Below are 72,089 nucleotides of genomic sequence, written 5' to 3'. Positions count from 1 at the left end.
ACAGAGATCAATCATATACAATCCAATCCAATCAGAGTATTATCAAGACTTATATGAGAGTTTCACTTATCCGACAACAATCACATATGAGCCAGTGATCGTACAACAAGCTCGTTGTTGTTGTCACAATCGTCCAATACCTTACCAGGATAAAGGACAAATCTACCAATCTGGATCTAACAATCAATCAAGTCCTATCTTTTTAGGACAATAAAATAGGGAAACATCCGACTTTAACGGTTTAATCCTCTACTACATTTGGCGATGTAGTTATTGAGTTCGAATTATTACTTACTCTTACCCAATTTGGTGCTCGATACTCCTCACATGACTCAATGCTCATTAGACAATCAATCCCAATCAAACCAATCAACAAGTCACATATGAAATTTTATCAGTTCATCAGTTCTATCCAATTAATCCTTTGAACCAATTAATCATCCAATCATTTCCAATCATTTAAGAGTAGTTGGTACAATAATTTATGACAATATTCAATTGGGTTCAATTATGAAGATATGAAAGACTATCAAGTTTCATTAAGACAATCATCATGCTCACATCCAATCACAATTATGCATTCACGAGTTCAAGGCTCTAGACTCAATCTGTAGGCATATACAATCAATATTAGTCAAAATACTATTAGGGTTTATTAAATAAATAGTTTAAATCATTTGTTCAAGCAACAAGTTCATTGAAAAACATCAATTTTGCAATAGTAGGTAAAATATATAAATTTAAGGAAAATCTCTTGAAACACAATCATGGAAACTCAAATCATTCACAAATCAACCTATCACAATCATGGGGAACATGGAAGAAAAACGTCCATGCTTTAGTTTAGCCTTACATACGTGGGATAAAGACAGGACAATCAATCTTGCAAGAGTTGCTTGAATCTTTAAAACCCTAGCCTTTTCTCCACTCCTTATCCCTAAGTCTCTAGTTAAAATGCGTAGAAGAACTTAGGAATGTTTTGAAACTCTTTTAAGGTTGAAAATGACTTATATTAGTCATGGGTTAAGTATAGGAGGGATGGGGAAAAGACTGGAATGCCCATCTTTAAGAATATCTTTGTGCAGAATATTTTGGCCTATGAGGGAATTAGTGCGCGACGTGGACCTGTTCCCTCATAATTTATTTTTTTACGAAAACTTCCGATAAATGTTTAGTACCGTTGAAAATCAAAAAATAAATTTTTGACCTACTTTTGGGCAGGTCTGCGACGTGGACCTGTTGTGTACTTTTCTGTTTTCTCGGTTTCACTCTAAAAAGTCAATTTTTGATCCTATTGACCTAAAATTTGATCGGGACCACTGCCCCACTCAATTTTTCGTGTTGATCGATATTCCGACCTCAAATTTGCCAAAAAAGTTAGGAATGATGCATTAAACGAGAAATCTCTCATCTAGGGGTATTTTGGTAATTTCTAATGTTTAAAAACTTTGGAGGTCCCTTAGTATCTTAAACCACACCCAATACACTTCAAATACTTCGAAAAAGACCTTAACACTCATATACAAAGTTAGAATCACTTGGTAAGATCCCATATGCATAAGAAGGATGGTTCGAATCTTAGCTTAAAAAATTTCAGGGTGTTACATATATGATTTTGGACAATCTTTACGTTATAAATTAATTTTTGGGTCGTGTCACATCCATTTAATTCGTGGTATACTTGATATTAGAAGCGAAGGGAGAGTAGGGTACTTTTTGTCCAAATCCTTTTTAGTCATGAAAGTTTATTTAATTTGTACAAATTATTAATTTAGAAATCAATAACTCAGAAGAACAAGTCACTATCCCAACCGATAAATTACAAAATTTCTATGAATCTTATATTGTTCATGCTTCAAAGATATTCAATCTTGATGTGTAACGAGTGTCTCACGTCAATAAATATGAGAATTATTATATGATTTTAGACTATTCTTACCTCATATACTTATATTCTGAGGTTGAATTAGGCGCAAAATTTTCATTTTTCTTTATCATGAATTCTTCTTTTCGATTCATATTTTCCCTGTTTTTCTCATTGAATATTTTTGACTTTCTTCCATGAGATTAGATGTATTATAAGTTGGTGTGACATTTACTAATCAAGATTGAATAACATAAATGCAATATTGCAATGCTTATCTAACTGATTGTTTTTAGGTAATTGATAACAGCCTAGAAATTCCTCATACTAGTGGCTACTTATAATTTCATGAATGGCCATTCAATTATGCCCAAATATCACAAAAAGTCATTGACCTATTTTTTGCAACAAGAAATCTTAGCAGCCGAATTAGTTGACTCATTTTGTTGGTAAGGGTTCAATTTTCCAAATCATATTAACAAGACAGTTCATTCTTAAAGATTGATGTTGTATTCTTCACCCCACCCACAACACCTTCACGTTCAGGACTAGACATCTGGTGTGGGAATAATTTAATAACATCAGAAATAAGAATTGAGATGAGTCTTGTTCTGACACCATGATAAAGAAAATGATTTTGAGCCTAACTCAACCGCAAAAACTAAATCAGAAGATGAAAATTCCCCAAATAATATTAAAAGTTAAAGATTGTCCATCCCTTAAAGGACCGATCTAGACTTTTCACATATACATAGACAGAGTAAAGTGATTTTTTGGTTATGAAAATTAGTTCATTTATTTTTTATGATATTTACATAAAGCTACGTGATTTTGTGGCTCATATGAATTGTGAATATTAAAAATGTGTTAAGGCACAATAATCACAAATTAAGCCACCCCTTAAAGTGCCAAAAGGATCGAGTTATTAGGATAATGAACACTAATCAAGAATATATAATATGTGATGGATTTGATTATAATTGATCCTAAAGTAGAATTATATCCATTCTTATTATTTTTTTCTTTTCAGTAATCATCATGTCATTGGTTTGTTCATCTGATTTCAAGTGTTTAATGATATTTGCCTTAATCTTTTTTAATTTTCTTTATAAGTGCGCCATTATTGGATTTTAATTTGCTTAGGTTTTGATGGATAGTAGGACTATATATGTTATACAAGGTTCGTGAATCCAATAGTTAAAACAAATGGTAGGCCTCACTTTTAATCATTGGTCGATTTGTTCAGTTTTTTTATTCCTTAATACCTTATGATTAGATAATAGTGCATACTTTTTTTTTCCATCAACGCAATCCTATTTGATACCATCAGATTATATATATGTGTCGATGGTATCAAGCACTAAATGTGAACTAGCGGTTAAAAATAGAGGGTATGAAAGTAAATGAGTAGCCGCTTAAAAATAGTTTCTCGTTTTGAAGTACAAGTGTTCTTTTTCCTTAATTAAATAAGTATTAGGGTTCATTTTAAGTTTTTAACCCTTCTTCAGTAATATTCATAGAAAATGGCTGAAAAAATTAAAACAAAAGAGACAATGCTAGATATTTATTTTTATGATTAATTAATTGTACGCATATTGAATTATTGTTACCGCTGCTAAAGAAAAAACCATTAAAGGACGTTCTTCTCGCTTAATTTTTTATTTTTTTCATATGCACATTAATAAAGAATGTTAAAGTCTTTATCGATATTAGTTAATTGTCATTAGATCAAATATTGTTATAAGATTTAGGGATATTTACAAACAGTTTTAATTGCCTCAAAAAAATATAGTTAACAATAATTAAGCTATCGTCATTAATTAATTGTCACTAAAGATTATTTTTCGTGTAGTGTCTTTTCCTATGAGTACCATTTTATTTTGCTTTAAGAAATAGCAATTAATTGCAGGAAATTACACTTAATAACCAATGGAAGAAAATCATAAAGAGTGCTTAATGCATTTTTACAGGTATAGCGAGATTTGTTTTTCTTTCCAAAATGTAAAATATATACAAGCGTATTAAATATCTAATCCTTATGATTGTAACTATATTATTTGTATGTATGTGCGACCAACTGTATATTTATGTATGTATTTTCAAAACAAAGGTTGGATGTATGTGTTTTTAAAGAGGTTAAATGTTGTGTTTTCAAAGTAGAAGTTGAATATATGTGTATGTATGTGAAACTAGATGTATGTATACTTATGTGAGGACGTCAACAGTATGCGTGGCCAACTAAATTCAATTTATGTGCTTTCAAATTGTATGTGCATGGCGATCTCATCTGAAGCATCATCGATTTTTCAATGAGTTATAGCGTCGAAGAAAACTCAACTGACAATGAACGTGTAAGGTTGGGGTAACTAGTGATTGTTAGGATTTTTAGATACATAAATTACACATATAAATGTATGTATGTGATCAAAATATATCAATTGACTATGTTTTATAATTAGTTTAAAATGTCATTATACATAATAACAAAATAGGAGAACACACTAGCACAGGTAATTTTCTCAAAATAAAATAACAATAATTTATGCATGATTCAATGCAAATCCTGCTGTAAAACTATCAACATCACTATGTGTTCATTGTTTCTATAAATAAATAAAATTAATATTTCTAACATTTTTGGAAGAATTGAAGTTTTAGCTTCATCCATATTTAAATCACTACTCTAGTGAAACAAACATAATAGTACGACACTATCTGTCAAAGGTCACATTTTTTCATCCATAAATGACAATATTACGTGTACCCAAATGAAAACCCTATCAATTCCTCTAATTAAACACTTCGAAAATTCCAAATGAAAGTCAATTATTCACATCAAAAATTGTATTCTAATTTGTCACCTGAAAGGGACTTCAAATCTCAGAAATTCCAAGATAAAATTCACGAAACACTCAAAATAATTTTTAAAAAATAAAGTAAAAAATTGCACCTCAAAAAGCTGCATTAGACAAAACTATAAAAAAAAAGAGAAGGGAAAATGGAAAAATTGCACCTCTAGATTGTTTTATTTTCAGAGACACTATTAAATTGTATTTGTTAGCACCGATTAAATCCGAATCGTGTACTGCATGATCTATTTGGGGTAGTGCTTCCAACATGATTTTCTCCATATCTTGAACTCGAAACCTATGATTAAGAATTAAACAGTCCAATCACTACAACACAATCCATATTATTAATACAAGTATGTTCATTCTTAACAAATTTAAAAGATCAAAATTATCTTTAAAAAACGTTTTTAAAGCATCATTTTAAACTTGCTCCTAAACCTAAGAGACGATTTTCGTCATTTTCTTGAATCCATACCATGAAATTTAAATAAATAAAATTAAGTCATAGTGGTCAATGAATATGTAAAGAGAGTAACCAAAAGTAAAAATAAATTAAAATTTAGATAGGGACATTATTAAAATTCCATCGGGAAGAGGGCAAATATTTAACAAAGAAATAAATCCTCCACCAACTTTCTTCTTCTCGTAGATTTACATGAACCACACAATTTGCTTCTAACACTATGGTCTTGTTGAGGTATCAAAAAATTTACTTTCGAGGACATAAAAGACATTTCGATAAATTAAATTTTTATTATGCGTGGAGTTTTAAGAAGTATCAGGTCATAAAAGTCTGCAATATACAATCTTATTTTATATTTTCATGAGAGATTATTTTCACAATTTGAACTTACAACTTTCTGATCAAATAACAATTACTTTAAAAATTACGCCAACATTCCTCTTCAGATATTTATATTACACATATCTTTAATTTAATATTATATGATGCAATAGTTTTCCTTATTTTCAAAATTCAGATTCATGCCTAATTAAAATTAAGACACATGAAATAAAACTAAATAACGGAGAAATATACTACGACAGAAACATTGTACATTGTTGTGGTTATACCTTTTTATTACTGTTATCTAATATCAAGTTTTCAATCAAGTAGAGTAAACACATTTTAAAAGTGTAAAAATCTAAAGATGGCCATTAGCCACAATGTCTGCAATGACCACAGAAGTGAGCAGTTTATCATGTGGGGGTGGATTGATGATTGATAGAGATGGAATAGATGGATGGCTAGTAATAGTGTCACATTTATATAATCTACAAGACTAATTAAAAAAAAAGATATTATTTATAAAAATTTTCATTAATTAAAAAAAAATATTATTTATAAAATTTTTCATTAATTCATTTTTAAAAATAATTTTTTTTGATAATTTAACCTTAATCCGTTGCTAAATAAAACTAAGAATAAATTACTTATTCAAAGCTTGAACACACATTTGAATTGAAGGTCTTTCAGAAACAGTGAGAACCTTCACGAGAGAGTTGTAAGGTCTGCGTACACTTTATTCTCTTTAGACCTCACTTAGTGGGATTTCACTGAGTATATTGTTGTTGTTGTATCCAAAGCTTGAACACTCTTCGCGAAATTTCTTGTTACGCCACGCAGGGGCCAAGCTACATGGTGGCTAGGGTGTTCATCCGAACTACTTTCGGTAAAAAATTATACTATTCATATATGGTTAAAATATTTTTTATGTATAAATAATCGATGTCGAACCCCCTTCGATTAGTTCGTGTGTCTAATTTTTCAGATTTTGAATTCCTTATTGAAAATTCTGATTCCGCCACTCACGTCACGCCACTGATGCTAACTAACATAAATTGAAACAAAAGCAGCAATATCCATTTTAATTTTCCACTTCCTATTACTCTATTATTTGGTGAGTAGCCCTTAAAATGAAGAAGTAAAATAGGGTAAGAATACAAAAATCAAGAAGTGAAAAATATTAGAGCTAAGAAAAGTGTGCAGTAATGCAATAGAGGAACCTCATTGACATTAATACAAAAGAAAGAAAAAGACGCTGCTTTTTCTATACAAAAATAATGAATGTAGAGTATAGGTAAGTAGTAGGTGTACATACATTTTTAAGATTTCATGTGCCAGTATGCCGCCAGTTATGGAAGAACACCGTACTACATACACTTATAATGCCCTGTTGGTCTTTTTAAGGTAAGCTTTTGGTAGGCAAATTATAGGTCGTAATTTTAAAAAATAATAATTTTAAATTATTTATCATTTTTTAAGTTCAAGATAAGTTAGTTACTTTTTCATCTAAAAATAAGTGATATTTTAGCTCAAAAATAAAAGACTGTCACTAAATAAGTGTACTTTAGAAATTCCAGACAAAAATTTGTATACTCTTATACTTTATCTTCTTAATAATGTTCAATTTTTAGAGAATATTTTTTAAATAAGATAAGGGACATTGAACTTAACAATCTAAGGACAAATATATGTTAATGGCAAATATATTAAATGAATACTGCAAGGAATAATAATAACATTTTTCTGAAAGTTAAAGAATTATATGACACTTTTTCGTTTAAAGCCATTCAAAAGGTGAACTATTTACCAATTTGGTCCCATATAAAACATGGTCACTTGATATAAATCATAATCACCAGTGGGAAGCTTAATGTGTTACATAAGTTTGGGCCTAAGTCAAGCAGTCCATATTGTACGAATTTATTGTTAAATCCACTAGAAGTTCTGATTATTCCTAGGTTTTGGCCCAATTTGGTTCTAACTTCTAAATGATAGACTCATAGAGTCATAGTAGTGAATTTAAGCTTGATAAAAGATGACCAACTATTTATCTTGTATATCCCATAGTGTTAAAAGCTAATTATATTATTTATTTATTAAATAATAAAATTCTTTTAAAATTTATGAATTTTGAATACATTACTGGACTTTCGGATATATTATCAGACATTCGAATACATAGGGGAGAAATGTATCCGGGAGGGAAGCGATGTATCAGAGAAGCGATTGGACATCCGTATACATAGAGGAGGGATTGTATCCAAGAGGGAGGGATGTATCTCAGAGGGGGATAAGGATGTATCAGCAAGAAGGAAGTGATGTATACGAGAGGGGATTTTTGAATTTTTTTAAAATGGTAAGAAATTTTAAAAATTATGGTAAAATAAGATGTGTATTTAGGTGATTTTTCCATTTCTCTTTACTTGTATAATTAGTCACTTCAGACACCGCCAAGTGGCTAAATTATTTTTATTTATTCTTTAATTTTAATTTAATACTACTCTCGTTTTCATCATTTTAATCTTTTGATATATTTATTAAGGGGAAAATAAAAAAGTTATATCTTAATTTTATAAAATAACAACTATTTCGGATCAGTTACTTTTAGTAAAGACAATAATTAAAATTTAAAATAGATGAAGTAATAGGATAGAAAAGAGCAATACAAAATAGTTCAAGTCATCACGAAGTTACTAAAATTTAGATATGATGGGAAAATGAACTTAAAAATATAGTTTGTTTTTTCTAAGGTTGTATCATCAAAAAATTGTCTCATGGAAATCCCAAAATTTAAAACCAAAATTAAAAATTAACTGCAATTATCTAATTACACAAATTTTTCTATCATATTTGTTAATTTTCCCTATAGTTTGAAATAATTATATATTGTGTAATTAAATAATAATTTTATATCAGATTTCAAGTCAAATACACTTACATACATGTATTTTTACTATCAGATATATTTTGAAGTATAAATACATAAGGAGAGAACTGAGCGAGAGAATCAATGTATCTCATATACATATTAATCACACTAGATACATATACTAGGATACCAAATACATTCTAGATACATTCAAAAATACAAATATAAAGGAAGAGATGCGAGTGAGAGAGTTACTGTATCCCAGATACATGTAAATTCACATAGATGTACTATATTTGAAATAAATTACACATAATTTTGATCTTATATATCCGAGACACATATATTTAAATGCGCCATGTACATATATTTGAAGATCAAAATTTAACACGAAAAATAATTTCAAAAACTCATGAAAAGGCATATAATTAAATCCTAAACTAGTGAGATTTATGGTTGACCTAAAAGAAGGCCTTGGAATTTTGGAACATTTTATAATTTTTTGGGCTCTTTATGAGCCCATTGTTAGAGAGTATCAGGTATAAAGCATAGATATTGTCTTTATACTCATTAGGATCATTACTTGAGGAAATAGACAAAAAAAATCCTCATTTTATTTTTATTAGTCAAAAGAGTGAAAAATATCAAAAACTCATCTAAAATATCCATTGTTCCCTTTACCTATCATAACTATGACTCCTTTTACTAAAACATACTTTGATGTTAAGTTAGCCAAATAATAGTTTCCAATTGACAACAAACACATATAGACTCGAGGTATGCTTTAATGTAAATGAAGTATTAGTTGCTAAATGAAACAATGGACAGTTAAGTATGAAACTCTCAAAAAGATAATAGTTTTAAGTGAACTTTTTGACCATCAACTCTAGACAAAACATAAATAATTTCAAGGGCTACAATAGCACAAGTACAAATGGTTCAATCTTCCATCAAATTTAGTAATGTGTCTCACAATTTTAAAAAAATCAACCACAGATTGCTATATACAGGGAATACACAACTTCAATGTCATAAGAAAGTGGAATATATTATACCTATGGCCTATATAACAAACCAAAATTTTCTAAATCACTCGTATCGGATTAACTAAATGTGATATCCCAAGCCAAACCAGCTGTAAAATAACTTGCTTATTCATCAATGCAAGAGCAACTATATCAAAAAATCGCAGCGATAGATGCAGCTGTGACGATCAACCAGCCATAGCCACCACCAGAAAACGAAATAGCTGTTTTACGAGCAAAAATAAAGAAAGCAACGGCATTAGTACAAAATTTGGGGTTGATTAGTTAATTTGCAGCTTTGCATATTGAGATAAAGACTCATATACAAGTACAGCCTGGAACATTCAGTATGCTTTGTACCCGAAATATGAGCATTTTAGATTATTTTATTTATAAAAGAAAGAGCAAGTAAATGGTCACATTCACAGAGTTATGCTTACCTATACTTTTGCTGTTATCAGACAAACTCGGAGGCGGAGAAGTTGACTTGTTCGTTAGACCAAAACCCAGCTGAGTACAATCCATTCCGAGAGCACCTATTACATTTATCAGATGGTGGTTACAAGTCAAACACTAATCAGGAAGACGACAAGATTAAAGGAGATTTTGGTACATTCTACATATTCTACATATCTTCAGTTTAAGACCACTGAATTCAAAAGTCTTTCTTTACTTTCTTAAATTCCTTGCCACGTCAAAACTAGACAAACAAATTGAAACAAAGAGTATTAGAAGTTGTTTCATAAGGCATGATTCTTACATTCTTTGAAGCAAGGGAAACCGGTTTGATTGAGTAGATTGTAGTAACCCTCTTGGCAATCACAAGAATATGTGAAGGGAGAGGTCTTATTGCACGAGCCTCCTCCACAATCAGCCCAATGACATGCTACAAGATCACAACAAAAAGAATCAAAATTAATAGCAAAATCTTCAATAACAATTCCTTATTACGAAAAGTGAACATAGCTTTAGGAATAGCAAGTCATTATTACGTTCAAAGAACGATGAATTAGCGCGTTTATCAGGCGCTGGGGCAGGAGGAGAAGCCTCCTCTCCACAGGATACATTAACAGTACCTGCATAGAGAAAACATCATTATCAAGAAAACGACTACAGGCTATAATAAATGAAACAAAAAAGACCATGATCATTTATTTGGGCAACCATTTCAATCAAGCTAAAACATTTAACTTGAACGAGTCCAAATGAAAATGATACTTCGATTATAAAACCTTTACTTCCTAGAGTTTGTTTTCTCTGTGGAACATGTTGATTATAGCTTTCTGAATCAATCAATTTCATTAGGCTAAGCAAATTTGTGTGAACAAAATCATCAAAAAAGTCAAATAGATTGAAAAAAACGAGATTTCCATTTAATAGATTATTGTTCTACGTATCGCTATTGATAAAAATGTATACAAACTTTCACTATCACAGAAATGCAACTCTGCCCTTGGAAATCAAATAGTTCAAGGATAACATGAGAGGAAAGATACAAAGAAAATGAAAAATAGAACTTCATCCAATATCTGTTTGATTTTTTGTTCATAATGGATAGATTAATAACTGCAAATTTTAATCAGAATTCATGCCAGGACCGATATAATTATGATCAATCCAGATAAAAATTCCATATCGAACATCTTCTTTTCGAACCCACTCTACAAACATGCCAAATAAGAGTCTTACTATGTGCAAATAGGTTTTTAAAATGACAATGAGAACATTCATATTCATAAATAAAATAGACCAAAATAAGCAGAGGAAAATTTGTCTATTCATTTGAAGGGGCTATAAAAGAACAAAGAACATTATACTACACTAATGTTTGGCCATCAATTTTAAAATTTTATCTGTTTAAACATGAAATTTGATCCGTTGAAAATCGGATCTTCAAATATTTTCAAGTTCTCATAAATTGGCTCAAGCCATTTCTTGGATTTTTACGACTTCCACTCGCAAAACTTCAAATTCTAAAAATCAAAACTTCAAAAATTTGTTTTTCTTTTCCAAATTTCAACTTCAAAATCTATGCCAGACGGGAGCAAAAAGATTACCAATAGATGGCGGTGTGTGTTTTAACATGTTATATTAGGTCGTACCTTACTTTTAGGTAACTAATTCACACTTACCACAAGTGATTACATCATATAAATATATATTTATAGAGAAAATCTACTATATTAACTCGAGATTATAGTAAGAACAGTACTTACAATTGGGAACTACACAAGGAAGAAACTTGAAAAAATTATCATTTTCCAAACGAGTTTGCCTCCAACCAGCATCACATTCACATGCGAAACCAAAAGTAGAATTTGAAGAAGCCTTACAACTTCCTTTTCCACAAGTCACTTCTTTACACACATTCTCTGTAATACAAACCAAAAAAAAAACCAGTAAAATCGACATCAAAATCAAACCTTTTTTGATACCCAATTTAAGAAATCAAACAAAAAGGCAAAATAAAAACACCCCATTTGATAAAAATCAAAACTTTAACCAAAAGACTAAGTTGGGGTCAAAATTAGGAATTACCAAAAATAGGGGAGAAGATAGGAGGCAGAGCATTGTCTGCAGTGGACCATATTGGTAAAAGAAGAATTAGAGAGAAAATTGAAATGATATGAATTGAAGCCATAGCTGAAATCAAGAATCAGCTGGAAAAGGCAGAATTTTGATGGGTTTTTGTGTGATATTTTTGGGGTATTAAATGGGTGAAGATGGAGGGTTTTTTTTCTTTTTCAAATAGAAGTTTCCATAGACGTGGGAAGTTGGAAAAATAATAAATGTGGTCATGTGTGGAATGCTACGAGAGAGATGACCGATGAACTTCTTTCAGTTTCTCGGGCTTTAATGTTATTTAATTTTGACTGTTTTTATAATTCTCGAATTTGAATTTTAGTTATGAAAAATTTCTTACTAAAAAATATTTTTTCTTGAATCAATTTTTAGGCAACACGAATTTAGATTTATTTAGTTTCAACACACGGAAAAAAAGAAAAGAAAGATAAGGACAGTTTGTCATTTAAATGTAACTATTTTTATTTTCAATTTTTTAAATAAACTAATTTTTAATATTTGTTTTTAATAATTAAATTTATGTTTCGTGAAAAATAAATTTTTTAAAAATAATTTGTGAGATAGTATGATAAAAAAAAATATAAATTGATCTCTCAGAAAACAGAATATTTTTCCGGAAAAACAAAAATTAAAGAACAGCATAACCTCTACTTACTCCAATCTCAACTTGCTTTGATTTAAAAGTAATTAAAAAAGGAACAGTACTTTATAATGGTCAAAATACGCTGATAGATTGAAAAATTATTTAATAAATAAATTAAATTCATTTCTTTTTAGATTGTTTAGAAAGATATACATATTTATATATTTGGAAACAATTTAATTATTGAAACCACTAACCAGAGTTCCTATTAAATTTTATAATTATAATTTGTTAAATATTTGATGGTGACAAAAAATGCAAACTCTTGACAAATTTAGAACTAAAACTGCTCACACATACTATATAATATATTTAAGTTAATATTTTAGACCTAGTATTTACTAAACATAAAGGACTATTTTGTCACTTTAACGTCTTCGTACGTTAGATTCGTTATTTACTTTTGTTTGATTGGGAGAATTTCGGAAAATTAGTTTGTACCTTTTATGTTTTTTAGGTACTTGTCATTTCTTGTAGGCATCCATATTCAATAGTACTCGCAATATTTTAATTTTAATTGATATGTGGTTTTTGTATAGTAAAAGTAATTAAGTTGGTGTAATATGTGGTATTATAAAAGAAAAAGTAAAGATTAATTATATTGTCAACTCCTTTTTAATAGAGTTCATCGCATTAAATTTGGCTAATGCAATTTAATTTTTTTTATAATTTGCAAGTTATTTCACGCGTGCGAAGAATAATTATTGTGGATTTAAATTTGAACAAAATTTATACCTATCACATGCCGCATACCGACCAATTCGTTGAACAAAAAAAATTGTCATTAATAAAACGCAGCAATTCATAAATTAGGTAAAGGTAGCTGACATATTTGTAATCATATGGTGGGCACTATTTGACTTTTTAAAATTCATAATTCACAAACATACCTCTTGGCCAACTCAAGCAAAAAACTTAATTATGTAGCTTTCCTCCCACTTTCACTTTCACGAATCACCATTCATTTCATGAGAACTTATTTCATTGATGTCATAATTCTTTTTTTCATAAATTAGAATTGTAAATTTTAAGGATCTGTTTGGAAAGTAATCTGGTAAGTAAAATTAGTGTAATTATTAGGATAGTAATTACTAGCCTAGTAATTACACAATTTAATAATTACGATGGCTTGTTTGTTGCCACAGTGTAATTATAATTGATATGTTTGATTGCACAAGTGTTATTATAAGATTATATTAAATTTTAAAAGTAAAAGTTAATCATCTAAATTTAAAATTTATATTAGACAAATAAGAATCTTTATAACTGATATTAACAACAACAAAAACCCAGTGAAATCCCACAACATGGGGTCTGAAAAGGGGAGAGTGTACGCAGACCTTACTCCTACCAAGGTAGGACGGTTGTTTCTGGGAGACTCTCGGCTCATTATAACTGATATTAAATTAAATATTAATTAAAAAACGTATGTTCTTAACTAATATTATAAAAAATAATTTATTTATATTTTTAAAATTATTATATTTTAAATAATTTAATCAAATAAACTAAAAGTATAAGATTTTTATGAACATTATGAAATGTATGTTTGACAAAAAATTTAGTATTATAAAGATAATGTCACATAATTATTAAAACATTTAACAAAAAAATAGTCTATCAAGTTTAACTAAAAAATAAATATTTGGCAATGTGAAATATAAAGTCAATAATACTAAAATAAATGAAATTGAAAATGTGATATAAATCCTAAATTCAAAACAATTTTTTTTACATAATGCTCTTATATCAAATTTTAACACAACGCACATAAATACGATTTTAAAAATTAGAACACTAGCAAAAATATTTTTAAAAAGAAATAGAATAATAAATAAATAAATAATATAAAAAATTGCATGGAATGAAAAAGTAAAGGTTGAGAATGAGAATGAAATAAAATATAAATTGAAAAAAATTATATATTTAGAAAATATTAGAATAATAAAAATATTTCTTTTAAAAAAATAGTATAAATAAAAAATAAATTAAAATAAAAAAAATATAAATATAAATATAAATACAACAACAACAACAACAACAACCCGGTGAAATCCCACATCGTGGGGTCTGGGGAGGGTAGAGTGTACGCAGACCTGACTCCTACCAATGTAAAACGGCATAAATATAAATATAAATAAAAGAAGAATTTTAAAAAGTTTCATGTAATTACATGATGTAATTACACCAATTCTTTATCCTCCTTTGGAATTTGAAGAGTGTAATTATTCCCCTTCAATTACACCAAATTTCTCTCTTTATCCGTCCATTTTTACTTATCCAGTATACAAATAACAATTATTTCATTTTACTTGTATAATTTCAAAAAGTAAGAAAAAATTTATTATTTTATAGTAATTTACGGTTTTTAATTTTTAATTTCATCTTAATATTATGTTTCAAAATTTAGATCACGTCTTTTTTCTAGTCGTTACTCGTTAGCGGATCTTTGACGTATTCTCGTGATCACATTAATTATTTATTGATATGGTCAAGGGATTATTTAAGCCACTTAATTAGACGAAATGATTATGGTTCAAATTAGATCACAAATTTTAATTCCTCCAAAATTCTAGAAGTATTTTCTTTGGGAATAACTAAATAAGTGCATTTTACATGTACCTTGTTGTATTTAGTTTTTAAATTAATAATAAGATGCACGTCTCTCTACGAAATCTAGATGACAGACTCCAAATATTCCGCAATAAGTCTTCATGGGTGATGTTGAAAATGTATAAATAGAAAATTCAGGTTTTTCTTGGTATCTATAAATATATCTTTTGATTTGATTTTAGTTGATATCTTACGTGGCATAATACGTGGTAATTCACGTGAAATACACTTGAACTAATTTGTATTATGTCACTTAGGTCGCGTGTGTATAGTTGTTCAACTTTATACAAGCTTAAATGTGTATTTGTACACATTCAAAATTTACACATATATATACCAGCTGAAACCAAGTTAAAAGACATGTATATATATATTGTGTCGATATTATATATACTTTCCTATAGATTGACTCCTCCCCCACCCCAACTACACACACAATAAAAAACAAAAAAAATACAGGAGCTTATATATAACAAATAAATAAATTCTTTGTTAGGCCTAACAGTTTTTTTGTTAATTTTCTGAGTGGTTTTGTGGGCCTTAGAAAGACAACTTGTATTCTAAAGTTGTTAGGTAATTTGGTCCAGTTATCACGGCCCATGGTGAAGGCCCAGACCCATTATAGTGAGTGTGACACGTCAATGGGTCAGGCCTGAAAGGGCCTAATATCCACAATTCCATACAAGACTCCATGACCTCCCCCACAGTAGTGTCCATTCCATCTTTTTTCTTTTTTCTTTTTTGGGTAAGTTACATATTTGATCAGTCAGCTAAAATAATTATATTTGTTACCTAATATAAGAACTATACACTAATTTATCTTAGAAATATTTGCTATATATATATATATATATATATATACTATGTTAATTTTTCATACTTTGGGTAGTCAACATATTTTATTACAAAAAGTAAATTTTACAAGCATGATAAAACTTGGGTGGTTCAATCATAGGTGACTTATGCATTTTAAATAATTAAGGATGGTTATGCTTAAGTTTTTTAAAATGGGTAGGAATGATTTTTTTGAGATTAGTGTTAATGAAAGTAATGCTAAAAGTCTTCGTGTTTTGTTATTTACACAAAGCCTTTATTATCTCCACCCTCCTCTCTCCCTCCCCCGCCTCCTCCTTCCACCTTCATTGGCCTCCTCCTCCTCCGCCGCTTTCTCCAACTAATTTACACTAACCCCTCAAGTTTTGATTTTCAAGAATGTGTTTCCCTCATTTTTCATTCACAATATCGTATTTAATTTTTTTTACTCTAAGGAAATTAGAGTTTTTTCTAGCTTGAGAATAGAGTCACCTTAAGACGTTTGAGTAGCATAACATAAGCCATCGAAAATGGTATAGGGAACCTAAAGATGGAAGAACAATATAGAGACAAAGTCATCAGAAGTTTTGAAATTGTTACTGAACTCATGACCTATTTTAATCATTGAATGATGATTAAATATTTGTATATACTCAATAAATTTCTTTATACAAATATAAAATCTAAATAAAATCGAGTGAATTCGTCTGAATTCTTACTTAACACAATAACTCTCCCTAGTGGACAAGCAACATTTAGTGCATGTATATTCGATATGGTCCGTTCGTTTTCATAAAATATAATGCAATTCATGGATGGATCTAGAGTATCGTTATGGATTCACATAAATAAATAGTTAGAAATCTATAAATTTAAATTCAAAATTTCCGACCTTAACCATGTATATCTATTAACACAACAATATGAATTAATAATAGAAAAAATACCAACATGTAAAGGGAACACAAGGTCGTGATTCTATTAGATAAGAAATAAATCTGGTATCTCTTGATTTAAACATCTTTATCATATACACAAATAGAGACAAAAATATATTTAATGGGGTGGGATTTTATGGCTTCTAATAGAGCCAATTCAAGATAACGACCAAAAAAGAAAGAAAGAAAGAGAGACAGAAACCACAGTTACAATCAAAGGAACAAAGCACATGAACAAATGCATGTGCTTTGATGTGCAATAATAATTTTGACTATATATGAATATAGACAAATAATTCGTAAGGCTTAATTATTTATTTATGTACACGTAAAACGCCCCAAAATTAAAATGGCAACTAGCAAATAATTTTTTTTTATAATACATGTGGTTAGTTCATAACCAGACAGTCTAAGAATATCAATACATATATTCTCTATTATTTAATGGGAAAATTATGTGAATAGGTAAACATACACTAGTTAATTAACTAATATAGATATAGTTTGAATTAATTATGGCTCGCGGCAAATATCTAGCTGTAATTACAGTTTGAATTTCATATAATTCGCGCGATTATACAAATGTTGTGCGCGATTATACAAACATTGTGCGTGAATACAATTTGAGTTTTGTATAATTCGGCGATTTATACAAATGTTGTGTGTGATTATACAAACGTTGTGCGCGAATCGAAATGTATAGCGAAATATACGAACATTAAAAATTATATAGCGAATTATACAAATGTTGTGCATGAATTGTTTAGTAAAATATACAAATGCTATACAAAAACCGCGAATTGTATGGCGAATTTTACAAACGTTGCGCGAATTATATAAACACTGCTATAACTATAACTATGAATTGTAATTAGCAAAATATAGTTATGGAGCATAATTAAGATATTTTTGAATGGCTATATGCGAAAATTCTTCTTATTTAATTACTCGTTTAGGTGTGTTCAATAAAAAGAAAAATGTTTTTTTAATATAAGTTGATTTCTTATTTATTTTTTAGTGTTCAGTAAGTAAATTAAAAAATATTATTTCATGAATATTTATATGTAATCTAGCAAAATATTATAACAACGATACGGAATGAAAAGCGGGGTTGGGGGTGGGAAGGTGAAGGAGTAACGATTGGGCATACACATTAAATAGATGAAGAGGCGATAATAAATTTGAAATATCATTAATCAAACGGTTTTCGAAAAATATTTCCCTCCGTACCCAAGACACCCTTAATCAATTAGTAGATAATCACAAAAATTATGTACCGGCACAAAATGTACAGAATGTTTCTGAAGGGGTATGGACTGGTGCCCACATGATTTGATTCACGTATGATATACATACACTTCATATAAATATTTTATTTTTGCCATATTGGCCATATTATTGAAGATCTTATAGTAAATCAGCTTTGTTGACTGATCAAAACTTGGGATTTAAAAAATAAAATACATATTTGGAGCAAATATTTTCCATGAAAAAAAGAAGAAGAAAGATGAAGGAGAGCATGAAAGTGGCTTTCATATTCTATAAAAGAATCCACAATTTGCAATTTTGTTTAGGTGCAATTGACTCTGGTCAACTCAAATTTTCACTTGTCAATTCACACCTATTGTCTTCTATGAAGTTGAAAATGTTTGTTACGATGTCACACAAAACTGATACTAGTGGTGTGAGATTATTATTTTTTCTAAATAAAAAAAAGTGGATCCATAATTTATGGACCCAAATGTAAGTTGTTTTTTTCAGGAAAAATAACACTTATATCCAAAAAGGAATGTATTTATCCTTAAGGGTCATTTGGTTTGAATATAAGTTATGATGAGATAAATTATAATGGGATAAGTTATATTGAAATTAGTTATGATGAGATAAGTTATGCTAGGATAATTTTCTCATTGAATATTTGGTTTGTTGTATTCAAAATAATTTACATTGCATAAAATTTAAGAATATGTTGTTTGTTTATAAAAATACCCTTTACTTTATTTAGTTTTTTATATTTTCTTTGCAAGTTTTAGTCATTCGATATCCATTCTTAAAATAAAACTTTCATCTTTTTTAGTTTAAATATTTTTATGTGTACATTTTCATGATGTCCGTATGTATTTAAAAATAAAATTTTCTTCTTATTTAATTTAAAAATAGAATTTTTATTTTAAGTTTATTAAAGTAAAAAATGATTTATGAGAAATCAAAATATAAATAAACATAAGAATTAGTCAAACAATTTTATAAATAAAAATTATGTTATATTGTGTAATTTTTTAATAGAAAAAATATGAAGAATTATCATAAAAATAAGGAGTGAAGATTGTGAATGTTGTTATATATGATATTAAAAATAATGTAAATATATATGAATTTGAAAAGTGAGGTATAAAAAATATTTAAATGGATATTTTTGTCATTTACCCATTTATCCCAGGATAAGTTATCCCGGTATTAACATACCACCCAAGAGGAGGGATAACTTATCCCATCACTAATTATTAATACCGGGATAAGTTATCCCAAACTTGCCAACCAAACAACAAATTAAGTGCCACTATAATTTAATCCTAACACTATTTGGTGTTATCCTTCACACCAAACAATCCCTAAATGTTCTATTATTTTCATACCCTTTTTTTATTTTAAAATAATATAGATTTATTTTAAAATTCACATGACGTCGGCGCTCACCCTATATGATACCGATAAGATTATCAAGATACCGATAGGATTATCACAAAAATATATTTTCTACAAATTTAGAGTTTAATAAGTAAGATTATGACTTTAATAATTTTTTCTTAATTATTTTATTTTATTTATTAAAAAAAGAGTCAAATCCGATATGATACCGATATAGTATCAATATATCGAGCAGTATCATAAAAAATTAAGCTCAATTTTATATGATATCGATATGGTATCAATATACCAATGGAGTATCATAGAGGATTAATTCATAGCAGTTATAGCCGACTCAAAATAAGAAAGAAGAAAATTGATAAGAGGATAAATAGTAAGAGTAAATAATTTTGCCTTTTTTTATCCTTCCCCCCGGACCTAAAAAGAATTTGAGTCTACTTTTTATGAGAAAAAAAAATTCACATAACTAGTGTTAGTCGTATGAGACATAGACCAAAACTTTTCGAGTTCGACTTCAATGGTCAATCAATTTTTTTTTTTGTTTACTTATATTATTATTTTTTTGGTAAAAAAAAGTATAAATTAAAAACCTCGATATTATGTCATTGTAAAATCTTCTTATTAAGAATAAAATGAAAAGTAACTTTCAAAAATATAAAAATGTATCCTCTCTTACAACAAGAAGAAAAAAATTCTAAACTTTCAACAAGAAGAAAAAAATTCCTTGATTAATTTAATTAAAAGGTTAAACACAAAAAGAAAAAGAAGAAATCAGGCAAAGAAATAGCTACAGTGTTTCATCAAATCAAACACAGTAGAGGTTGGAGGGGTAACATGTTAAGCAATCCATGTGATTGCCAACTAATCACTTATCATTAACTAAATTATACTCCATTAATGGAACATCAAATGTTCATATGCTATTTGTCTTCATGGATTTGGACCCTCATTAATCAATGTTCATGCACCAATTAATCAATTACTACTTTTAACAAAAAGCCAATTCAACCTTTAATCCATCAAAACAAACAAACAAACATAATGACCACTCCTAATATCTCTTTTATCCAAGTTATCCTTCTTGATCCCTATCTACTTTTAGTACCTTTTCAAGTTCAAAATAATTGATGTTTTAGACTTGGACATATAAATTAGAAATTTATTTATACTTAAAAGTGATTTTCTTAATTACTAAATATTTATATCAGAAATGAGTCAAATAATATAAAACGGGAAGGAGTATAAATAATAAACAGATAGAGAAAGACATTAATAATTCTTACACCTAATATATTCACGTCATCTGCTGCTGTCTTGAAGAAGTTAATTTTCAAACATTAATGGAAATGTCTGCTCACCGACTGCTATATCCACATCTCCTTATTACCATATTAAATTTTAAACTACTCAATTAAAACTTCCCTGGGACATTATTAATTTCTGTGTACTATTTTCAGAGAGTACATTATTATTGCAATTACGGAAGTTTTTAAATTTATGTGATAAATTATTTTGAAAAAAAAAACGAACCCTTTTATGTGTATGTACTCTTCATGTAATCAATGTTTTAGTACTTTTACTAATAATTAATATTAAAAATAAAATACAAAAAAGAATATTTTATTATAAATCTAGTTATGTTTAATAAGCACGATAATTAAAATGAATAGATCGGAGTACTTGGATGGTGTTTTGAAGTGTATACAAAAGTGATACGCACCTTGGATCATGAAGCATGGGGTGAAAATGACAGTGGAAGTATTCAATCCCAACATCTGGAAAAGGATGACACATGGGGCACCCCTCCCAAGAGGTCCATACCCTAATTATGTAGGTCCCTATGCACCCCCCTGCCTTTCAATAACCAAATTCATTGTTAAAATATTATGGAGTTGAACTTATATATGGTGATAGAAGAAAAAAATGTTGTTCTTATTTTATGTACAATTACTTGTTCTAGATCAATATAATTTGATAGCGTAAAATTTCTAACTCCGTCATTAGATGGGATGGAATGGAATGTGTTGGAATATGAAAAGGAGCGTAATATCACGGTATTATTTGTGGAATTTGTTTTCTTCGCCGTTGCTAGAAAAGTCATTTTCCATATAAATCATACCCTGTTTGTGCACAAATATAAACTCAAATAGAGCCAATTTCTCCAAGCAACACAACCTAGTGGCACCTAACACTTCCAATCTTGACTAGGAGTACTTTACAAGGATTTTGCATGTTCATTGACTTTTCCTCCACATGGGCTTTCGATAAAATAACTATAGTCATCAGAAAAGGGTGTATAAATAAATTGAAGTTAATAAATTATCCTGACCTAAACCCCTAATAATGGGTGCATTTTGATAAAAGGGTAAAAAGTTGGTGATGGAAAAAGAAAGATCCACCAATGGTTAAAGAATCCAATTCCAAAATCTCCCCACAAGTTTGCAACTTGGCTTTAATAGGGTAGTTTCCTTGCTATTTCTTTTCCTCACATGACCTATATTCCTCCAATTTTCTATTTTTCTTTAGAGAATCAAGACAATAACTTGGTCATGTTAGCTTATACTTTTTATAAGTGGTAAATACAGCAAAGCATAGAGAATAGAATGAAACAGTAGTTAACACCTAGGCATATACTCACTCTGTATCAAAATAAGTGTTGTTTTAGTTTATTTCATGCTCATTAAGAGAAATAATAAATACGATGTAAAGTTTATTAAGTTACCTCTATTTGTTACTCTTTCTTGTCTCAATTCCTAAAACGGATACTTATTTTGGGACAATTTTTATCAACTAAAACGATACTTATTTTGGGACGGAGGGAGTAGTACATTGAATTCTTGCTTCAATAAAAAAGGCCAAACTGGTATTCAAAGCTGCTGATCATTCATTGAAGATAGACATATCAATAGAGAAGTTAAAAATATACTACAACATCTTCCAAACACATCATTTGTTGCTTTCTATCTATACATCTACTTTGTTACAGTTCTTCATTTGCTCTTTTCATGATGCATTTGCTAGCTTAGAAGATTGTGAAAAGGATGGGGAAAACAGGTAGGTGGATAAAGAACTTCTTGATAGGGAAAAAAGATAAAGAGAGAGACAAATTAGAAGGAGATATGAATCAAAACTCTATTACTAACAATGAACATCCAACAACACCAATTTCAGTCCCTTCAACAACTCCTAAAGATAAGAAGAGGTGGAGTTTCAGGAGGTCATCAGCCACCCCACCAGGCCAGAGAGATTTGAGTGGCACCGACATCGTCGCCACCACAGCAAAACAAGAACTTCTTGATTCAGACAATGACCACAAGAAGCATGCCTTGGCTGTGGCAGCTGCCACTGCCGCAGCTGCTGATGCAGCTGCGGCCGCTGCCAAGGCTGCAGCAGCAGCGATCCAACTCACTACTGTTGCTAGAGCCTATGCACTCGAAGAGGATGCAGCTGTCAAGATTCAAGCAGCTTTCCGCGGTTATTTGGTAATGCCAATTTCAGGTTGATTTGTCATGTAGTCACTCAACTAATAGTTATCATCTCAAAAGGTCACCTTTCTTTGCTGATTCCGATTTTCTTCAACAATTTGAGATAATAACTATTAATTGAGTGACCAATATGAGAAATAAACTCTGCTAGTTTTCCAATTAATTGTGACAATTCTTTATAATCTAACTTCCAAGATCACATTTTTATCCAACTGTTGTATTGGTAACCTCTGCAGTCAAGAAAAGCCTTGAATGCACTAAAAGGACTAGTGAAGTTGCAGGCCTTAGTAAGAGGACATTTAGTGAGAAAACAGGCTGCTGCCACTCTTAGATGTATGCAAGCATTAGTGACTGTTCAAGCTCGAGCTCGAGCCCAAAGAATACGAATGGCTGAAGATGAAAATCCCAACAATCCAAGACAATCTGTTCACAGAAAATCTACACAGGACAACAAATTTAGGCACTCATATCAAGTATGTCTTACATTTTCCTTCCATCAAAATTTCAATAATCTTTCATTAAAAAAATAATTTGATGCACAATTTCATGTTATATGACTAAAACAGAAGAATCTTAGTAACTCAATTGGTTAACTATCTGAACTTTCACCTTCTTGCCCGGCCTTTTTTCTAATGCTTCATTTGGTCAATGTGAACCATTAGGATTATGAAGAGGACATCAAGATTGTGGAAATGGATTTAGGTGAATCAAAAAGTAGCATAAAGAGTAGAAATAGCTATTCAAACCAAGGCCAAACAGAGAGAAGAGAACACAGATTTTCAACACACAACACATATACAAATCAGGAACATCAACACAGCATCTCTCCAGTTCCATCAGCTATAACAGAACAAAGTCCAAGAGCTTACAGTGGTCACTTTGAAGACTACTCATCATATCCCACAGCACAAAGCAGCCCACAATACTACAACAACGCAATGTCAAAACCTGATCCATCAAGAATCCCATTCTCATCGTATGCTCGTTCAGAGTATGCAGAACCTGAATCACTTTACAATGAGTATCCATTTTATCCAAGTTACATGGCAAATACTAAGTCATCGATGGCTAAAGCACGATCTCACAGTGCACCAAAACAACGTCCTGATCAAACATTCGAAAGACAACCAAGTAGACGAAGACCATCAATAGAAGGGAGAAACGTCCCAAGGGCTGTGAGAATGCAAAGATCATCTTCACATGTTGGATCCACAGCTCAAAATTATCAGTATCCTTGGTCAGTCAAGCTTGATAAATCAAACATTTCAATAAAAGACAGTGAATGTGGATCAAATTGCAGTGTCTTTACTACTCACACTAATTACTGCAGATCACTTGTTGGCTTTGATGTAAGTACAATACTGCAATTGCAATAAAAGAATTTTCGTTGTCAGTGTATATAAGTTAAATACAAAAGTATATAATCGCGAAAATAATATTAACATACGAACTTATTTGTCTTTTTTTCTTTGATTTTGATTTCAGGTTCAAGAACATAGGTACTAACAAAGTATGGATCATCAGAGCAATTTTCAGCAAGTAAAGAAAAATTGGAGAAAGTAAATTAACAAAGGGAGCTCTAAGTGCAAAACATGTCAAGTAATTTTGACAAATTTCTATTTCTAGTACTGAAGTTCTTTGTATGTAGAGTTCATTTCGTTTGTTGAATTATCTACTTTTTAATTTTATTTTTAGTTGTTTTGCTTCTCTGTGTTTTTTATGGTGTTTTTAACAATAATGAAAGAAGTTGTTCATACTCACTTACTTTCATTTTTTTTGGACTTTCGCGATCCTACTCGCTAAACCAATTTGAATTTGAACTACTATTTGACTCATCTCACCAGAACCTAAATTTGTATTCACCTCTGCTACATCATCAGAACCATTAGTAATAGCATGATAGTTATGGTTGTACAAAATCTGATTACTTTTCTTTCTTGTTTCGTCCAAGTACTTGAAATCATATTCTAAGATAAATTGGAATTTACTATTTTTCAAGAGATAAACTTGTCGAGATTCGATGATAGATCATACAGGAGTATAGAATATGAAGAAAATTATAAAGCGGGTAAAGACATTTAAAAGGGCCAGTTTTTTTGTACTCATCATTGTTCGCTATTAGTTTTGAGGCCTCGACTAATGTGGGTTTGCACTGTATACTTAGCCTTCTTAAAGGAAAAAAGTGTTTCCTCCATGGTTTAATGGGTCCATAAATTGTCTAAAATGGTTATATACTAAAAACAGTTATCCAAAAAAAAAAAAATTTGGTGAAAATAAGAATCTGTTGCTTTTGGGATATACATAAAATGAAGCGAGACTAAAATAACCCCAATTATCCTATACGCAAATCTTCAAGATCAAAAGTCAAAAGTATTGTTGATGGAGCAAAATTTATTTGTCCTATACAATCGAAATAAAAAATTCAAGATCACTCATTTTCAAGGTCATTATTGAAAATCACCCCAACCTTTTATAGAGTAGACTTCAGAGCACTTTGGGCTTTATTGAAAAATCAAACAACACAAATTCCACTCGTTTAGGGTCTAATTAAGTGTCTTCACTTTAGTTTTCAAAATTACCTTTCGTACCAGATTTACTTCACCAGATACATATATCTGGCATACTCAGATACATATATCTTGGATACATGCGGGTCAAATTAAGTGTAATTTATTTCAGATACATTATATCCAAGCGTTACGCATGTATTTGGGATACACTGACTCTCTCGCTCACCTCTCTCCGTATATATATTTCAGATTGTATCTGGTATCAAAGATACATGTATCTAGTGTTAAAAGATACATGTATCTAGTGTTAAAAGATACATGTATTGACTTGAAATCTGGAGGAATGGTGTATCTGACTTGAAATTTGGTATGAAATTATTAATTAGTGAGATGATATGTAATTATTTCAAATTATAAAATGAATTAGACTAAGAGCAACTTAATTTGAATAGCTATAAGTATGTTATTTATCGAGAATGACTATAGTTTATCTTTATAACTAGCTGTATATTTGTATATATATATATATATTTATTTATTTATGGGTAAATTGTTATTTTAGTCCTTGTGTCACTATATTATTCCTATTTTAGTCCCTATAATATCTAACTAAGCATAGTTGACCTTCAATTAAAACATATGTGTGTTCTTAATCCTTTTACTAACTACTCTCCGAAGGGTAATTTGGTATTTTCAAGCCAAAATTTTCCAGAACAAAATAGAAGAGAAAACTTTGTTTCTACCATTCTAATTAGATCATCCACCATACAAAGAATCCTTTTTTTCTTCCTTTGCTGCATAATTCTTCGATTAAAGATCAATTTTTTTTTTAAGTTCACTAGTTAGTTATCCTTGTGATTGCCTTTCATGTACTTCACAATTGGATACGGAGTTAAATCTTCTTTTTCTCATTTAGAGCCACCATAGCCTCCTTAATCATCAGCAATATCTCCATTCAAATGTTAGATACACTAAAATTGTAAGTTACAGTGAAATCGGAAAGCCACAACTTGTGGTCTACGGTTCTCCACTTATCCACCATCTTTTATATTTTCACAATGCTGACAATTACTATTAGATTAGCGCAAATTAAATTATAACTTGTTGTAATTATTTTGGTATATGATATAATTATATTCGAGGAATAAAACAAGTATCACATTAATGAAGAAGTATCAAAAGAGAAATCCGAGAAAGCTTAAAATTGGGGGGGAAATTGATAATGACTTCGAATATTCGAGCAAAAATACATTCACCCCAGCCATGATTTTATTTTCTGAAAACATGTACGATTTGATGATATATAAGTTTCGATAATAAAAAAAATTTGAAGTCAATTGTGTTGGTTTTCAACTTATTGTGTGTAATTATTGACAACTAAACCACCAAAATAATACAAGAAGAATTCATGGAGTATAATCGCAATGAAAATTTAAATCCCCAAATTGGCCTTTGAAATGTTTAACAATCTGTTATCTTGTTTGGGTTCTGTTAGTAGGAGGACTAAAAACACACATTACTTAATTAAAGGTTAAATGCACTGAGTTGGATATCATAAGGACTAAAATAGGAATAATACAATAACACTGGGACTAAAATAATTTTTTCCCATTTATTTATTTATACAGTAATACAGTCATAAATATAATGCACTAAATAAGGTAAATTTTGTTACTATAATAGAAACACTTTTATTTACATCTCTCTCGGAAATAGGAGTCCTACTTTGGTAGGAGTAAGGTCTGCGTACACTTTACATTCCCCAGACCCCACGTTGTGGGATTTCACTGGGTTGTTGTTGTACTTTTATTTACATCCCTAAAACTGTCACGATCCAAGCGTAGGACCTAGATGTGACACGGCGAATGAGATACCCGAAGGTACCTCACCCAAGCCTCTTAGCATTCATTAAGCATTTCATTGGTAATGGTAAACAATAATAAGCGGAAATAAAAACATTTCATCCATTTATGTCCAAACATACCTCTACTAATAAACTTGGCGGGGGCTAAGACATGTCCCTAGCTCACCCTCAATATAAATGCCATGAAAAGCTTTAATAAAAGTCTTACTATTCTACATAACAAAAGCTTAGAATAAAAAGGATGTTGTTCCCGAAATATGAAAACTCACCACAAGCAAATCTTCAAACTAATACGAGTTAGCCACGTGGAGGAGATCGAGGAGCGACGTCGGTTCCTACATGGTGATATCATGTAGGTAAAAGTGTGCGTTAGTACTTTGAATGTACTAAGTATGTGAGTATGCTATGAAATGAAGAACATAAGAGGGACATGAGAAATCAATATGCATAAGTGAATGAATGCGTTAGACATCATCATAGGAAACCTTAAAATATTTATTTTTATGGGGAAATGACCATAACCGACATTTAAGATCATGCGAGCTATTACATGGAATCCAACATAAGCCCCTACTTTGGCACGGGGAGACTACTTGCCAGGTAGAACTCCATTCAGATTACATTTAATTATTTAACATTTGGTGGCTATAAAGGCCTAGCCGACAAGGGCTCCTATGGTGGCACATAGTTAATGCAACACGAGACTTTACTTAAGGACCCCTTAGGTCGAGTCCCCATCTACATGCTACATTCGGTGCTAGGTCAAATCCCACGGAATAACATTTATATATCATAATAACATAAGCATTGTATAACTTTAGACATCAAATCATCATCGGTGGAATAGCTCATTAAAATCTTTGGTTTATAATATCATCATGACTACCATGCCCTATTTATCGTTCTACTAATGAACCTTGGTTTATAAGAAAATTAGGTCTACAATCAGTGATGGCATTCCGGGTACCATGCTAATCGGACCTTCCATTTTGGGAAAATGTTCAAAAGCATTGACGACTTATAGGGAGGTCAAACATGCCATATCATAACCTTAAACATTTCATTTGATTCAATGTGAGAATTGTCCTTTCACATTGAAACCTTAATTTGACTAAGAAGCCCTTTTATCAATCAAGCATTTCATAAAGACATTTCATTTGATTCAATGTGAGAATTGTCCTTTCACATTGAAACCTTAATTCGGCTAAGAAGCCCTTTTATCAATCAATCATTTCACAAGACTCCCTTAAATATAGGCATTTGCTTCATAAACTTTCATTTAGAGTCAAACTTTCAATCCAATTTCATTTCAACATAAGAAGACTAGGTGGGTTCATTTCATATAACTTTCAAATACATTTAAAAGAATACATGTATGCATGAGAGTGCTATGAATGCATCAAATCAAACATCTTAAAAATAACCCACCATATGCACTTTAAAACTACTTTCAAGCCTTCATATAAGTACCTTGATAAATCATCTAATTCATGTAAATAAGAATCAACAGAAGTCAATATAGGTAATAAACTTCAAATATTCATGAAACTATACATTTGGAATCGTAGTATGAAAATTCCTAAAATTTCTCATCACTTGAAATTAAGAGTCAATACACATATATATACCAATAGGAGTAAATAAACTTAAATATACCACAATCTATGCATTTGGAACCATTATGTAAAATAACATAAGATTTCATCATTTAAAATTGATATATAAGGTTGAGAAAAACATTTGGGCTCCATGGGTGAAAGAACCCATGGATGAAAACCCACATACCTTAGGGAGGAACTTGAAGAAGAATTGAAGAAGTCTTGGTGTTAGGTCTTCAAAGGAAAGGTTGAATCCTTGAGTTTGATAGAAAAATTGGAGAAGATGATTTCAGAGAGAAGAGGATGACGTTTAGGGTTCTTTTGAGAGGTGAAAAACTGAAAATAATGAGCCTAAAATATCCTATGTTAGTATATATATGTTTAGGAAAAATGCCCAAACTACCCTTCATCAAAAATCTGGAAACTGGACAAAAATCCTGCTGGCGCTATAGTGGCGCGTCGCGCCACTGCAGCGCCAAGTCAAAATAGGCTTAAAACCCTGCACATCTATTAGTGGCGCGTCGCGCCAAAAACCAAACTACTGAGGCCATTTTCTGGCGCTATAGTGGCGTGGGGCGCCAAGCCTAAATTTCGCCCAGGCCTGAAATTCCTGCAGTACTAGTCTGTAGTAAAATGACCATAACTTTTGACTTCGAACTCGGAATGAGGTAAACTCGGTGGCGTTGGAAAGAAGACTCAAAGACCTTTAATTTGGTAGGTCATGGTACACCCAGTTAGTTATATTCAAAGGTATATGGTCATTGAAAGTTGACCCTTATACGAACTCATTCGGAAACTTAGCCGAGACTAATTCTTCGGACTCGACTTGGTTTTAGGGATCTCTTATGACCCTAAATCACATATAATACCCTTGAATTACTTAGGAATTGATCCTAGCTCATGAATACAGTTTAAAGTCGTCAAGTACGATCCTATACGTATATGAAAAAAAAATGCTACGGGCCTTGGCGTAGAATTTTTTTTTTGGGGGGGTGTTACAAAAACTCTCAACTTTTCATTATTAAATTAACAACTACTATCTACCTATTGAAGGTATATTCGATTGGAATCTAAATAGATTACGAAAAAATTGGAATACATCTCTTCTTCTATTGTCTCCATTGTTCTTATTAAAATTTGGCATATTCAATTAAAATATCGAGAATGCAACCCATTATAGAAACTTAATATATTATTATACAATGCGACAATTTAAATACCCATAAGAATATAACAATACAATGTATGTATGAATACCCCTGATATTAAACAAAAATTTGATACATTGGACAATTCAGGAAAAGAAAAAATAGAACATAACACAAAATAGTATCTAATTGTATTCAAATATACCAACATATGGATATTTTGATTTCAAATGAATACAAGTATTTATATAGCTTAATGTATTAATATATTAAACAAGGTAAAGTATGTCAATCTAGCATATGAACACAACAATTTAAATACATTAACCTTATGAATATACTTATATCATATATATGTGAATATCCTTGTTGTTAAACAAAATTTTGATACATTGGACAACCCAATAAATTTAAATGCATTAATTGATTAGGCATGCATTAATTGTTTTGATATTAAAGATTTGCTTAATTACATATACAATTAAAAAGAAATGATTATTTGTATATAATTAACTTTGCTATTTAATATTTAATTATGCTCATATAATATAAAAAATATAAATTATAACTATTTATATTAAATATATATTGATGTTTCCCCGAAACAGCCGTTCTATCTTAGTAGGAGTAAGATCTGCGTACAATTTACCCTCTCCAGACTCTACGTTGTGTGATTACACTGAATTGTTATTATATATTGATGTTTGCTATATCCTGTAATTTTTCCTTAGAATTACAGTAGAAATGTTTGTATAATAAAGTAGTTTTTCCTTATTGAAATACGTAAAAGATGGGCTCATAGTTATTTGGGCTTTGTAGAGTAAGTCATTTGGATTTCATTGATGTTTCAAGTTGTGCACTTTCGGGCATCACCATCCTAGCCCAGGCCTACTTACCTTTTTCTTCTTTTTTTTCAATTATGATGGGTCCTAGACTTCACTAGGTACGTTGTTGTTCAAATTATGATGGATTGTCATGAATTAATACTACTACTATTTTTATTTGGGATATAATTAGCCAACATGTATCAATTATCAACATGCATGTAACAAGGTAAGTACATTAACATCCTTACTTCTCAAATAAAAGCTATCTTATACATTAAAGAGACGTTATACATTGTTGAGATTAAATAGAAGGTCGAATTGTGTTATAGAGTACAAATTAGGGAGGAGATTGAAAGTCATAAAGTCAAATCTCTTTCAATGTTAATATTTTAAATTCTTCCCAAACGTGTATATGTTGATGAAATTATATTATATGCTTGTGAATTGTGAAATAAAGACATTTGAAACTATATTTAACTTCTTGCTTTAATTATTAGACTTGAGACAAACAGCTAAATACTATAGTCTGCATTACTGGAGCACAAGTCAAAATAGCTTGTCTGGGTGGTGTAGTTGGTTATCACGCTAGTCTCACACACTAGAGGTCCCCGGTTCGAACCCGGGCTCAGACATTTGTTTCGTATTTATCAAAGGGAGAATATCACTTTTGGATTTTTTGTAGTCTATACTCTATAGAATTTTATTATCGTCAAATATTTCGACTTATAAGAAGGTTTGAATTTGGAGGCCATCGTGGGTTTATGACTTTATATTTCTCATAAATTGTTAATTTTATTTGAATTTTAATCAATATTGATCTCACACAAACGTACAGTTTTTTTAAAAATAATAATAATCACATATTCATGAGTTGGCCATATATTTTGACAAACCACTTTTTTTGTCATTTGACTGATAGTTATTATCTCAAAAAATTTAATTTTTGTGTTGATTTTTTTTTGAAATCATGAAGAACGATGATTTTTTAATATAATAATTATTAATTGAGTGACTATCTAAAAAATCAACCCACGAAGATTATGTGCGTGTACATATTTCCCTGTTGAGCAACCATAAAACAAAACAAAAAAAGCATGGAAAGAAACAATTTTATTATGCAAGTAGATGTGGATGTCCACTTAGATGTCCATTGGGCAAATTGTCCATCTTTTCTTGGCAATTTACTCACCATTTCTACCTATATATTGCCAACTTTGGCAACAAAATGAACACAGACAGATGCATAGAAATAATACATACACGGCAATTTCCTCTGTTTCTCATTTCTTCCCTGTTATTCTTTCCGCCTTATTTTGCTAAATTTAGTTTATTTTCACAACACGTTATTAGCACAAAACTCTAATTTTTTATCTAAAAAATTAACTTCTATATCAGGTATATATCTACTAAAGAAATTTAATTTTTAGTTGTCTTTGTTATTTTAAAATTAATTTTCATCATGTCAAACTTGTCAAAAATGGAGTTTGTGGCACTTGATAATTTTGGCAAAAATTATTTGTCATGGGTACTTGATGCTGAAATCCACCTTATTGATAAGGGTCTTGGTGATGCTATAATCGAAGGAAATACAACGTCAAGTCAGGATAAAGCAAATGCTATGATTTTCATTCGCCATCATCTAGATTAAAGCCTAAAGGTTGAATACTTGACAGTGAAAGATCCACTTCAATTGTAGAAAGACTTAAAAGGGAGGTATGACCACCTCAGGGCAACGGTATTGCTAAGGGCTTGTTATGAGTGGATGCACTTACGGTTTCAAGATTTTTAAAACTGTAATTGAGTATAATTCTGTTGTATTTAGAATAACTTTCCAATTAAAATTATGTGGAGAAACTATAAATGATGAGGACATGTTGGAAAAGGCACTAACTATTTTTTATGTCTTTAATATAATATTATAGCAGTAATACCGTGAAAAGGGTTTTTAAAATATTCTGAATTGATCTCATGCCTTCTGGTGGCTGAGCAACATAATATCTTTTTAATGAAAAATCATGAAGCCCGTCCCACTGAAACTGCTCCGTTACCGAAAGCAAATATGGTAGAAGTACATGACCGATCTGAAAGAAGTCAAAATAAAAATTAAGGCCATAATAATGTTCGTGAGCGTGACAATGACAAAAGACGATATAATAATCATGGTGGTGGTGGTCAACATAAAAGGGAGAACAATATCAGTTCTCAAAATGGCCCTTCAAGAAGTAACTGTCATTGTTGGCATGAAAGACCACTGGAAAAATGAATGTCAGACGTCTGAGCATTTTGTAAGACTTTATCAAAATTCCTTCAAAATAAAGACAAATAGAGGTGGTGCCTCTTCTTCTAATGCTCGGATAGAGTCACACTTGACGTTTGAAAATAATGTTGAGGCAGGATCTTCGCATAATAATAATATTGAAGCAAATTTGGCTTTGAAGGATGACTATTTTAATGACCTCAATGATATTCCTCATTTGGAGGTTGAAGACTTTTTTAAGGATTATAATTAATGTTTAATTTCACTGTATGATTTTCAATATGTTGTCATTTTTATGTATTTTGAATTATCGTATTTTTACGTTTATGTATTTAAAAAAAGGGACTTATGTTTTTCTAGCAATATTGTTATTTATTTTATCTCTTATGATATATTTTTATTTTTATTTTATTAAGATAAATAATTTTTTTAGTCTTCAATTGGATCCAAGATGAGTAATGGAGATATGTGCCTTTTGGATAGTGTCACGACTCATATGATATTAAAATTAAAAAAAATATTTCTGTCATTTAATTATGAGAAAGGCTTATATCAATACAATATCTGGTAGTACAAAATTGATTGAAGGCTCTGGAAAAGCGGCCTTATTACTACCTGGAGGAACGATATTAGTAATTGATAATGCATTGTATTATAGTAAGTCTCAAAGAAATTTATTAGGTTTCAAGGTTATTCGCCAAAATGGCTATCATATTGAGACTGCAAATGAAAGAAATGTTGAATGCCTTCATATTACTGCAATAAATATGGAGAAGAAAATTGTGCACGAAAAATTATCTGCATTTTCTTCTGGATTGTCCCATACAAATATTAGTAATGTTGAATCACATGCCATAGTAAACAAAAGGTTTACTGATTCTAATGATTTTATCATTTGACATGATCGGTTGGGCCATCGCGGTTATAATATGATGCGCAGAATTATTGAGAATTCGCATGGTCACACTTTGAAGAATCAGAAAATTCTCCAGTCTAAGGAATTCTCTTATATTGCTTGTTCCCAAGGAAAACTGATTATTAAACCATCAGCAACTAAGGTTGTGATTGAATCCCCTACGTTTCTGGAACCTATAGAGGTGATATATGTGGGTCAATTCACCCTTCATGTGGACCATTTAAATATTATATGATCTTGATAGATGCATCAACAAGATGGTCACATGTGTGCTTATTATCAACTCGCAACATGACTTTTGTGAGATTGTTAGCTCAAATTATAAGGTTAAGATCACAATTTCCAGATTATGCAATAAAGACAATTCATCTTGATAATCCTGATAAATTTACATTTCAATCCTTTAATGATTATTGTATGTCTATTAGAATAAAAGTTGAGCATCCGGTCGCTCATGTTCATACCCAAAATGGTCTAGCAAAATCATTGATGAAACGCCTCCAATTGATATCTAGACCATTGCTAATGAGGACAAAACTTCCTCTTTCGGTATTAGGGCATGCTATTTTGCATGCAGCAACACTTGTACGCATAAGACCAACAAATTCTCATGAATTTTCCCCATTACAGTTGGCATTTGGAAGGGAACCAAATATATCCCATCTTAGAATATTTGGGTTTGCGATATATGTCTCAATTACTCCACCGCACCGCACAAAGATGGATCCCCAAAGAAGGTTGAGAATATATGTTGGGTATGAATCTCCTTCTATTATAAAATATTTGAAATCTATGACTGGAAATTTATTTACGGCCAAATTTGTTAATTTTCATTTTGATGAATCAGTATACCCAACATTAGGAGGAGAACATAAGCAATTAGAAAATAAGATAAATTGGAATTGATTATTACTATATCATTTAGATTCTCGAACAAATCAATGTGAGCAAGAAGTTCAAAAGATGATTTATTTATAGAATATTGCAAATTAACTGTCGGATGCATTAACTAACCTTCCATGGGTTACTAAATCGCATATCCCAGCTGCTAATGCTCAAGTTCGAGTTATTGTCCCGATAGGACAACTTGTTCATGCAAATGAGTCTAGGCTACGCTTAAAACGTGGAAGACCAATTGGTTCCAAGGACAAAAATCCTCAAAAAAGGAAAGAAATAAATGATCAAGATGATCATAATTTGGAGGCAAGTGCTTAAGAAGAGCCTAGAGACATAACAAATTGTGATACCACCAAGGAGGTCCAAGTACCTGAAAATAATGATAATGAATAAATCTCAATAAGTTATGTCTCGACAGGAAAATCAGTGGAATCGAAATGATATTTTGGTCGATAATATTTTTTCTTATAATATTGCCGTTGAAATAATGCAACAAGATAAGGATCTTGAATCAAAATCTGTCGATGAATGCAGACAGAGAAATGACTAGTCAAAATGGAAGGATGCAATTCAAGCAGAGTTAACTTCACTTAAAAAACGTGAAGTTTTCGGATCAATAATCCTAACACATGAAGGTGTTAAGCCAGTAGGGTACAAATGAGTTTTTATGCGTAAACGAAATAAAAAGAGTGAAGTCGTAAGATATAAAACACGACTTGTAGCCCAAGATTTTTTGCAGAGGTATGGCATTGACTATATGAAAACATATTCCTCTGTCGTGGATGCAATTACCTTCAGGTATCTAATGAATTTGGTGGTTCATGAAAAGCTTGAAATGCACCTAATGGACGTGGTCACTGCCTATTTATATGGCTTATTGGAGTAGGACGTTTTTATGAAAATTTTCGAAGGGTTCAAAGTGCCTGAACCATACAAGGATTCTCGAGAAACTTGCTCAATAAAGCTTCAGAAATTCTTATACGGGTTGAAACAATCAGGGCGTATGTGGTACAATCATCTTAGCGAATATTTGCTAAAAGAAGGATATAAAAATGATCCAATTTGCCCTTGTGTCTTTATGAGAAGGTCTAAATCTGAATTTGTCATAATAGCAGTATATGTTGATGATTTGAATATTATTGGAACTCCAGATAAACTTTCCAAGACTGTAAAATGTCTGAAAAAGGAGTTTTTAATGAAAGACCTTGGAAAGATAAAATTTTGTCCTGGTCTACAAATTGAACATTTTACAAATGGAATATTTGTACATCAATCAACATATACTAAAAATATTTTTAAAAGGTTTTATATGGATAAAACACATCCATTAAGTACCCCAATGGTTGTGAGATCTATTGATATCAATAAAGATTCATTCCGACCTCATGAAAATGATGAAGAGCTTGTTGGTGCTGAAATACCATACCTTAGTGCAATTGGTGCATTAATGTATCTTGCCAACAATTCTAGACCACATATAACTTTCTCAGTAAACTTGTTAGCAAGATTTAGTTATTCCCCAACGGGCAGATACTGGAATGGAATTAAGCATATATTCAGATACCTCCGAGGGACCACAAATATGGGATTTTTCTATTTAAATGAATCCACGTTAGAATTGATTGGTTATGCAGATGCAAGATATTTGTCTAATCTCCATAAAGATCGATCGGAGACACGCTATTTATTTACATGTGGTGGTACAACTATATCATGGCGTTCAACAAAACAAACTATGGTTGCCACTTCTTCAAATCATGTAGAGATAATAGCCATTAATGAAGCAAATCGGAAATGCGATTCGTTAAGATCAATAATTCAACACATTCAAGAAACATGTGGTCTTTCTTTGAAAAGAGACATTCCAACATTATTGTATGAAGACAATGCTGCATGTATCGCTCAACTGAAGGGAGGATACATCAAAGGAGACAAAACAAAATATATTTCACCAAAATTCTTCTCTACCTACGATCTTCAAAAGAAAAGTGAAATAGATGTTCAACAAGTTCGTTCAAGTGATAATTTAGCAGACATATTCACAAAGGCATTACCAACATCAACTTTTGAAAAACTAAGATATAAGATTGGAATGCGTCGTCTCCAAAATATCATATGAAGTTTTCATCAGGAGAAGTAAAATATACATTGCACTCTTTTTTCCTTAACCAAGATTTTGTCCCACTGGGTTTTTCTGGTAAGATTTTTTTAATGAGGCGACATTCAAGGCGTATTACCGGATATGTGTACTTTTTTTTTCACTAGGCTTTTTCCACTGGATTTGTCATGACCCAAATTCGGGTGTGATGGCACTCATCTCAACCCACCGAGACAAGTCAGCCTAAAACTCAACGGAAAGTAAATGCGGAAGTAATTGAGATAAAACAAGGTTTAACTTAGTCAAAAATAAATAAATAATCTCCAAAATCCCCCAAGACTGGTTGTCACGTATACAAGCCACTAATAAATTATCGAAGTACGAAAGAAAATACAGTCACAATGTCTTTGTCTCTAGAGTAGGACTAAAACATAATAAAAGAGTAAGAGGTGTCCGCTAGATGGATGTAACAACTACCTCAACACTCAGAATTGATAACCTCGGATGTAGTAGAAAATAGTAGGAGCTCAAGCGGGTCCGAGCTCACAACCTACACAAGTGTGGAAGCAAGGGGTGAGTACCAAACAACACGGTACTCAGCAAGTGGATAACTAAAACTAAGCAAAGCTTAATAGATACGAGTACTCCTGTCCTCCCAACCGAACCTCCTTAACTACAACCTGCATAAAATCAGCCCAACTCTACACTTGTACAATAACAACAGTAATACAGTCCACAAATACTCATCAATAGTCTCGTCAATAAATCATACCAAGTCAAGTTCAGCACACAGAGCAATATGGGGGTAAACACAAAGTCACAAATATCAGAAAGGTGCAATGCAGTGCAATGAAATGATGCATGTCTATCCTATCGGTACACATCCGCTGAATCACAGTCCGGAACCCATGGGGGACATTTCTGTCCATGTAACCTGCCACGGAGCGTGTGGCTCGTCCCCTCAATATATATATCCTGCCACGGAGCGTGTGGCCCGACCCCTTTATTTCATAATACCTGCCACGGAGCGTGTGGCCCGACCCCTTTGTTTCATAATACCTGCCACGGAGCGTGTGGCCCGACCCCTTTGTTTCATAATACCTGCCACGGAGCGTGTGGCCCGACCCCTTTTGTTTCATATCATTTTCAATCTCAACACAATATGTCAGAACCAATGCAATCAATTCATGTTCATATAATTCACGATAATAATATGACAACAACCATAATTTTTCCTATCTCACATCAACATAGTCATTTCACATGTCCAAAATAAATCCACAATCATAACATATCAATTCCACCAATACATGTCATTAGATCACCATTTTCTACCCCTCATCTCCATTTTTTTTAAGGTCAATCATATAGTCAATAATCCAGTCTAATTCTCATTACTTCCTAATATACATAACACAGAAATACAAGCATCTATAAGCTTAAACTGAGGTTTAGAAATTCACTTGCCTTAAATAATCACGCAATTACTCCGAGACCCGAGCCTTCCCTTTTCGCTGGGTTTCCAAATAAGTATGATCTAAACAAATAATTAACCACAATAAGATTTCAAAACTAACAACACCCATGTCTAGCCTAGACCCCAAACTTACACAAGTCTATAATCAAGTTCCTAAATCTTGATGCCAATTAATAAATCAAATATTATATTTTTAAAAAAAAATTCAAGTCTAGGGTTATGGCTTAATTCCTCCAATTAACAATTAATAATATTCGTATAATTTTTTTACTCCTAATTAGTCACTAATGTAGCCAAATATTTAGTCATCCAATAATTCCAAAGAATTACACCCATGTTGCAGCAGCAACCAAGAACCCTAATATTATAAATTTAATGTAATTCATAATATATAATATACTTAATATTTAATTATCTATTTTAATATATCAAAATTCAGGAACTAGCTCATTCTATGTCATTGAAGTCAAATCTGAAATTTTCTTTCCGATTATGTTCACTCATGATAAAATAAACTCACATGTCAAATTTCAGCTAAAACGGATCGTTATTCGACCGCCAAATCAAGATTTTATATGAAGAACCCTAGGATCATATTTTCTTATTTCAACATTGTTTCTCCACCAATATACCCTAAAAATATATTCATAATCACATGAAAATTTAATGGAAAGGATGAGAATAATTACCTTGCCGCTTTGGAATGAAAATCCCTATTTTTCTCTTCTCCTTTATTTTTCTTTTCCCCTTTCTTTTCTTTCTTCCTCCATATTGTTTTTCTCTTCTCGTTTTTTTTTCTGCCGCTGCGTTTGTTACTTACATCTGATGGCTTAATGCCATCAGATTTTTTTTTATATATATATATATATATATTTTTTTCTTTTATTATTGTTTATTTTTTTTTCTTTTCTTTTTTTTCCTTTTTCAAACTAACTATGTATTAAAATTTACAAACCCTACTAACCTATTTTAATAAATATAAGAAAAGTGGTATAAGATATTAAATAAATTAACACTTTAGCCCATCAATTAAATTAATTCTCTAAAATTATCTCTCAACTAATTAACCAAAGTTACCAAATAGTCCAAATAATCCATTAAAATTTTACGGGAAGGGTCTCGTATGAAAGGAGGAGAACTCATTCTCAAAATGACCTAACGGGTCATTACAGGATTTTTCCTAGTAAGGTTTTAACTTGGCACAATATTTATGGATGTTTACAATAGCTATGTATATTATTTCTTGTAAAAAAATTTTTATACGTGGACATCCAAGGGGGAGTATTATGCAAGTAGATGTGGATGTCCACTTACAGCAGTGGATGCGGATGTCCACTTGGGCAAATTGCCCACCTTTTCTTGGCAATTTGCTCACCATTTCTGCCTATATATTGCCAACTTTGGCAACAAAATGAACACAGACAGACGCACAGAAATAATACATATATGACAGTTTCGTCTGTTTCTCATTTCTTCCCTCTTATTCTCTCCGCCTTATTTTGCTAAAAAAAAAATTCAAAATATAAATGATGTATGTTGCTGATGCACTAAAATTTTACAAGTTAATTAAGATAATGATTGTCCCTTTCTGATGTTGTTTTTGATGAACTTTAAATGGTGGAGAGTGAACTGAATTTGGGACTTACATTTGACATGAGAATAACGCACCATTATTAATAAAGTGAATACAAAGGTATTATACAATTATATTACTCAGATTTTTCAAAAATTTTGTCAAATATGGTTCGAGTCCTTCAATATTATAATAATATTTAATTTTAAAGAGTCTGATCAAAATAACTTTTATTGTCGATTTAAAGCCTTTTTGTTCTTGTCAAATGTTTATCATTATCACCTAGTTCGACCACAATCCATTTTTGTTGTGACACACTAATTAACCTAGCTTCCAATCAATTTAAACTTAAAGGCGCATTCAAAATTTGATGTTTATGCGTTGTTAATTTATTATAATAATTTCAAGTTAATATACAATAATAATTAAGTTAAATATTTAGTAAATATTTTAATAAATATATAAAATTTGAGCAAATATTATTGAATTTTCATCATGCACCCACCACCCGATAAGTCGGCCTCTTTAGCTCCCCTGCCCCCAACATGATTCCATAGTCTACACTGATTGTGGTATAATTAAGTACTTTCTTCATTTTAATTTGTTTATCTTACTTTTTTTTTAATCTGTTTTAATTTTTTTATTTTTTTTTTACAATACCCCTTTAATATAACATTTCAAATTATGACATATTTAAAACGATAAAATTAAAAGATATTTTGAACATTTTGCGAGTGGAATTGGAGTACGAGAATGGAAAAAGGAGCACTATAATTTCATATAGAAGCTTTGTCTTCTTTTTTCTCCTCTCATTTTTAACGCGGTATCGATAACAAATTTCTACCTTCGCCCTTGATATTGGTGTTACTTTGGAGCTTTAACTAATTTAGAGCCCGATTTTAAGTTGGTCAAACCAACTTACAAGCTTATTTTTAGCGTGTTTGTCTAATGCTAACTTTAAGCCATAAAGTTCTTAAAGTCAGTCAAAAATGAAAAGTTAGAATTTTTAACTTTTTTTTTCTAAGTGCTTAAAGCCATTTTGTTTGACCATGAAAATTATTTTTATATCCCTTATATTTTAACTAAATTTCCAAACTATCCTTTTTATTCTTTTAACCCTAAAATTCAAATACTTATTTTCAACATAAGCACTTTTATCCAAACACTCAACTGATTATTTATAAAAATAACTTTCAGCATTTCAAAATTCTAAAAGAATTTCATACATAAAAATTACTTTTTTTTTAAGTACATCCAAACAGGCTGTTAAATACACGCAAGTGTAAGATCCACAGAAGAAGAAGTGTTTCCCATACAACTTTTTCTTTTTTCCAACTCAAAAATCGAAAAATCTAATTCTTGGTGGTGCATAGTATTAAGCTTTGACGTCATTCCACTATGTGATATTGACATTTGATTCTCTCACTTTAAGTTTATTTATTCTGATCACCCAATGTGATGGAACTTTAGATGAATTTGAGAATTTCAGTCTAAGATGGATTTTAACTTGTTTAATTAAATAAATTTTTGCTATACAAAAGGGCATGAGCGATATTCTATCTGGTCTAAGGCATTGACGAACAAATTTATGAACTAACAGGTTAATTAGCAGTACACCTTATGAATAGACCTAACTCAATAACTATTGTCAATAAATTTAATTTTTAAAAAATATACCGCTTACGAATAGATCCGACCCGATAGCTATTTTCAACCATGCAATTTGAAGACGAACCATAACATATAATGATTCAACAAATCTTGAAAGTTTTGCCTTTTGGATCAACAGTGGAAAAAAGCAAACAATAAAGTTGCAACACTAGAAAATACATTATGATTCACAACCACAGAACAAAATTGACTACATTAAGTGCATGGAGTTATACTGATACACTCCCACGTGGCTTATATAACCAAACACTATAATCTTGATTTCCTGTCCACACAGAAAAAAAAACATGACTTTGATCAAAGAGAATATTCAACAAATCCACAATAAAAAATTGATCAAAAATGTTAACTGATCAGTAGGTGCAAAAATCAAAATGACTACACACTACTTCTGTGGCAGTGGATGCATTCCAATTTTATTATTATTAATATATGTTTTTTTAAAAAAAAATTACAAACATATATATGCACTCACAATGTTTTATTTTAGTCTACTCAATTTTCAATAAGAATGATATATTCTTATATTTTAAAAAAATGATTTTACATTTCTTATTTTACCTTTAGTCATAGGAATGTTATGAAATATATCAATTCAAAATTCTTTATGGGATAATAGGACGCCCACATAATTAAAATGGTTTTTTAAAAATCCACGACAACTTCAGGTATCATTTTATGTCTTTTCTCAAAAATTATATAATTAAAAGTCCTATGTGTGCATTCGAGTAGTTTTACATAAAATATAACAAAGAGAATATTTATATATACTCCATATAGTTGAATTTAAGTCAATGAGTGCATGTGTACTCATTTAATTATGGATAAATTTGTACCAAATAATTATAAGCGAAGATAAATTTTAACCAAAAATATAAGTAAAAAGTATATTTAGATCTAAAATATAATAAAATATATATTTAAATTATTTTTAATAATATATAAGTGTATTTGACCTTTTTCGTATAATAGTACATATTACTCCCTTAGCCTATTTGAATTGAAACATTATGTCACGACCCAAAATAGGCCGTGAGTGGCACCCACACTTCACCTCCTAGGTGGGAGAACCAACGATACAAACTCCAAATAATAACAATAACGCGGAACCTCAAATAAATATATTTTTCCCCAAAATCTGAAAGTCATCACATCAAGGACATATAATTCTAAATACTAAGTCTAGAATGTCAAACACTAATATAAAATAAGTGACATAGTTCATGTTCGAACACTAAGGACATCATGTCATGACTAAGAGAATCCATCACGAGCTAGAAGGATAGCTCACCCTTAAATCCGATGAACTTGAGACGGACTAGAGCTGAGGTCGAGTCGAAATCTGTGGAACACTCGCTGCACTCCACAAAATAAAACAAAGAAAGATACAAGTAGGGGTCAGTACAGGACAACATGTACTGAGTAGGTATCATCGGTCGACTCAAAATAGAAATCAATATACTTAAAATAATAGTGGGAAATCAACAACAACACTTAACAGGTGGCAACCAACGAACAATTACATAACCGGTCAACAATATCAAGATCCCACATGAGGACTCAAGCCTCCACACCACACTCTTTGAAATATGAGTTTTTGGAGATTGGGTAGCATTAAGTAATTTTAATTTATTTCCCTTTAATATTACCGTGTCGGAACGTGACACCCGATCCAAATATACTGTGTCGGAACGTGACACCCGATCCAAATATACCGTGTCGGAACGTGACACCCGATCCAAATATGCCGTGTCGGAACGTGACACCCGATCCAAATATATTTAATTTATCATTCCTTATGATTACATTCCACTTCATTAACAATATTTCATCAAGCCTTCTTTATTCAAGGAACCATTTTTGATAGGGCAAGTTCAAGATTATGGATTTCATGGCCTCGGGATTTCAGACCAATCACAACAACATATCAACCATCCAAACCACAACAATTAAATGCGTAGTAAATTTCACACATATTACTCAATGAATATCAATCACTATTAAGAGTCTATCTATGATATAGAATAAAAATCATAACCTACCTCAATCGAAGAACCAAAATCAAGCAAGCTAATTGACCAACGCTTTTCCTTTCTTCAATGCCTCAGGACTTTTCCAATCTATCAAATATACAATATTTATAAGTAAACTAGTCCGTAGACACCAATATTATTTATATGTTTAACCTAGACCCCACAACAAACCCAACTCTATAATCAATTTTCTAAAATTCAAGCCTAGGGTTAAGTCTTAGTTCCTCCAATATCATAACTCTAATAGTATTTACATATTATGATAGACCAATTATTTAATTACATATCTCAATATATCAAAATGTGAACCATAATGTGATAATCTGTAAGAAAATTAAAAGATTTATCAAAATCGAAATACAAAATAGTACCTCAATTCGCTGGAACAACACCAACTCAATTCATTCCTCTTATATTTCTCTATATTATTTCCAAACAATCCCTGCCCAATTATTATTTATTAGCCTCTGGCACCATTACTTAACAGTTACCCAATAAACTTGTCACAACAAATTGAACTCATATTACGACACTTGGAATTTCAATTCAACTTTTCTTTAAATTCATCCAAGAACTAATGATGACTTGATTTTCCAATATATAATGCATTGTTCAGTTGAGAAGAAGTTTGGTACCTGCTTTTTCTTTCGACGCCGCCTTGATTATGCCGTATTTGGGAACTCCTTTTCGGAGGTTACCCTTTTTTTTTTCTTTTCTAAAAAAATAATATGAACTAAAAGTCACAAATTCACTTAACCTATTTTAATATATATGGCCAAGTGGTATAAGGTATTAAATAAATTATAAATTTAGCCCACCAATTAAATTAAATATCTAAAGTTACCCCTCAATTAAATAACCTTAGTTATCAATTAGTCCAAATACCCATTAAAAGTTTACGGAATGAGTCTTTTATAAAATAAAAAGCTCCAGTTTTTAAAACGACCTAATGGGTCGTTACACATTAGCTGGTCTTCTTATAAATAGGTTGAAACATATTTGTATATGACATAATTTTGTTAATTAAATCCTCTCGATATAAGCGAACCTTTTACTAGTGCCAAAAGTACACAAATTGTTTTAAGACAAAGTTTTGAATTCCAAGTGTTGTAATTTTACATTTTTTTCTAAAATTATTATACATTGATTTTCGAACCGTGCACTATTAATCCCCACAAATTTCTCAATTAATATATATAAAAAATGAAAATTGACTCAAAATACATTTGACCTATAGGAAAAAGGTTTAAAAATTGTTGAATATAAGGAAAGTTGAAGATATAAATGGAACAAGAAGTTGAAGATATATATGGAACATGTTAAACAACCCAATCCAATCAACTTACAACTGGAGTTAGAGGAGTCTAGTCCTAGTGTGACTCGAACTCCAGTTGTATGTTAATTGGACCAGATTGTTTAACATGTTTCATATATATCTTCAACTTTCTGTTTCATATATATCTTCAGTTTCTCTTATCTTGGACAAAAATACCTTCATTGTGATTCTGCCACAATGGCCCCTGCAGAATATACCTAGTGTCGCTGACACCATGTATTCTTCTCTTTTCCCTACTTTAATATGTCTGGTTTATTTGAAAAAATACGTGGCCATTCATTCTTCTATAAATTTTAAGCAATTCCTTTTCAGAATCATCATTTTCTTCTATAATATTCCAACAGACTACTACAGGGAAAAATAAAAAGAATAAGCGACGAATTCCTCGCTAATTTTATTTAATGATGGATTAGTAATATAATATCAAAAATTATATTAATTATAAGTTATTAATTCAACAATAAATTAGAGATGAAGTTTGTTGAAGAATGAAAAAAGTCTCATGTTATTGGTTAATGAAATAGATGATTTCATCCCTTTGAGTTAAATTATAGAGTGTAAGATAGGTTCATGAACTAATTTTTATATGATATCAAAGGCCAAAGCAGTTTTCATCTCCCCCGATATTGAGCCCCCAAATTAAATTATCTATATTCCAGATATTCAACCCTGGGAGTAAGCTTGAACAGTGCTTTCCCATTATTTTGAATTTTTGGAATTAGAATCTTTCACATGGTTGGTCTTCTATGCGATTATTAGAATGCTCTTGCACCTTATAATATACATTTTTTTTCAATTACTCTATCATGGCATATCTCAATTATTGATCATAGTGGATTCCCTACCCCTTTTATTAGTGCGTTCATATTTTTTTTCCCTTTCTTTAGGGAAACGTTATTTTCTAGAAGTTGTAGGAGGTGGGGGTGGGAATGAGAATGATATCAACAATTAACATTTTTGTTGCGGTATATACAAAAATGTGAATTATGTAACAAATTAAAGTATGATTTGAATTATAGATGACAAAAAGAGCTATAATTATTGCAACTTATAATATAAGTAATTTAAAATTGTAGAAGACAGCAAGTGCGCAAGCTAAGGCTTGATCTATATAAGCACTCACATTTTATACTATATAGTAGTTTATAAAAGGATGAAGTTTTTGTTTGGATATATATAGTAAGGACTTATTCCATAGCTACGCTGCCAAACATTCATATTTGATCTACAACCTAAATTATTACCCATTCCACTAACAATTTTTTATTCAAATTAAAATTGTATTGAAACTTCTCAACGTGCATGTAATTTTAAACGTTGTTATTTTGATTCTTGTCTATTTTAAATCCATTTATTTGGGGATGGTTAATTAAAACAGGTACATAACAATAACTAAACCAGTTAAATGGCCAGGCAGACTCGAAATTCAACCGGTTTTTGCTCGATGGATCGGTTCGATTAGATTCAATTTTATGTATTATCGGTTCAGTTTATTGGTTTTCGGTTTTAAAATATGCTAAACAATAATCAAGTCAATAAGATATTTTTTTATCAATTTTTGGTTGATCAATTATTGGTCCTTAACGGTTCGATTTTTGGTTTAACCAATAAGAAAATACTCATAAAACAAATGTATGATTTCTCCAACAATTTGACGCGATAAAATAATAATATAACTTTAGATAATACTCATAAAATAGAAACAATAGTAAATAACATGAAAAAAAGTATATAAGTGCAACGTAAATTAAAAAACTAGGATAATAATGTGAATTAAAGGCTAAAGAGCAAAAATAGTAACCCATAAGGTAGTGATATCAATATTTAATATTTATGTACGGATAATGTAGTAAATTACTATAGTTTTAATTGATTATCGATTTACCCAATAATTCAATATTAAAAACCAATATCGAACCGATAACCCAATAAAAATTTTTATGAAACCATTAAAAATCTGCTAACCCAATAACCCAATAGTAATAAATCAATAGCATTTTTTTCATTCAAATTTTTACACACTCCTACTGATGGGGTGGGTCAGGCGATCCTTGAGAGTTGAGACTGTACCATACGTGTTCAATTGGCTTACCGGTGACCCGAAATTGGTAAATCCTATAATGTCATGTCAGCAACAGCCGGGCCGACCCGGTTCAACGGTAAATAACAACCTTAAATATCGGGATTTAATTTATTCTCTTATATCATCTATTTATATTATTATAAAAGAACGAATATAAATGTTGATTGACCAAAATATTCACTAAAAGTTTATTTACTTATTTGCTCTTTTAAGTTAAAATTATCTCCATCTAAAAAATTACTAATGGGTATAAATGTCATTTTGTACTAGGAATAAACAAAACATCTTTCTATCAGGACTAAGTTTATTGTAGGATACATTATCCTATTAATATTAGGAGTTTAACATTAAATCTATTTCAAGTAAACTATGAATAGGGAATTTCTACATGTTTAATAATATTGGTCGACTAAATATCCATTAAATATTGAATGGCATTTATATCCTTAAGTAAATATTTAATAGATATAACTTTAATTAATTTCAAAGTCCTACATATTTGCATAATAACTAAATAACAATTATTTTATAAAATAGTAATTGACAATTTTGTTTATTGTAGAAAATAGTAAATGATAATTTTTCTATTATAGAGTCTTTCAATAAAGGCACTGTTTAATCAATAATTCAACGAAATATAACCTTCCGTCATTAGCCTTTTTTACTAAATTATAGATGATTCCAGACCCAACTCCTCGATCCAGGGTCGAATTGGGATAGAATCTTAATTTGAGTGTAGGATGTCGAGTCAGAAATCTAGGTACTAAGGTGGAGTTTCGTGTCGGGTGTCGGAGTTGTATTTCAGATCGAGAGTCAATGTCGGGTCCAGTTCAAGTATCAGAGTAGGTCTTTAATTGATCGTTGGGGTTGAGTGTCGGAATCAGATCCCAGTTCAAACGTCGGATCTCATGGTCGGATCCTAATTCAGAAGTTAGGATCGGGTCCTAGGTCAAATTCGGGGTCAGATCTCGATTCATAAGTCAGATACAAAGTCTAATGTCGGGGTCAGATCTCGAGTTAGAAGTTGGGTCGATTCAGGAGTCAGAAGTTGGGGTCTGTCTCGTGTAGGATGAGGTCTGATCCCGATTAGAAAGTTGGGTTTAGGATCGAATCTTACGTCCAAAATTGAGTCTCGATCTAGATTTGGTTCGGGTCCTAGGTCGGGCGTTGGTGTCGGAAGTGCGATCCCGAATCAGTGTCTGGTGTCGAGGTTGGATGTCGGGGTCGAGTTTCGAGTCGAATCCAGTGTCGAATATAGAGATCGGATATCGAGTCAGAAGTCGGGTCTCAGTTCAAGTCCTGGAACAAGTGTTGGATCGGGAAATGGGTCGGGAGTTAGGGTCAAGTCTTGGTTCAAAAGTAGATTCTCAATTCAGGTGTCAGATGTTGAGGTAGGATGTCGGGGTCGAGTCCCTAGTCGGGTGTCGAGATGGGACTCCAAATTAGTCATCGGAGTTTTTTTTGTATGATAATTGATAGAGAGTAACGTGCAAAGCACGCTCTTGACACTAGTATACGAAAACATTCATATTCATAAAAGAAATGTGTTCTACTTGTATTTTCTAGCAGCTTGTTATATTCTACTTGTGATGAAAAGTTACGTATTCCATCGTGTGAAAGAATATATACACTATACATAAATTATACTCAAAAATTAATCACATCTATATAATATTTGAAAGCATCGTTAATCATCATCCAAGTAGATTGAGAAACCAATTGAAAATAAGTGATCAGTGGATTCAGAATTTAAAATTTATGGATTTTCAGCGATTTCAAATTAAAAAATACTTTATTATACATGCCCAAAGTAAATCAAACGCTCATCAAGGAGGCAAGCAAAACTTGAGTTCCATTTCTAATGCTGGACCAAGAGCCTAGAGTGCATGGCTTTAGAGAAGCTTGACTATCGATATCTTTTTTTCCGATCACTTCACTTCGTTCTAGAAATCTGATCTCACCGGATCGGGCGAAGGGGAATGAAGAGATGGGTGGTACGGGAACAACTATACCATTTTAATTTTTATGTTATTATACTACTATTAACCAGTGAAAATAGAGGCAAAAGAGGCAAATAATGCGTCTACTATTATATTACATGATAATCAACTTGTAGTTTCTACTTGATTCTACATCAGTTGATCATTGGCACAACACACATTGGTTAGCTAATAATTAATGCTTATTTGAGCAGCTATTTAGTGAGAATAATTTTTTTCGGTAATTGAGTTAATGTTATAACATCTAGAGCGAGACGCTAAAGTCTTTAATCGTATTTACGTAAAATGTTGGTTATAATTATGTATATTTATTGTTATTACTAAATATAATATTATGACGATTATATTATTGCCGCTAAATTCTTTATTTGTTGGAATGACTTTAACTTGCATTCAGGTTTATCAATTATAAATCATATAATTCTAGTACTACTTGTAATATATTTTTGTGAAGATCGATACTATTTGTTTGTTACTATAAGGAAGATAATCTTATCAGAAGATCCACTCTGATTAATTAAATAACTAAAGTTATTGTAACAATATGCATATCGATTTTGGACAAGATTTGAGGATAGAATATGTAGAAGATATATATGTTTGAAGCCCCCCTTGTTAAATATCTTAAAGTTAACCTCATTTGTATAATCAAAGTTAACCATAGAGATTTTAAAGTTACATACAAATAATTGGAAATCATTCTCATTTATATACGCGCAGGAGGTGAATATCATTCTATAATAACTTTTTCATTATTAAAAATTATGGTGGAGTGATAAATACCCTTACATCTTTAATCATAAGTTTCAACGTTGAACTTTTAGAATTGAACCATCTTTGATATAGTGAGCATTTTACCCCATCGTAAAACGTTCCAATACAAATTTAAATTAGTCGAACCTTAAAATTAATATCGAAACCATGATAGAAAACAAAAGGCAAAAGCTCAACTTTTACATTAATATTGCACAAAAATCAGTAAACAATTATTTTCGTGATTAGAAAATCACTCAACATGTTGATAGTGAAGATAATATTATTTGCATGATACTATAATTAGGTAAAAATTGAGTGACTATTGGTTAATAATATTGTTAGGTGTAATAATATTATAATAACTCCACAATTTGACAAAAATATCAGCATATGTTAGGTTCTAGTTGGTATAAATCCTCATTAAACAAACCATAATTCACTAGTAAATTTTTTTAGAGCAATCAACACTTTTTGGAGGTTAAAAAGTTCAAAAAATCTTTACTAAATCAGCTACTTGCACTGAAAAAGAATATCATTAAAGATTCGACAAAAAGTTGATATAATTATTCCTAATTTCTTGTAATCTTCTTAATTCCCAACACACGCCACGTGTCCTATGTGGATCTTTATCAACCAATCATACATGTCCACGTGAGTATATCTTGAATGGGAGGTAGGCAACAAAACCTTGAGATCTAAAAATCTAAAGAGAGGCAATGTGACCTTACACAATTAGCTGGAATACCAATAGGGTTGTGAGTAGTTAAGCCGTTGACTGGTCGCCACGTGTCACCCAATAAAATAGAAAATTGGAATAATAGCACTTTGGTAGCGATGAATTTTGAATTTTATTCTTGTCATATTTGACTATGTTCATATAATCTTTAACTAATGTAAATGTGTAGTAATCGTCCCTTTATGTAGAGAAGATCTTAGATTTTGACTATTTTTAGAACTTGTTGTCTTCAAAATATGGAGTAATTGTACAAATTCAATATAAATATTTGAGTAATAAAATTGTTTAACTGTTAATAAAATTCTTCATCATATCAATCATTGTACAGTGCCTTATTTGAACAAGTAAAAATGAATAAAAGGAGTAATTCCTTTAATTTTTGGAAATTATAAATATATCAACCAAAAATTTGTGTTATAATTTTTTGAAAGTGATACGTCCTTAACCATATATTATATTATAAAGATTACAATAAAAAATTTATCAACAATTTGGTCCCAAAGTTCTACTAGTGATTGCAATTTAACACTAACAAATAGTAGGAAATCTCTGATGCACAATTGAAGGTACATTGGTACAACGATGCCTGCCATGTGTATCAATCTGTATATTTATAAAGTTAATATAACTACTATTACTATTATTATTATTATTAGGCTTTCTCAAACTAGTAAATATCGCGCGCGCACACATATATATATATATATATATATATATATCTTCTTCTTTCATTATATATTTATCTTTAGCTAAGTATATATTAATATAAAAATAAAGAATTTATAAATCTTATGAAACAACTTTCTTCTATGAAAGGTTTGATCAAAGCCCAAAGGTGACAAATCAATCTTTTTTTGCTTAGTCATTTGATATTCAATGTATCGGTGACTCAATTAATTCGGATCCATGCACTATAAGCTACTTAAAAGGAAAAATGCTCTCTACCAATTAAAGAAAGTCATTTTCAAAATTTTAATCTAAAACAACTAATTAAAGAATCTATTTCATCACACTACACTTCTTGCGGTTGTTGGTAGTGACAAATCAATTTTAGGCGTCCTGTCAAAAATCTCTCACCTTTAATTCTGTGTGTTAGTTCATAGATTTGTCAATATCGTTTCCCTAACTCCTGGGGGTTATCACTGGATCCACACTAAAAAAATGATTAAAAAAAATAATTTTCTCAGTATTTCTTTTGCATGGGAAAGCCTGTCAAAGGCTGCTAACTGGCTTAGGGGACCGTTTGGTCCTTGAAGAGTTCTTTCAAAATAAGGGATTGATTGTCCGTTTGAGCCGGAAAGCGTACCGACTGTTTGAGTCGCGTATTTAAATTGCATTGTTTAATTTAACATAAAATTTTAAAACTGATAATTTTTAAAATTTATGGTCCAAAACAAATTAACTATTTGTGTAATTATAAATAAAAGAAAAGGTTTAAAGTTAAATTATTTCTAATTATAAAAAGATGACGTTCTTTTTTCAGATATACTCTCTCCATTCCAGAATAATTATCCAAATTATTATAAATAGTTTCTCCAAATTACGTAAGTGTAAATGTGTTTGTAAAGTCCCACAAAGTTTCTTAAGGATGAACCACCCTTCTTATTTATGATTTTCTTAAAAGATGTTTTAAAAAAAAAACTAATATAAACAAAGAAAGTACAAAAAAATATATATGTTACCTAAATTGAAATTGAAACTAAGGGAGTAGTAAAAGTTTTGTAAAGGGGAAAAAGGCACTCCACTCCACCTCCTCTTGGCTCTCTATATATAGACATCCTCTATAAGTCCCAATGCATAAGAAACCAAAACCATTTTCTCATTTACATCATCATCATCTCTCTTTCTCATTGAATCTCACACATTATAAGTAGCCAAAGTTAAGCATTCATTAATTATCACAAAATTTACTAAGAGAATTATGGGTAATGCTGATTTTGATGATCAATATTCCTATCATCATCAAAGGGTAGAAATTCCACCACCAAAGCCATTCTTGAAGACACTCAAGTCTAATGTGAAAGAAACATTATTTCCTGATGACCCCTTTAGGAAATTCAAGAATCAACCACTTTCCAAGAAATTCTCTTTGGGTTTGCAATATTTTGTGCCAATATTAGATTGGGCTCCTCGTTATACACTTAAATTATTTAAAGCTGATATTATTGCTGGAATCACAATTGCTAGTCTTGCTGTTCCTCAAGGGATTAGCTATGCTGGCTTGGCTAACTTGCCTCCTGTTATTGGACTTTGTAAGTTCCTACACTATTTATTTACCAATAACAATAATATTCCCTAGTATCGTAATTGGGGTCCGGGGAGGCTAGATTGTACGCAGACGTTACTCTGTCTCGTAGAAATAGAGAGTATTTCTAATAGACCATCTATCTTATTTACCCCTAAATTTAAATATATTACTATAATAAGGTTAGCCACCTTCCAATCAACGAAGATATACTACTCGATCTCGTCTTTAAAATATGTGTTTTAACTTATATTGATAACGTAAAAAAAATTACACTATGCTCTATAAGATAACTGAATAAATTTAGGTGACATGACAGTGTTGATTTATATTAATAATTCTCAAAATATGCACTTATAATTATGGTTATATATAACTTAACTAGTGTCATGATATCTAAGTTACAAAATGATAGTCTCTCCGTTTCATTACATGCGTCTTAATTTGACTGGATTTTGGACAAGTTAGGAGAGAGTGAGAGACGTTTGAATTTTGTAGTTTTAAACAGAAAATATGTATATATAATGCGTTAAAATTCTCTTTAAATCTTGTGATGCTAAACATATGTGACGTGCAGATTCAAGCTTTGTGCCACCAATGATATATGCCATGTTTGGAAGTTCAAAGCATTTGGCAATAGGAAATGTAGCAGTTCCATCACTTCTCATTTCTGCAATGCTTGGGAAAGTGGTTAATCCTCATGAAAATCCTAAACTTTATCTTCAGTTGGTATTTACTGCTACTTTCTTTGCTGGAGTTTTCCAAGCTTCTTTAGGCTTCTTAAGGTCAGTTACTTTGCTTACTATATCTATTTAATTAATTTGTCGTTTATCTACACACTCGGATGAATAAAATGATAATAATTATACTTGCATATTATAATAATAGTTGCACTTTAACATGTCTCACTTATTATAAATATAGTTAGCTATATATAGTACATAAGAACGGGATCAGGATATTCATTTACGAGAAAGTTTTTAAATATAGATGTTTACGTCATAAACCAAGGAATTAGCGACAAATAAAATTTCATAGCTAAATAATAGAAATTTCATGTTAATCCGATTTGGCAATGGATTATAAGAAAATCTAATTAGTTAGAAGCTATTTAGCAACAGATTAGCTGGGGGACTATCGATAATGTAAATTTTCATTCATTGTCATACGTAACACGTTGCAATTATGTTTGTACTGTACTTTAATTGTATTTTAACTAACTTAAAATCCTGGATCCAACTCTTACAATTGCCATGAGATATACATACTTACGACCTAAAGTTGCATGTACTCTTCACTTCAGATGTTGTATTTGTGTCAGATTTTTCAAAAATACACTACTATTGAAGAATCTAACATGCATTAGTTAACATTTCTGAAGAGTGCGAGCAACATAACTTACAATTAAAGTTTTCTAAATCACTTTATCAAAATAATTCTATAGATCATGGTTAATTTAAGCTTCTAGTTAAAATAAAGTAGTATCATTTTTTCTCATGATGATATCTACAGGCTAGGGTTTATAGTGGACTTTCTGTCTCACGCAACAATATTGGGGTTCATGGGTGGAGCAGCCACTGTTGTGTGCCTACAGCAATTGAAAGGAATACTTGGACTCGTACATTTCACCCATCAAACTGATATTGTCAGTGTCATGACTTCTATCTTTACCCAAATGCATCAGGTACGTAACTCCTCAATAACTTTTTTCCCGCTCGATGTCTGATACTTACTATGCGATCCAACTAATTTGGATTTGTATGGAAATGTCTCACGACTATGTTCGAGACCTTTAGTTAAAAATGAAGGAGTATTTATCGCTTTATCTGCCAGACCTCCGATTAAAATTATTGGTCTATTCTTTTTCTTTAATTTGTCATTCTTAGTTTCTAAATATGTTTTTTTTTTAACTTATAATTATTGTTTACTGCAGTGGAGATGGGAAAGTGGAGTCCTAGGTTGCTGTTTTCTCTTCTTCCTCTTGCTAACCAGATATTTTGTAAGTAAATTAATTTATAGTTGTGTTAGTAATTATATATAATTGCTAAGCAATATATTTATATACTAAAAGAAAAAATGGACTTGTTTATTTTTGTGGGCAGAGCAAAAAGATGCCGAAATTCTTCTGGATAAGTGCTATGGCGCCTCTAACATCTTTGATCTTGGGAAGTGTGCTTGTTTATTTCACCCATGCTGAAAAAAATGGAGTTCAAGTGGTAATAATAATTCTCCATATTCCAAATTAATTAATCAAAAAATTTGTAGCATCTTTGTATTTCAATACTGTTAAAATTAATTTTATCTGTGTCTTGAATCGAAAGTCCGTAAAAAATAATTTCTCTATTTTTAAGGTAGTATTAAAATTTTATATTCTATACATGTTCATAATTATAATTAATGATAAGTGAAGTAGTGACTTTCACATGTTGTACGTGTCCTTTGGATGATTATTTATGTTTTTAGTGATGTACTTGTATTATTATTTAATATAAGACAGTACATGAGGCTAATTAATCAGTGAATTAATTTTTTTGGTATTTTGTTGGATTTAATTTTGACAGATTGGGCACCTGAAAAAGGGGATAAATCCACCATCGTATTCTGAACTGGCATTTAGCTCACAGTATCTTGCAATTGCCATTAAGACTGGAGTTGTCACCAGTGTCATCGCCTTGGCTGTAAGTACTAAATTCGAGACGAATTCAAAATTTTAAACGTATAAGTTTCGAATCTAGAATAGGGCAACAACTATATTGGTGATGGATGAAGTGATTTTTAAATTAAAAAACATCAAGTTTTGGTCAAAGTTGCTTGGTTTGAGTTTGATCTAAGACCTTTTTTATTTGCATTAAATTCTCATGACCTCATTCTATCGCAAATTTGAAGATATTTGGGGCAATAAAAATAAAAAATAGACGGCAAAGGTCCTAAATTATGCATGAAGAAACTAAAACAATGAGATAGTGTAGTCGGAAAAAAAAATTATGAGTTATGAATATTAGTCCAAACATATAGTTATCTTTGTCATTTTATTTTACACAAAGTTATTGACTCGTTGACTTTTATTTCTAAACTATGTTACCGATATTTGCAATCTAATAATAAGATAGATAGATATATACGAGTAAAGTTGCACACTTGTAACTCCTATCTTTTCCGCAAAGGTACTTGAAAAACAATAGTACATGAAGTATTTATATTACTTGCAACATTCTGGTTCCATTTTATTTCTTAAAATATAACAATTTACATTATTTGGTTACCTATTTTTAACTAATTAGATTATATTAAATATTACAGGAAGGAATAGCAGTTGGAAGGAGTTTTGCCATACTTGAAAACTATGACATTGATGGAAACAAAGAAATGATTGCCTTTGGGCTAATGAACATTGTTGGTTCTTGCACCTCTTGTTACTTAACCACAGGTACTTACACTTCTTGGCCCAATCCAAACTATTCAAGAAAAATATAAGCCCAATTCAGTTCCATAATCAGGCCCATTAACAAATTTCCTTTATTCCTATATAAATTGAAAAAATTACCAAATTACACACCTTATGTTCCTATATTTTCAATTATTCCCTACCATTTGTAAAAAATTCAAAAATTCCTCTTCTGATACATACTAATGACGATGATACATCGCGATTTGATACATAAGTCTTTTTCATGATACATCGCTAGTTGATACAAACAAAACACACAATGTTTCAGTAAAACATAAGTTTTACTGCTATTTTTGTTGTGTTCATGATATGTTAGGTGTTATAAGCTGATTCATAAGTTTTATTGATATTATAATGTTTGGTTTGTATCAACAAGTGATGTATCATGAAAAGGACTTATGTATCAAATCGCGATGTATCAGCGTCATTCGTATGTATCAGAAATCTTGAAAAGAAAAAGGGAATTAGGGTAATTACCAAAAAAGTCGGGATAAATTGTAGTTGGGCTTTTTCACTATGGAATTTAAGTAATCATACTCACGGTAATCGCTTAAGCAGATGAAAGAAAAAGCCCATATCAATACATCCAATGGATAATGATTTTTTTCAATTGAAAATAAACAAGGGCATCCACTGGCCATTCGACCAAAATAATTATCAAAAAAATAGTCATTCGTTGTATAGGCTACTATAATCAGTATATATTTCATGTATAGTCAAGCTACATTCAGTTTTTTTGAGTGTATCATAACGTATATTCAGTGTATAGCTCATGTATAAGTAATCTATATTGTATAGTCAGTGCATAGTCACTGTATATTTTCTATGATTTTGGCTATTTTTTATGTAAGCAAAACATGGTTATATTTGTTGTAAACTAATTAGTTTATTGTATATATTTGAAATTGTCCCAATAAACAAACCAACCTTTCTCATTAATCTCTGGATGTGAATTACATATTCATATCCACGATAAAAGAATTAGTGTATAATGCGGCTTCTTGCTTAATCTTTCTCCTTTTTCTTTTCAGGACCATTTTCTCGAACCGCGGTGAATTTCAATGCAGGATGTAAGACAGCAGTGTCCAACATAGTAATGGCAATAGCTGTGATGATAACATTGTTGTTACTCACACCATTGTTCCATTACACACCCCTTGTTGTTCTTTCCTCCATTATAATTTCAGCCATGCTTGGCATTATTGACTACAATGCTGCTATCCACTTATGGAAAGTTGACAAATACGATTTCCTCGTATGCATTAGTTCTTATATTGGAGTCGTCTTTGGTAGCATTGAAGTTGGCCTAATAGTCGCGGTAAGTAGCTTAACATGTTATAACACATTACTTAACCATTTGTTACACAGAGTTGTCTGCAGTTACCTTTTAAGTGACCTGATTATAATGATGTTCTAAGAAATGTTTCCATTAATGGTAACTATGTTTTTTTAATGTGTGATTTAGGTGGCAATATCTTTACTAAGGATACTACTCTTTGTAGCAAGGCCTAAAACATTTGTTTTAGGTAAAATACCTAATTCAATGACCTACAGAAACACTGAACAATATTCAAAAGCAAGCAGTGTTCCAGGAGTTCTCATCATCCACATTGATGCACCAATTTATTTTGCAAATGCAAGTTATTTGAGGGAAAGGTAACAATAATGGAGAAATACCGTACACTGATCACTTTATGAATTTTATCGTATTATAACATGGTAATTACTAAACTATGGGTTCATGGAATATCTTAGAATATCAAGATGGATAGATGAAGAAGAAGAGAAGCAAAGGACATCAACAGAAATTGAGCTACAATATGTCATATTGGATATGAGTGGTAATTAATTAAGTGTTAATTCAAGATAAAGAAGTTTGTCATTATTAAATGTTAATTTGATTAAAAATAAATATTTTTTGTTCATGTTTAAGTGCTGACATTTATCCTCTAAATGCAGCTGTTGGAAACATTGATACAAGTGGAATTAGTATGCTTGAGGAAGTGAAGAGAAATGCAGATAGAAGATGCCTTAAGGTACAAACTAGAAATTTAACAAGAAACAATTGATACTACTACTTCGTCGGAAAATTATACTGTGTAGATAGATTTTCGTGTGTTTACTTCTTTATGTTTTTTAATTCCCATAGTAATAATCCTGACTCCGTTACTAATTATGGTTTACTATTCAATAATATAGGTTTTATTGGCAAATCCTGGAGGGGAAGTGATGAAAAAGTTGGACAAGTCAAATTTCATAGACACAATTGGCAAAGAATGGATTTATTTAACAATTGGTGAAGCTGTAAATGCATGCAATTATATTCTTCACACTTGCAAGTTTCAATCAAAGAGAATTGATTCTTCAGCAACTCCAGATGATAATGTATAAATGATCACTCAGATTAATGATGGCCATTAAAATAATCAAAGTGTATTAGTATTAATTAATTTATCTTTACTGCTTCACCAAGTGAAACATATTAAAAGCTTGTTTATTTACCCTAATGCAATTTTGTAAGATTTCATATATGTATTGAGTTATTGAAAGTTGCTTTAATATTCCAGTGCTCTACTATTGTACTTGTCTTCTCCAAGAAAAGTTGTACCACCTACAGGTGTGTTTGGTAAGATGAAAAATATTTTTTAGGAAACATAACCTATAGGTTACTTGGAGACAATGATATTAAAGCACTAGAGTAAACTAAAGAAAACTTTTCTACTTAAAAAAGAGTCCTGCTAGGCAAAGGGAAGTATATAACCAAAATATACCAAGATATGCAATACATCCAAGAAAGGGGAAGTTAAAAAGGGGCTGGATACATTGTAAAACAAATTCCAATGTACTTTCAGAGAGAGAGAAATCAAGTTAAGGTGTAACAACAGCAACATTGCTTCTAGCCGCGCAAATTTACAAGAGTTTCAATCTGAAAACGATTGAAAAAATGACATCTAAGAAACTCACTACCGGCATCAAACAGCCAACAACAAAGTGAAAGTAAAATGAAAATACACAAGAGGTTACGCGACACTAGGAAATTCTGATCTACTATAGGAAAACTTCAAAACATTTTGATATCTTGACAGCTAACATAACCTCACCAATATAAGAGAACTGCAGAGTTTGACAGTTTTGCCCATATTGCGCCAGTCCAATGAAAATTTAGACCTCAGTGCAAGGAAATTTAAATCGGATGAAACCAAAGATGTGATGGACCGTTCTTGCTTTTCCTCGTAGATAACAGGCCCAATTTCTCCCCAACACGAAGAGCCGACCCAAGATATGGAACTGCAATTATCTTAACTATACTTGCTTGAATACACGCGGAAGAATTTCATGTGCACCAATATCCAAAGGCACCGGATCCCTGAAAATTGAAGATGGAGTTAGTTAATCGAGGGTCATCACCTAGTTTAGGAAGAAGAAACCGATGCCTCGAATTGACTTTGCTTACTTGCGAATCATTCCTTAGAAAATTAAGCATGTATACTAATATCATATAAAATCAGCCCTAATTGCTCGACAAGCACAATTATGCAAAAAGATATTATCTGTTAATTTCTTCATGGAAAGAAGTTGCTGCCACTTATACATATTTTCCCAAGTTTTTCTTAAGCCTAGGATTATATAATTTAAAAAGTCATTATTAATAATTTGCTTCTTACACACAATAACTGCAGCAAAAGATTAAATCTCTTCAAAAGTATGAACTTCCTCAACTCATTCATGCAATTGAAATCCTCAGCCACCACGTGGTGAAAGAAATAAGGAGAAGTTCAGAAGTATGGTTCCCCGAGTTAAACAGAAATACTCACAGGCTTCACAGGTGCAAGGAAATCCAGAAATGCACATTCAGTTATATTGCTCGTTTGTTTTATCTAATTTCTCATGTGTCAAGAGTTTAGCCCATATTTGATGTACATGGCCATTAAAATCATTAACCTATTATCCTTTTTAGCATTTGATAAGCTGGTATGCTTAAGATACATATTGAAGTATGTAATCCCACAAGTGGGGTATGGGGAGGGTACGGTGTACGCAGACCTTACCCCTACCTCTTGGAGGTAGAGAGGTTGTTTCCAAAAGACCCTCGGCTTGAGTGCAACAAATCGAAGTAGTTATGAAAAAGGAAATACGGCAGTGGAGAAAACAAGTCAATTAATACGGAAAGCAGTACATGGCATCTAGAAAAAGAACAGTAACAACACTGAAGTAATGTGGTAACTGAAACACAAAAGACAACCGATGGTAACAGCTATCAAAAGCAAGAAACTACATGTACAAGACTAATACTATGACTTGCACGGTGTTTCTAGACTTCCACCAAGCTTAATACCGCCGAAAAGCAGGACAAAGCTCAACTACCTACTAACCTTCTACCTTAATTGGCCACCTCCATACCTCCTATCTAAGCAAGACACATATTGAAGCCACGTGTTTGAACATGCTATGTATTTTTTATCCATAAAAGAAATAATTGCATTTGTAATGAATTTCATTAAAATAGAATACGGTCCACATGCTTGTGGCTGTGACATCCAAAAAAAAATCTCTTTTTCTGTGTGTGTTTTGGCTAAGACAAAGGGAACCGACCTGCATAATGTTTTGCCTTTCTCAGTGGAGCTAGGGATAAACCACAACCTCCGCACTGAAGGAGATTCAAATTGGACAAAAATTCCATCATTTTGACCATGCTTCCATTTTCTTGATCCTTGACCTTTCCATACCTGTCAGATCACATCACTGAGGGTCAAACAATCATGACAGAATAGATCAATTGTTGTCTTTGATTCACACCAGACACTAGATACTAAACCATCAACGGTCAAGATCACTTTTAACCCACTCTCCCAAAGATACAAGTCAAGTTCATTCTGATTTCAACTTCCTTTGGCCTGTGTTTGTCTGAACCAAGCTAAGCGAGCTAGAAGCTAAAGTTAATCTTTTTTGGCATCATTTTCTTTGCTTTGACTGTGACTTACAATGATGCCAATAGAACAAACCAAAAATTAAATGCAAACCTACAAGGGTTGATGCTAATAGAATAAAAATGCAAATCAACAAAGGTCAGGGAGTTTGAATCCGATTAAGTTGTAGAATGGAATTATAGAACCAACATCCAGTATTCATAGAGCAAACATAAAGCAGTTGACACAATTACAGTAAAAGGGCAGCCTGATGTACAAAGCATCCCAACTTAGCAGGGTCCAGGGAAGGGCCACACCCCAAGAGGTGTGATATAGACAACCTTCCCTAATGCAAACATTAGTGGCTGCTTCTACAGCTCGCACCCGTGACCTATAGGTCACACAGAGACAACTTTACCATTGCTCTGGAGCTCCCCTTCAGTTGACACAATTACAGTCACTAGCAGATTAGTTTTTTCACCTGAAATGACTTCTAACAAACTATGATGCTTCTGATAGATACACAGGGAGATCAAATATTGGATAAACTTGAACAATATTAAGCTAATAACCTCTTGTTTTAATAACGATGGTGTCAAGACCAACTTGTACACAGCTAATAATCTAATCACCTCTTTATGCCTTTTGGTGTGAGAATATATAAGAAAAGCGCATCTTTTGTGAGAAAGAGAGAAATATTATTGTATTGTGTATCTACATTATTACATTGACACCCTATATAGACTTACATTAGACTCCTTTTCCAACAAGAACACTACATTACAATCCTTTTCCAAGTAGAATTCTACATACTATTCCTATTCTAAGTAGGATTATATATATTATTCTTGTTCCTATTCCTATTCTAACAAAGAGGTTATCTGTATTCTTAGAAGCATAGACTCTTGATTGCAGAATCCAGTATCTGTATGCAACTTTCATGTTTTATCACAAATTGAAGAAAATGAGATGAAAGAAATAAAAAACTTTAAATCTTTTTCTGTTCAATCATTCATGTTCACATAACCAGGTAATATTACCAGCCTCTTTCCTAGGAGTTGTATCTTTCTTCTTTCTTTCTTTCTTTTAATTTTTGTGGGGGGGGGGGGGGTAAGCTACCCCTTCCAAAAGAGTATCCAGGATTGAATTTACCTGTGGATAAGATATGATACTTTTTGGTGTCACTAAACAGGAAGCTTGAGCGAACGAATCTTCAGCATATTGTCGAAGAAATGCAAAACAATTGCTGTGCGTATGGGGTGACTCAAAAGCCTAGCACATGAATAAAAGTACACAATTAGATAGTATACGCTATATCCACTTGCACTTGACAATGTAACCCTATAACTCACAAATTCAATTCAGACATATAGGAGGAAGGCTGAAATCGTTGGAGAACATGCATGAGGAGAAATTTTGGAAGTAGTTTTAACACCTTATCTATATTAACAGCTGGAGCATACTTCTCCGTGTCTGTCTTCTCCTTGTTCAGAAGAAAGTAAACTCTAGGATCCACTTTTGAAGTTTCATGCCATGACTTAACAGCATTCTCTACTGTTTCAACAAGGAAAGAGAAAAACTCTTTCCAGCCATCTTCAGCTCCATATTTTTCAGACTGCAAAAGGAGAATCAAGCTTAGTACGTCTCATATGAAAACTTCCTGGAAAAACAATTGCCAGAAATTAGATTTAGGGCTATATCACACAGCTGGTGATGCAATGAGTATCTTACCTGCATGAGGAGAATAGGTTATATTTCACATTTTGCATCAATTAAAAGTACTATATGACCAAAACCTATTAAAAAGAGAACTCACAATCATAGAGAATGAGGGGGAAAAAAAACTTCACGGACGACAAATACATTAACATTTTGACCCAGATATGTCTCTAGAAATATATGCAGAACACACTGACCAGTACAGATTTCAATGCATCAAAATGTTTTGCCATGTCAACATTGGATCTCATGTTCTCCAGTTCTTCAGTTCGCTTCTTATCTTTAGCCAGCTGTGTAAGTGTCTTCATCTTCTTGGATACTTCCGAACTTTGTGGATTATATTTTGATGCAATCTGGAAAGCAGCCAAGGCCTACATCACGATAACAAATATCAAAACCAGAACATGAGAAAGCTCTCCAATAAATAGAGGAAACATTTATACATACATCATCGTAGCGTTCCATAGCCTCTAGTATGCATCCTTTCCTGAAATAACCCTACACGTGCAATTGAGTCATTTGATAAGCAGAAAAACTTTGCTCAGACAACAAGAAGTTCACACATTTTCTGGGAGCATACCTTTTCCCACTCTGGTTTCAGATTGATCGTCATTTCGGCATCAGCAAGGGCTTTGCTAAGTTTAACCAGATGCAAAAATGCTGCAGCGCGATTGCTGTACATAGTTGAAGAAAGAGAGAAGTATACAAGGAACAAGAGTCAGTTTCACAAACTCGGTATAATGATAGAATTAGAAAGAAAATTCCGAACCACAGCAAATATTCACAAAGAAAGATCCACAAAAAGCAAGTAATCCATCAAGGAGAAAGTGGTAGATAGCGTTATGATTTTCACTTAATGGTTATTACAAATCCTCCACTTGGTAGCACTTGATTATATGTCAATAGAGGCATAAGCGGCGAGAAGGGAAAAAATTACGCTCGTATAACAATTTCCAATTAGTAAGGCAAGAATACCTAGAGGGAAATAGGAAAAGTAACTGAAACACAAGAACCTAGCAGAAATCTATGAGTTGCTGGTAAGTAATCTAGCATTCTCTATATAGATTTCTAGCCTAACTAGGATTTAGGTTTTTATTCCATTAGAGCTCTTTTTGTGACAATATGATGATTGACGCTAAAAGAGAGAAGTTCCTCAATAGACCTATAATCTGTCGGAGGCAAAGAGAACTTAGCTAAGCATATAACAAAATAAAGCAAAGGATCAACATTGGTGATATAAACTAGTTGAAATTAACGGTTTAGTTTCTGTATAATTACAGCAGATCTGATGTTTACCAGGATCCCTTTTAGACTGGTTAGACTTGTATGTCGGTGTAGGAATAAATGTTTAGATTCAGAGTACTGAGTACCTCTACCATTTTGGAAATGTGTAAAGAGAACCTCTTTTTCTAGAGAACCCTAAATTGTCTTACAAGACAAATAATTTAATATTGGAACGAAATAGAAAATAGGATGGAAAAAATCATATAGGATACAAAAATCCAACCCCAATTAGTAAGACTGAGGCATAGTCGATTGATTGAGGCATAGTCGATGGAAAAAATCATATAGGATACAAAAATCCAACCCCACAGTCAATGTAGGAGATAAATTAACCGATGCCGACGGCAGAATTGAGGTTTTCGTGACTAATATAATTTTCTCGTAGGGTGATCTATTAATTATAGATGATAAATCAAATGTTTTGTCTAAATTAGGAGAAATCAAAACATATGAAAAATTGAGATTGGAGGGATGGGCAGTTGAGATACTCGGACAAATGCTTACCGAAGTAGAAAAAATCAATAGATAGTAATGCAGAAGATAAAATTTTAATTAGCCTCACAGATTTGACCAAATTTCCTCCTTCCCTCATTTTTTTCATTTATTTGTTCTTTTTCTCTGGTAAAGGGAATTTGGTTAAGGAATAGCTCTCAGTGCTTAAATGAAATTTTTTTCCAACAGAGTAGTCGGGTTTTTAGCAGCTATTGGATATAAATTTCCACTAGAAATGTAACAAGTTGGATTTTCCTCTAAATAGTATCAGATATTATGCATCTATTATCTAGCTATTCTACATTTCTATTTTCCAGGCATCATCCAAATGATTTAATTTTCAGTAATGGATGAGGATTGGTGGTGATCTGGTGGCTACATGGTGGATTTGGAAAAGGAGATACTTTGCAAACTTATATATATATATGTGTGTGTGTGTGTGTGTGTGTGTGTGTTCATTGTTTCACGCACTCAAAAGAAGTGCAACTCACACAATGTGACATGTCATAGTTTTGTGTTTAATAGACACAATTTGATAGGTGTTGAAGCCTGAAGGGTCTAATAGGAACAAGTCTTAGTTCAAGTGTCAAAAAGAAAATTCGGACTACTTTAAGGGGCCACTTATGTATTTGGATATATGTGTGTGTGTGTTACTTTTCTGATTCTCTATAAGCAATTATCAAGAGTAGGAGGATCCAAAAATTGCAGTAAAGGGAGCATTAATGAAAAGTATATTACAAACTTGAATGTTTATCAAATTAATGAATGTAGCTTACGAAACAAATAGCTGTATTTTTGCCCCAGTTGGAGGTCCAAGCCTAGAATCTTGTCCACCAAAATTGGCGTACAATCAATTAACTTGATACAAAATACACAATCAATTAATATTTTTTATGAAAAAAGAAAATAGATACAGTCAATTTATATACTGGCAACTTTGAAATAGACCCCAAAAATTTTCTAATAGTAGACTTCAAGGAGGGGAGAATCAATGTTATTAAAAAGCCATTGTTAGGCTAAGCGAGAGGCTATCCCTTCAAGGAAAAAGCAAATGCACTTATAAGAAAAGAACATGTCAAACAATGAAGCAAAGTGATCCCCAACAAGAAGCAGTCGGTTCTTTATATCTCAATTCTGGGGAAATGGATCAATATCTGCATTACTGAATATTGGATACTAATTAGTTAGGTTAATTACATATTGATTGATACAGTAGTGAGTTTATATATAGTTGATACTTTTTGTCTTCCATAAATTGTCCACTTCATTTCAAGAAGTTTGCGCTTTTACTTATCACTTTTTGCTTCAAGCCCCCATGGATCTTGTCACTTTGCGCTTTTTGCTTTTAAAGACACTTGGCAAAGTGAAGATGCATGCCTCACAATTTAAATGTGTTTTCTGAAATCTGAAACATCTTAATAGTAAAAAAAAATATACTAATATGGCTAACAACTAAGTCATTTCTGCAAGTTTAGTGGTTTTCTAGGTTCTCAATTGAAGGAAAGCCAACACATAACTAACCACAAATTCCAATCATTTCTTTACACGTAAAAGTCCTTTTCTGTCAAATGTACGCTTTACTTTAACAATAACTCTGTCTAGACCACTAAGATGCATTTAATTTTCAAATAATTAGTAGGTCGTCCCCTTACTTCTTGAAGATAATTAACTGCATTTTGAACATAACTTAGAAGTCCATTAATAATTCTATTGTAGAAATACAGTCAAACAAGAAAGGCATATTAGTAGAAAAAGAACAACTACAGGCAATGGCACTCCAACAAGCTCGGCAGTGAGAGGAAGTAGGATGAAAAGGGTATGAAATGGGTTGCTTGTAGCGATTGTGATTGCTTATTTGGTTCGGATTACCAGTCTGACCAAATAATAAGATAAAAGGAAGAGTTCCCGCCTATGGCTACATGCCCATTAAGAGCTTACATGGAGTCAAGCTAACTTCATAGACAGAGAGGAACTTTCCTAAAAATCCTAATAGCAATTAACCGCATTGGAAACAAGGAATCACGCTCTGAAAGGAGCAAAAGAATGAGTGGCCAACCACAAAATCCACAAGCAAGCTGAAAACTCTAATCCACAAAATATATAAACCAACAAGTGCAGGATAGACACAATTGAAATAAAGCCAACCACAAGTGATAACATCAATTTTGAGCAGCCAACACAATACATACAAGTGATATGACAACTTTTCTACATAAATGAACAAACCCCACAAGCCAAGATTACAACTTTGACAGAAAAAATTGCATCTTGATGGTGAATAATGAACCTGTAAAGAGTGGCATTTGATGGGTCTTTCTTGATTGCTTGTGTGTACAAAGCTGCCGCTTTAAGATAGTTTCCAGCTTTGAAGAATTCATTTCCCTGATCTTTCAGTGTTGTCTCTGATTTTGCCTCCGATTCTCCCATCTTCTCTATCACAAATCTTACAGCAATTTGCTTCTTTGCTATGGAGGTTTTTGAGTTTACTAGGGTTTTCTGAGATCTTTGTTGCGTTTCTACTTCGACATGTTTGTTCTAAACTATGCTCTCTTAATTTTGCCACATTTCCAATTTTGGGCCCCACTCAAGAATTGCCTCATTTTTTTGTTGTCGATTTTTACAAATTTCCTTAACTATTTTTAACCTTGTTAAAGAAAAATAAATGAAAAAGAAAGAAGGAAATCCAAAGTGTTTTTTTCCTTTTTTAAAAAAAAAAATATATATTATATAAACATACTATGAGCCCGTTTGGATTGGAAGCTCCTTTTTAGCTTTTGGACGTGTTTGTCTAATGCTGACTTTAAGTTATAAAGTTCTTAAAATCAGTCAAAAATGAAAAGTTAGGATTCCTAACTTTTTTTTTCCAAAGTGCTTAAAGTCATTTTCTTTGACCATGGAAATTACTTGTATATCCCTTCTATTATAACTAAATTCTCAAACTACCTTTTTTTATTTTTTAACCCTAAAATTCACATCATAAGCACTTTTATCTAAACACTCAACTGCTTATTTATAAAAATAACTTTCAGCACTTCAAAGTTCTAAAAGCACTTCATACATAAAAGTTACTTTTTTTAAGCCCATCCAAACGGGCTCTATGTATCCATACAAAAAGTAGTGCTAATAGAAGCACTAAAATAGATGTCATAATAGTTTTTCGGAAAGTTTACAAATTATTATTCAAACTATCCGAAGTTATCTTAGAAAAAGAAGTTTGAAATTTTTTTAAATATATACAATAAAATAATAAGTTTACAATAAATATAATTATATTTTATTTACATAAAAAATAGTCAAAAATCATAAAAAATATACAGTAACTATACAATATAACTTTCAAAAGTCATAGAAAATATACAGTGATTATACAATATAGCTTTCAAAAGTCATAGAAAGTATGCATTGACTATACAATATAGATTATGTATACATGAGTTATACACTGAATATACATTATGATATATTCTATACATGAAATATACATTGAATATACATATCCTTCGTTAGCTAGGTCATTCGTCACCGGATTCTCCTCCTCCTCCTCCTCTTATGCTTTTCCTTCTTTTTTCTTATTCTTCTTCTACTTCTTAATATGGAATTCTGAAGATTCTCCTCCTAATTTCACATTTGAAATATATATTTTCTTCTAAAAATTTAACATTTTATCTCAAATAAAGAAGATTATCAACAAAAATGATCAAGATTATTAAAAAAATGAGCAAAATTCAATCTCTTCTTTCTCATCCCCCTTCTCCTTCTCAAGAAAACCATAAGCAAAAAAAATGATCAAAAGAAAAAAATAAAATTCAACCTCTTTTTTTTTCTTCCCATCTTCCTCTTTCCTCGTCCTCCTTCTTTTATTGTTCTTCTCCGTATCTTGTTCCTCCTCCCCCTGCCTCTCCCTGTCATTCCTCCTCCTCTTTCGGCCCCCTCTTTCTCTTTCCCCTTCTTGTTACTTTTATTCTTCATCTTCTTTTTTTTTCTTCCTCCACCTTCTCCAAGAATAAGTTAGAGGCAAGGGTTACTGCAAAAACCCTCCAAAAGGCTGCTCTTGACTAGAGAAGAAGAAGTAAACAAATCTCGGCATTGGAAGGCTTTCAACAGGTGAAATTCATTCTGGCCTTGCCTGTAGAACATTTGGAACCAACTGTTTCAGTAGCATTATCTCTCTACAGTTGCTTGGTGTTCAGGTAGGCTAGGTTTCTCTAATTGATTAGTTGTAAATCTTTTCTCACGCATTTTATATTGTAGTTGACAAGAGATTTCATGCCTAGGCCTTCAGGCACGAAGTTTGAATGGCTGAATATATTGTTATTGTTGTTTAGGGTAAGAATGTACCATGTGGGTATGATTATCCTGTGACTAGTGATGATAGCCTAGTTCTTGGTTGATAACTATAATATTGTTTGTTGATACAATTGATGGTCTTTGTAAAGATTAAGGTGAAGGAAATTGTCGGGTTAGAGTGAGATCCTAAGGCTTGTGTTAATCAAGGGTGGGTCCATATCAATATGGGAGACATATACATAGATTTACATATGTGAGTTCATATTGATGATTCTATGTGAAATATCTAAGTAATGTGAATCATAAAAGGGAAAAGGCATACATTCCCTTCTGAAGCTGTACCGAAAAATCAGTTAAACACTTAAACTATTATGGCGACCTATTACACACTTAAACTACCTAAAAGTAAAACTATTACACACCTCCAACTGACGTGGCAAAAAAAATGCGTCAGATTCCGTAAAGTAAAAAAAAATTAATAAAACAAAATCACCCCACCTCCACATCCTTTCTTCTTCACATCCACCCACCCTCTTCTTGTTTACACCCATCTCTATTTATTCCCCATTTTGAAGCTTGATTTTTTTTCCTTTCAAAATTCATTAAGAAGAAGAAGAAGAAGAAGAAGAAGAATTCTTTCCATTTTGGTGGAGAAGACGATTGGGGTTGGGGGAGGGGGAGATGGGTGGTTAATAATTAATTAGAAATTAATTAGTATAAAATATAGTTGATAAAAGAAAAGTTAATTAATAAAAAAAAGAAAAAAATATAAAAAATCGAATGGGTAATTAATAATTAATTAGGATTAATTAGTATAAAATATAGTTAATAAAGAAAAAAAAAGAAAAGAAATATAAAAAGTCGGATGGGTGGTTAATAATTGATGGGTAGTTAATAATTAATTAGGATTTAATTAGTTTAAAATATAGTTAATAAAAGAAAAGTTAATTAATAAAGAAAAGAAAAGAAATATAAAAAATCGGATGGGTGGTTAATAATTAATTAGGAGCTAATTAGTATAAAATATAGTTAATAAAAGAAAAGTTAATTAATAAATAAAAGAAAAAGGGAAATATATAAAAAATTGGATGGATAGTTAATAATTAATTATGATTTAATTAGTATAAAATATAGTTAACAAAAGAAAAGTTAATTAATAAAGAAAAGAAAAGAAAAGAAATATAAAAAATCAGATGGGTGGTTAATAATTAATTAGGAGCTAATTAGTATAAAATATAGTTAATAAAAGAAAAATTAATTAATAAAGAAAAGAAAAGAAAAATATATAAAAAAATTGGATGGATAGTTAATAATTAATTAAGATTTAATTAGTATAAAATATAGTTAATAAAAGAAAAGTTAATTAATAAAGAAAAGAAAAGAAAAGAAAAAATTAAAAAAATTATAATTTCTTACGTGGCAATGACGTGGCGCCACGTGGCAGTGAGTGTAATATACCACATACTATAAGAGTGGTGTTATGCGTTCAGCTGTGTAATAGTGTCAATTTTAGGTAGTTTAGGTGTGTAATAGGTCGCCATGATAGTTTAAGTGTGTAACTGACTTTTCGGTACAACTTTAGGGGGGGAATTTATGTCTTTTCCCAATCATGAAATAAATGATGAATGTGAATGACTTATTTGATAGTCTTTTGCAATGAACCTATTTGATTACTTGTGACAGTAAGTTATAGTTTAGTCTATGTTATAGAGAGACTTTTAGTAGTATTCGAGTAATGTTGTGATGTTTACCATGCATTTAATGGTTGTGGTTGAATGATTGATATGTTGTTGTGATCGGTCTACAATTTCAAGACCATGAAATCTATAATCTTGAACTTGTTTTACTAAAAGTAATGTCTTGGTTGATGAAGTATTGTAGATAAAGAGAAAGATAGAACGAAACCAATGAAATGGCTAATTGTGAACAACTGCATGCAATGAATCTGTTACTTGATTGTGCAAGTATGTGAACTATTCACTGTGGACTGTGATTGTAGTTGTGATTGTGATATTAGATCAGGTGTCATGTTTTAACACATATATTGGATCGGATGTCACGTTTCGATATATATATAGGATCGGGTGTCACGTTCTAACACATATTTTATCTGGAATCACGTTCTGACACATATATAGTTCGAATATGGATTCCATGAGACAATCATTGTGTGACTATCATCTGTGAATTGATCTTGAATATATGGGTGATGATAGAAAAACTGACACAATTATAATTAAGCATGTCCATCTTGTTTAATAATTGATATGAAAGGACTAAAGGTCTAAATGTTGCCATGTTGACTGTTGTAATTGAGATTTACCTTGTGAAGCTGTTTATTGCTCTTGAAATGGTAAATTGATAATGTGTTCATGTATATGCCTGTTCGGATTATGTTATAGGTGCTACATGCATCCGCATAGTAGGTATGAGGTTGTGGGTAAACAAGTGAGAAGCAGTCAATGCCTTTGTTAAAGGAGATTAATGACTTAAAGTTGGGTATTATAGATGTCTTGTGGGCACATGAGTTAAAAAAAGATTGAGAGGTTATTCAGAGTTTCTGTCTCCGGGTAGGCCGCCCTGGCGGGAGGAATCCCGCTGTGACGATGCCGCCAAAGCGGGATAGGTCCCGCTATAGCAGGCCAGTATGGTTATGGGAAGGGCCTTAGTTCACCAAATGTTTTCCTCTTCCAAGTGAGATGTTAATTATCCTAAGTCCATGTGATGGTGTGAAACTAAATGTAGTAGACGGGTTAGACAGAGTTAGTACTGGCCCGTAGTTGGAAACTTCTCTATGTGATAGAAG

General features: G+C 31.4%; 4 protein-coding genes and 1 non-coding gene across 5 annotated transcripts; 3 read left to right on the top strand and 2 right to left on the bottom strand.

Moving 5' to 3' along the window:
• Positions 1-9,224: 9,224 nt before the first annotated feature.
• On the bottom strand, positions 9,225-12,267 carry LOC129881831 (uncharacterized). Its single transcript, XM_055955939.1, has 6 exons — positions 11,936-12,267; positions 11,614-11,769; positions 10,390-10,473; positions 10,158-10,283; positions 9,838-9,933; positions 9,225-9,621 (listed from the first exon to the last, which is right to left on the bottom strand). The coding sequence occupies exons 1-6, from the start codon at positions 12,036-12,038 to the stop codon at positions 9,551-9,553; spliced, it is 636 nt and encodes a 211-aa protein (XP_055811914.1). The 5' UTR covers positions 12,039-12,267; the 3' UTR covers positions 9,225-9,550.
• Positions 12,268-22,417: 10,150 nt separating this feature from the next.
• LOC129883036 (protein IQ-DOMAIN 19) lies at positions 22,418-24,881 on the top strand. Its single transcript, XM_055957581.1, has 4 exons — positions 22,418-23,118; positions 23,358-23,594; positions 23,784-24,470; positions 24,607-24,881. Exons 1-4 carry the CDS (start codon positions 22,678-22,680, stop codon positions 24,625-24,627), a joined length of 1,386 nt encoding a protein of 461 aa, XP_055813556.1. The 5' UTR covers positions 22,418-22,677; the 3' UTR covers positions 24,628-24,881.
• A 6,745-nt stretch (positions 24,882-31,626) lies between these two features.
• On the top strand, positions 31,627-31,700 carry TRNAV-CAC (transfer RNA valine (anticodon CAC)). The gene has a single exon. It is a non-coding gene; the product is annotated as a tRNA-Val (tRNA).
• A 20,955-nt stretch (positions 31,701-52,655) lies between these two features.
• On the top strand, positions 52,656-59,160 carry LOC129881830 (sulfate transporter 3.1-like). Its single transcript, XM_055955938.1, has 12 exons — positions 52,656-53,153; positions 53,724-53,931; positions 54,659-54,830; positions 55,080-55,145; positions 55,249-55,362; positions 55,708-55,824; positions 56,447-56,573; positions 57,626-57,912; positions 58,060-58,250; positions 58,350-58,435; positions 58,554-58,630; positions 58,794-59,160. The coding sequence occupies exons 1-12, from the start codon at positions 52,823-52,825 to the stop codon at positions 58,983-58,985; spliced, it is 1,968 nt and encodes a 655-aa protein (XP_055811913.1). The 5' UTR covers positions 52,656-52,822; the 3' UTR covers positions 58,986-59,160.
• A 233-nt stretch (positions 59,161-59,393) lies between these two features.
• Positions 59,394-67,547, bottom strand: LOC129883035 (uncharacterized). The gene is made up of 8 exons (XM_055957580.1): positions 67,284-67,547; positions 63,801-63,894; positions 63,668-63,718; positions 63,418-63,591; positions 62,937-63,116; positions 62,654-62,773; positions 61,188-61,321; positions 59,394-59,961 (listed from the first exon to the last, which is right to left on the bottom strand). The coding sequence occupies exons 1-8, from the start codon at positions 67,421-67,423 to the stop codon at positions 59,898-59,900; spliced, it is 957 nt and encodes a 318-aa protein (XP_055813555.1). The 5' UTR covers positions 67,424-67,547; the 3' UTR covers positions 59,394-59,897.
• Between the last annotated feature and the right edge of the window lie 4,542 nt (positions 67,548-72,089).

Source organism: Solanum dulcamara, chromosome 3, assembly GCF_947179165.1.
Source record: "Solanum dulcamara chromosome 3, daSolDulc1.2, whole genome shotgun sequence".
NCBI classification, from domain to species: Eukaryota; Viridiplantae; Streptophyta; class Magnoliopsida; order Solanales; family Solanaceae; genus Solanum; species Solanum dulcamara.
The sequence above is the reverse complement of the archived record's forward strand: the minus strand, read 5'-3'. Positions and strand labels throughout refer to the sequence as shown.

Bases quoted from the DNA above. Each gene is read 5' to 3' on its own strand.
- LOC129881830 (XM_055955938.1), top strand. From the start codon at position 52,823: ATGGGTAATGCTGATTTTGATGATCAATATTCCTATCATCATCAAAGG. The intron at 56,574-57,625 runs GTACTTACACTT...TTTTCTTTTCAG, and splicing joins CTCTTGTTACTTAACCACAG to GACCATTTTCTCGAACCGCG. The intron at 58,436-58,553 runs GTAATTAATTAA...CTCTAAATGCAG, and splicing joins TGTCATATTGGATATGAGTG to CTGTTGGAAACATTGATACA.
- LOC129883035 (XM_055957580.1), bottom strand. From the start codon at position 67,423: ATGGGAGAATCGGAGGCAAAATCAGAGACAACACTGAAAGATCAGGGA. The intron at 63,895-67,283 runs GTTCATTATTCA...AACTATGTACAG, and splicing joins TCAAATGCCACTCTTTACAG to CAATCGCGCTGCAGCATTTT. The intron at 61,322-62,653 runs GTAAATTCAATC...GTGATCTGACAG, and splicing joins GTATCATATCTTATCCACAG to GTATGGAAAGGTCAAGGATC.
- LOC129881831 (XM_055955939.1), bottom strand. From the start codon at position 12,038: ATGGCTTCAATTCATATCATTTCAATTTTCTCTCTAATTCTTCTTTTA. The intron at 10,284-10,389 runs GTAATAATGACT...GTGATCTTGTAG, and splicing joins TAATTCATCGTTCTTTGAAC to CATGTCATTGGGCTGATTGT. The intron at 9,934-10,157 runs GTAAGAATCATG...TAAATGTAATAG, and splicing joins TTTCCCTTGCTTCAAAGAAT to GTGCTCTCGGAATGGATTGT.
- LOC129883036 (XM_055957581.1), top strand. From the start codon at position 22,678: ATGGGGAAAACAGGTAGGTGGATAAAGAACTTCTTGATAGGGAAAAAA. The intron at 23,595-23,783 runs GTATGTCTTACA...GTGAACCATTAG, and splicing joins AATTTAGGCACTCATATCAA to GATTATGAAGAGGACATCAA. The intron at 24,471-24,606 runs GTAAGTACAATA...TTTTGATTTCAG, and splicing joins GATCACTTGTTGGCTTTGAT to GTTCAAGAACATAGGTACTA.